Source organism: Myotis nattereri (assembly GCF_964212035.1).
Source record: "Myotis nattereri genome assembly, chromosome: 13".
Classification (NCBI taxonomy): domain Eukaryota; kingdom Metazoa; phylum Chordata; class Mammalia; order Chiroptera; family Vespertilionidae; genus Myotis; species Myotis nattereri.
The window spans coordinates 2,296,945-2,369,033 of NC_138088.1; positions in this window are offsets into that span (position 1 = coordinate 2,296,945).

Genomic DNA, 72,089 nt, shown 5'->3' on the forward strand with positions numbered 1-72,089 from the left:
CCCCCACCCCTGGCGTGTGTGTGTGTCAGCTGGGGCTGGGGGCGGCAAGTATTCCCCTCCCACCCATCTGCATCCACCTCCTCCTGAGTGGTCGTGATGCAGCCTCCTTGAGCTGGTTGTGATGCCTGGCTAATTTGCATATTAAATATTTATATATATAGATAGCCTTTTGTGAGTGGCTTCTTTCACTTAGCATAATGTTTTCAATGTTTATCCCTGTTATGGTATGTATCAGTGCTTTATGCTATTTTACAATGAATGACATTTCATTAGATTGATGTACCTCATTTATCTGTTCACTAGTTGAGTTGTTTCCACACTTTTGGTTGTTATATACAACTAGAGGCCCGGTGCACGAAAATTTGTGCACTCAGCGGGGAGGGGGAGTCCCTCAGCCCAGCCTGTGCCCTTTCCAAGTCTGGGACCCCTCGGGAGATAACGACCTGCTGGCTTAGGCCTGCTCCTGGGTGGCAGAGGGGAGGCCCAATGCCTAGGTGCAGCCCCTGGTCAGGCTCAGAGCAGGGCCAATTGGGGAGTTGGGGCGCTGCCCCCTGTCATGCACAGAGCAGGGCGGATTGGGAGGTTGCAATGCCATCCTCAGTCAAGCTAAGGGTAGGGCCAATTGGGGGGTTGGGGCACCGTCCCCTGTCACACTCAAGGCAGGGTCGATGGGGAGGTTGCGGTGCCACCCCCTGTCACGCACAGAGCAAGGCCAATCAGGGGGTTGGGGCGCTTCCCCCTGTCACTCACAGAGCAGGGCCCATCAGGGGGATTGGGGTTCCGTACCCTGTCATGCACAGAGCAGGGCCAATCAGGGGGTTGGGGCGCTGCCCCCTGTCACGCACAGAACAGGGCCCATCAGGGGGTTTGCCCTGAAGGGTGGTTTGCCCTGAAGGGTGTTTTGGATCAGTCGGGGTCCCCACTGGGGTGCCTGGCCAGCCTGGATGAGGGGATGATGGCTGTTTGCAGCTGGTCACACACCCTTCAGGGTGGGGGTCCCCACTGGGGTGCCTGGCCAGTCTGGGTGAGGGGCTGAAGGCTGTTTTCAGGCTGGTGGGTGACTGAAGCTCCCAACCGCTCCTTTTTTTCTTTTTTCTTTTTTATTCTGGGCCAGCTTTAGCTCTGGCTCCAGCTTTGAGGCCTCTGCTGCTGAAAGCAGGTATCTGGTTTGTTTGGGTTCTATAATCGAGACACTGTATCAACTCCAGCTCTGAGATCCCAGCTTGCTGAAAGCAGGTTTCTGGGGTTTTGTTTAGCCTCTATATTTGTTACAATGTTTCAAACTTCAAGCTCAGAGGCCAGCAAGGCAGGTGGGGAAAGTTGGATTCCTCCGTCAATGAAGCAAGCAAGCCTCATGTTAGTTTCAAGCTGCCTGGCTGTTGGCCGTCATCTTGGCTGGCAGTTAATTTGCATATCGCCCTGATTAGCCAATGGGGAGGGTAGTGGTCGTACGCTAATTACCATTTTTCTCTTTTATTAGATAGGACTAGAGGCCCGGTGCACAGATTCGTGCACCAGTGGGGTCACTCAGCCTGGCCTGCGGGGATCAATGGACCTCTGCACCACTGCAGCCTGGCCTTACCCTCCAGCTCGTCAGGCTCCTGCCTGCTGTTCTTGTCGATCCTGCATAGCACGAAGTACTGCATGAAGCCTCAGGTGACCAGGGAGGATCCCAAGCCAAGGCTGGGCGATGCACCACTCCCGCTCATCCAGGCCCCACCACACCTGCTGTTACTCGGGTGTGCAGAGGGAGTGTCCATGGAAGAGGATCATGCCCCGCAGCTACACTCACCAGCTATGAGCCCAGCATCTAGCATCTATCTGCCAGCTGAGCAGTGCTCCTGTGGGAGCACACTGACCACCAGGGGGCAGCTCCTTCATTAAGCATCTGCCCCCTGGTGGTCAGTGCACGTCATAGCTGACAACCAAGTCATCCAGTTGCTTAGGCTTTTACATATATAGACTAGAGGCCTGGTGCATGAAATTCGTGTATGGGGGGGTGGGGGGGGGAGGAGTGTCTTTCAGCCCAGCCTGCACCGTCTCCAATCTGGGACACCTCGGGGGATGTCCAACTGCCAGTTTAGGCCCGATCCTTGTGGGTCTAAGCAGCAGTCACAATCCGGGACTGCTGGCTCCCAACTGCTTGCCTGCCTGCCTGTCTGATTGCCCCTAATCCCTTCTGCCTGCCAGCCTGATCACCCCCTAACCACTCCCCTGCCAGCCTGATCACCCCCTAACCACTCCCCTGCCAGCCTGATCACCCCCTAACCACTCCCCTGCCAGCTTGATCACCCCCTAACTACTCCCCTGCCAGCCTGATGGTCACCTAACTGCTCCCCTGCCAGCCTGATCACCCCCAACTGCCCTCCCCTGCCGGCCATCTTCTGGAGGCCATCTTGTGTCCACATGGGGGTGGCCATCCTGTGTGAGGGTGTGGTGGTCAATTTGCATATAACCTCTTTATTATGTAGGATGCTACTGGCTTCTGTGTGAGTTTATGTTTCAGTCCTCTGGGTATGTGCCTTGGAGTGAAATCCTGGGTTGGACAGTGAATCTGGATTTGATTGTTTTGTTTAACTTTTTGAGAAACTCTCTGAGGAGCTGCCTGGCTATTTTCCATAGCAGCTGCATCATCTTACCTTTCATCCAATGTGTGAGGGTCCCTGTGTCTCCATGTCCTTGCCAAAGCTTGTTATCTGTCTTTGAGGTTAAAACCCAAAGAGTGGGTATAAAGTGGTATTTATTTATGATTTGCATTTGCATTTCCCTTGCAACTAATGGATTCAAAAGCCTTTTCATATATTTATTGGCCATTTGTATGTCTTCTTTGAAGAAATGTTTAGTCAGATCCTTACTCATTTTTTTAAATTGGGTTATTTAAATGTTGTTGAGTTATGAAAGTTCTTTATATATTTTGGATACTTGATCCTAATTTGATATATAGTTTTCCATTATTTCCTCTCATTTTTGGGAAATTCTTTTCATTTTCTTGACAATAAAAATGCTTTTCATTTTCTCACAAGTTTTTACTTTGGGTGAAGTTCAATTTATCTACATGTTCTTTTGCTACACATACTGTTAGTGTCATGTCTGTGAAGATTTACCCCTGCGTTTTCTGGTAATAATTTTATGGTTTTAGCTTTTATAATTAGATCTTTGATCCATTTTTTTTATTTAATTGAACTTATTGGGGTGACACTGGTTAATAAAACCTTACAGGTTTCAAGTGTACAACTCTATAACACACCATCTCCACACTGTATCCTGCGCTCACCACCCAAATTAAAGGCTCTTTCCATTTCCACTTATGCCCCCTTTGCCCGTTTCCGCTGACCCCACCTCTTTTCCCTCTGACCTCTATCACCATACTGTTGTCTGGTCTATGTGTCATTATTCTTTTTGCTTAATCCCTTCACTTTTTTTTTTTTCACTCAGCTTCTCAACTCCCCATTCCTCTGAGAGTTGTCAGTCTGTTGTATGTATCTATGCTTCTGTTTCTACTTTGTTAAATTATTTTGTTGACTAGATTCCACATATAAGTGAGATCATAGGGCATTCATCTTTCTCTGACTGGCTTATTTTACGTAGATCCTTTTTGAGTTAGTTTTTGTTAATGGTATAAGTTAATGATTCAACTTTATTTTTTACATGTGCAGATCCAGTTGTCTCAGCATCATTCGTTAAGAACAAAATAAAACAACTATTCTTCTCCCCCTTGATTTGTCTAGGTACTCTTATTGAAAATCAAGTTACCACTAATTTGAGTGTTTATTCATGGACTCCTAATTCCATTCCATTGATCTAATGTCCATATTTGTATTAATACCACTGTATAGGCTCGATTGCTATAATTTTGTAATAAGTTTTGAAAACCAGAGTGTGAGTCTTCCAATTTTGTTCTTCTTTTTCAAGATTATTTTTACTATCTGTTCTTGCATTTCCATATGAATTTTAGGATCTTCTTGTCATTTTCTGAAAAAGTGTCCATGGACTTTTGATAAGGTTCATATTGAATCTTTAGATAAATTTGGTGAGCATTGCCATTTTTGCAATAGTACATCTTTCAGCCTATGAACACAGGATGTCTTTCTACCTAATTAGGTGTTCTTTAGCTTTTTGGTTTTTGAAGGGTTTTTCCTTCTTCAATATTTTGTAGTTTTCATTGTACTATTTTTACATCTCTTTCGTAATTTAAAACCTACTATTAATATTTTAGGTTGTTCTAAATATAATTGTCTTATTAATTTTATTTTTAGATTATTACTGTATAGAAATACAATAATCTATGTATTCATTTTATATCTTGTAACTTTTCTGAATTCACTTATTAGCTCGAATAAGCATTGTGTGAATTATTTAGGGTTTTCTATACTTAAAATCATGCCATCTGCAAGTAGAGGTAGCTTTTCTTCTTCCTTTCCAATATGGGTGTCTTTTATTTCATTTCTCACACAACTATCCTGGCTAGAAACTCTAGTACAATAATGAACAGAAGTGGAATAAAGGACCCCCTTGTCTTATTCCTGACAGCCTTGCACTATTAAGAATAATACTTACCATGGGTTTTTCATAAATGTCCTTATTATGTGGAGTAAACTCCTTTCTAGTCCCAGTGTGTTATGTGTTTTTATGATGGCTGGGTCTTAAATTTGTTCAAATGCTTTCTCTGCATCCATTGAGATGAGTATCTGTTTTTCCGTTCGTCCTATTAAGATGGTGTATTAAATTAATTGCTGTTTATATGTTGAACCAACTTGTACTCCTGGGTTAAATGCCACTTGGTCCTGGGGCATAATCCTTTTTACATTATGCTTGATTCAGTTTAATCATATTTTAAAGAAAAATTTTATGTCTATATTTGTAAGAGATATCATTCTTTACTTCATCTTGTAATATCTTTTCTGATTTTCCTATCAAGATCATAATGGCCTCATACAATGAGTTAAAAAGTGTCCCTTCCTCTTTTATTTTTTGGAAGAGTTCATAAAAGACTGTGTTAATTCATCTTTGAATGTTTGGTAAAATTTACCAGTGAAGACATATATATTGTCCTGAGCTTTTCCTTGTCGTAAAAATATTTTTACTATAGACTCAATCTTTTTACTTGTTAGTAGTCTATTCAGACTTTCTATTTTGTCTTGAGTCAGCTTTCGTGTGTTGTGTCTTCCTAGGAATTTGTCTATTTCACCCAGCCTGTCTAATTTGTTTGTGAACAATTGTTCCTTTGTGTCCTTTTTATTTCTTTAGGATTGTGAGTAATGTTCCCTCTTTCACCATAATGTCCCCCTCTTCCTGGGATACTATATTAAAGAGTCATGAGAGCCAGATTAAAGGGCTCCTACTAGCCAATTCTGGGACAACTTGAGCTCCGAATATATAAGGACATAACTGGTTTCACTAATTAAAAGAGTAATAAAGCCCTGGCTAGGTGGGACAGTTGTTTGGAGCATTGTACCATATACCAAAAGGTTGCAGGCTCAATCCCTAGTCAGAGTGTATACGGGAGGCAACTGATCGATGTTCTCTCCACCTCTCTCTCTCTCTCTCTCTCTCTCTCTCTCTCTCTCTCTCTCTTTCTCTCTTCTAGAAAAGAGTAAGAAATAATGAGTTCATGCTAACATACCTAATATAAGTAAGTAAATGATTAAATTAGTAAATACAGGAGAATGGAAAGTCTTCCTTATAGGAGCATGCCAACTAAACAGAGGGAATTTATAAAGTTAGAAAATCTTCACTGATACTAAAACTAGTGAGTTAATGTTTCATGGGGAAAAACATATCTATATGGTCTCAAAATATCTCCACACAAATTATTTCTTATAAAAGGGAAAATAGCACTTTCGTGGCTGAGAAACCTGGTGAACACCAGGTTCATGTTCAAAGTTAATGTCACTAATACTGAGGGTATCTGGAATGACGTGCTGATAGATTAAATACATTGAATCGAGCGCAACGCTCTTGTCTATTATTGCCAAACAACAAAAACAGCAGCATAAAAACAACTATGAAGACACATTAGACAAATACAAGTTGATGGGCATTCTATAATGCCTGAATCTTCAGAAGCATCAAAATAAGGAACACAACCTCTCATATTAAAATAGAATGAAGAGTTGTGACAATTAAATGCAATGCAAAGTCTTAGATTCAATAGTGGGCTAGGGGAAGTAACCGTGTAAGTTACATTATGGGACAATCACTTAACCATTTTGATTCATTTTCCTAAACTTCCAAATGGAGGTGAACCTATGCATCTCCTGAAATAGTGAGTGTGTGAACTGAGATGTCATTGTAAAATATATGGCACAGGCAAGGGCATAAGAAATATTTCATATAAGCCCATCGATAGCTTCCTTATCCTGAAAGCCCTCTTATTACACTCCACTATTTAGCCCTCTTATTACACTCATCCTACCAACTTGCTCTGTTTACCACCTAATGACAGTGTTAGGGTCGATTTCGCAGCTCCCCGTCCAGGGTCAGGTTGTGACATTTTTGCTCCTGGCTTTTGTTTCTACATATGACTGTAAGAATGCACCTCTGAAGCCCCTGTTCCAGATTTACCCAGGTCCTTGGGCGATACCAGTGGATAATATTAGAACGGCATTTCTCTCTTCCACATGCATACAATGTGCGTGTGTGCGTGCGTGTGTGTGTGTGTGTGTGTGTGTGAGAGAGAGAGAGAGAGAGAGAGAACACTCAGCCTCTTCTGAGGCAAATTTGTTCCCAATGTCAAATGTCACTTTCTAAGTAATGTCTTTTATGACTACATTTAAAATGGCAGCCCAAGTGCCCATCAGTAGATGAGTGGATAAAAAGCTGTGGTACATGTACACCATGGAATACTATGCAGCAATAATAAAGAAGGATCTCTTGCCATTTGAGACAGCATGGAGGGACTTCAGGAGTATTATGCTAAGTGAAATAAGCCAGTAAGAGAAAGACACATATCACATGATCTCACTTATATTTGGAATCTAATTAACAAAATAAACTGGCAAATAAAATGGATCTAGAGACATGGAAGCATGCAACAGACTGATGAATCTCAGAGGGAAGAAGAAAAGGGGATGGGCAGGAAGAGATTAACCAAAGAATTTGTATGCATATATTCATAGCCCATAGTGCAGTGGGCCTGGGGGTGTGAGGTGGAGAGGATTAATGGGAGAAAAAGGGGACATCTGTAATACTTTCAATAATAAAGATAAATTATAAATAAATAAATAAATAAATAAAATGATAGTTCACTATTACCCAGCACCCTCTAGTCTCTTTTATTTTTCTTCATTTTCCCTCATAATACTTATTACATTTCTGCTGGGGTCCAACCCCAGCAGGTCCAGGGGTCCCCAAAGGTATGGACGGAGTGGGCGAAGAAGGAATGGCACGGAGACAGCGTTCAGTTGATCAGCAGCCTAGCCAGGATCTCTAGCCAAGTTCTGGTTAGGATCTCCACCCAAGTTCTGTCTAGGATCTCCAGCCAGGTTCTGTGTCCATGTTCTCTTGCTAGGTTCTCCAGCCAGGTTCAGTCACCAGGTTCTAGTCAGGTTCTCTTGCCATGTTCTATCCAGGTTCTGTAGCCAGGTTCTGTCTCCAGGTTCTTCAGCCAGGTTCTCTCGCTAGGTTCTGTCTCTAGGTCCTGTGGCCAGTTTCTGTCCAGGATCTTTTGCCATGTTCTGTCTCTAGGTTCTGTTTCCAGTTTCTGTCCAGGATCTTTTGCCATGTTCTCTTCAACAAAGTTCTTCTGTCTCTAGGTTCTGTGTAGGTTCTGTGTCTAGGTTCTGTGTCTAGGTTTTGAGTCCTGTTGTCTTGTTACATCTGTATTTATACCAGTTGATTCCAATCCTATCAATCTCTATTCCAAAGGTTAGGGCGTTTCTTATCTCCATTCCAGGGAGTAAAGATTATGTAGCTTAAGCATGATTTTTCATAGTTAAAGTGATTAATTACCCTCCTGGCACTTAGTTAAGGGGTTTTATTCCCTCCCTAACTTCAGGGGAAAAATCCCTACCTGGGGAAATAACCTTTCTCAGAGAGGTGACCTTGGTTAAAACACATAGTGCCAAGAAGGTGAGCAAACATATTAAGAACAGTATGCCATATATGCCAGGTCCCTTGAAACAGCAAGGATGGACCGGCTCCCGGCACATTTCAACATACTATATGTGCTTAACTGGTTGTTTTGAGTACTTCCTGTCTATCCTCACTAACATTCAGTCCCCTTGAGAGCAAGATATCTTGGCTGATTTTTCACTAATATCTCCAGCACCTAGAACAGTGCCAGACACTTCTTAAACACCTGTCAATATTTGTGAAGAAGAAATGTTTTCATTGTTGTGCTGCATTTGATGGAACCTGAGGCCACATTCACAGCTGCCACTGTGAGGACCTACGGTCATTCACTATGTCGACTGGTATTTCTCAAACACAGCTTTACCAATAAAACTCAGAAGTTCATGAGGTCATGTAGGATTAAAAGGACTTGCAATAAATTCTCTAAGATCTTGTTTGAGACCAAGAATTATAGAGATAAGAGCAAACATGTGGGACTATCCTATATAATAAAAGGCTAATATGCAAATTGACTGAATGGCAAAACCACCATGCACTATGATGCGCACTGACCACCAGGGAGCAGACACTCAATGCAGGAGCTGCCCCCTGGTGGTCACTGCACTCCCACAGGGGGATCGCCACTCATCCAGAAGCTGGGCTCATGGCTGGTGAGTGCAGCAGCGGTGGTGGGAGCCTCTCTTGCCACCTCCACAGCAGCACTAAGGATGTCTGACTGGACATCCCCTAAGGGCTCCCATACTTTGAGAGGGCACAGGCCAGGCTGAGAGACTCCCAGAGTGGAAAAATTTCATGCACCAGGCCTCTAGTAAAGAATATAAGGAAATGGAACATGTCAGAGAGTTTCTACTAAAAAAAAAAAAAAAGTGAATTCCTTGCTACCAGGAGAAATAGGGTCACTGGCCAGTGTCTCCATTCTGTGGCTGGGGACAAAAAGGAAGTAGAAATGAAGTGATTTTAAATGTGAGTGATAGACTGTGAGGGGTACAAGCAAGTTTCAAATTAGACCTGCTGATATAGGTGTCACAACAATTTTCTAAATATTTCAAAATGAGAAATATCTTAAATGTGTACTTTAAAAGACAAGCATGAACAGGCTGATTTTTTTCATGCTAAGGAAACTCTAGTTCATAATTTCACCATTAAACTCTTGTTGGGAGACTTCATGCATCGTTCCTCACTCACAGCTGGAATAGACTCACAGGAGGATTGCCATTCCAGTGATGCTTACACCAAGGACACTTCTCCTCCATCCACAGCCTCTATATATCAATTTCCCACTCTGATCTTTGATTTACACAATGTGAGTCCAGATTATACTCTGTACTGTGATCAAGGACAAAAAATTGCCAGAAAATTGTAGAAATTCCCGTGTTTTCTAGTTTTTGGGGTGTGGGCAAGACACTCTTATGTAACCCTGTGGGCTCTTCACAACTATGGGGGAGTAAGAGGTTTGGAGATGAACAGCTCAGCTTTGTGGGTACTGGTGACATGCATGGTTCATTCTATGATTTCCTTGGGGTTCTGTATTGGGAAATATGCTGGGACTTAATGTGGGATGGGGAAGAGAATCATGGGTAAGTCGTCTACCAAGAGTAAAACTTGACCTTCAAGTTGAATTAATTAATGGCCCATCCTAAGCATTTCAGTCCTTGGCTGCAGAGCCTATCTGCCTTCCACCTCCAGTGAAGACTGGTCTCGAGAGAGGCAGGACAGGCCCTGCATATTCAGCCTCAAAACAACAGCCAGAGGAGATTAAAAATGGTGGCAGAGTAAGTGGATACTACACAGACATACTCCCAGGAACAAACTGGAATTACAACTAAAATACAGAAAAAATTCCTGAATAATGATTGGAAAACTCGCAGGAGAGAACCCTGATACCCAAGGACTGAAAGTGGAGACGGCATAGAGACTGGTGGGAGGGGCGGAGGCCCAAAAGGGCAGGCCAGGCCCCCACAGACGGAAACTGAAGTCCAGGAGAGATAACTCAGCTGTGGGGGGTTTCCACTGAGAACTCTGGGATCTGATCCCCAATCTGGGCCCCCCAGCAGAGAACACCAGAACTGAGAAGGGTACCCACGTAACATCTGCCTGTGAAAAGCAGTGGGGAGCTGTCTCCCAGGGAGTGATAGCTGAAAATTCAGGCACTCTCTTTAAGGGTCAATGCACAAAATTCCCTGTGGAGCCACCCACCTTGTACTCCAGCAGAGGGAGGGTGAAGTGTACCAGAGCTGTGAGAGCAGAAGCCAGGACTGGGGACTCAGCTGGGGATAGAGCTCAGAAGGCAGACACCCTAGGTTTCCTGGGCTGAGTCATTTCCTCACACAGCAGAGGGCACCTTTCCCACAGAGACACCTGCCTTGCCTGGGGGAAGACAGTTGACCCACCCTATTGGAAAACACCTTGCCCTGAGGCCACTTAAGAGACTAAATATAACAATTCACCTCCAGGCAGAAGCAACTCCCCGACTCTGTTGGAAAAGAACTTTCCCACACCTGTGGATGATTGCAGGGGGGGTGGGGGGGCGTGGTTGGCATCAGCCTTAAACACTGTCCTGCACCAAAGATTTCGAGGTTGAGAGGTGTGTAGAGGATCTACCTAATACATAGTCACAGATAGCCAAAATGAGGAGACAAAGAAACAACCCCCAAATGAAAGAACTAGAGAATTCTCCAGAAGAAGAGATAAATGAAGCAGAGATAAGGAATTTATCTGAAACAGAATTCAGAGTAATGATGATAAAGACACTCAACAACATGAAAACGAAAGCCATAGTCCCGATTGCCTGCAGACTCTCACATCCAATATATTAAAAATAAATATTTTGGAGAATGTTGAAGAAAGTCAGCATTTCTTGTGTTCACTTTGTCCATAGAAAGGGAGACTTTTATTAACTCCCAAAAGAAGAAAATATTGGAATCAATACTTTTGCATCTTCTCTGAACTCTTACATTTTCTCTTTCTGTACTTAATTCCAGTCCAGGCTTCTCACAAGCTGAGAGTGAGCACTTGATTTGCCTCAAAACTGGAATGGGATCCCATGTAGAATGAAGAGACGATGAGAGAAAAGCTAAAAAAAGACCTGTCAGAAGGGAAGGGTGGTGCCAGGAGCCTGGTTGTTAGAGCAGCATGCTGCCCTGTCTTGGCTGGGCCAGCCCTGGCAGGAGCTGTGTGGGCAGCTGTAGAATTAATTGAATTTCACAACTCGCCTCACATTCCTGCTGGCACAAAGTGCCTTGCAGGAAGGGAAGCATCACAGGAGGGCAACAAAAGGGCAACCCCAAGGCTGGGCACTGCTGTGAGCCTCCCTTTATCCATCTCCTGGCTCAAAATAGCTTGCCTGTTAGCACCCCAGCTAGAATCCCACAGGCGGGGCGCGGGGGGGGGGGGATGTGGGTCTCTAAGACACAGGCTGCCTTCTGTGTCCAGAGGAAGCCATCCACCTGCAGGGCCCTGCCCTCTCAGGGCCATGGAGGACTCACCTGTGAAGAAGGTATTCTGGGCACATGAATTTTAATTCCTTCCAGCGGTCATGCTCTATTGATCTACTATCTATGGATTTGAAGATCAACTCAAGCCTTCATTTAGCATCATTCCTCATGCCCAGTGATATGCATAATCTGTAGGGCACAAACTCCCACCTCACTTACCCACTCAGACATTACCCCCGGGAAGACGGCTCTCCCCAGGCACCGTGTGAGTCTCTGCATAGGTTACTGTAACGATGTTCACAAACACAATGTAAGGGGTAACGAGGAGTCCCCCATTTAACTAATAAGAAGGTAACAGTACAAATCATTTAGGGGGCTTACTCAATGCCAACCAATTCAGAAGAAAAAGAGCTGGAATTAACATTTATACAAAAACTCCAAAGCCAGGGCCTGTTTCTGCAGAACTATTCTACCTACACAAAAACTAAATTGCTTCTGTGACCATTCTCATGTCATGACTAAATACATGCTCATTAATGAGCCCTGGCAGTCCAGTTCAGTGCATAGAGCATCAGGCTGTAGATTGAAGGGTCCCAAGTTTGACTGTACCTCAGCTGCAGGCTCCTTCTCTGCCCGGACCCTGGTCAGGATGTAGACAGGAGGCAACCAATCAATGTGCTTTGCTCACATTTGATGTCTCTGTCTTTCCCTCTCTCTTCCACCCTCTCTACAAATCAATGGAAAAATATCCTCGCATAAGGATTTAAAATAAATAAATAAATGTCCATTAGTGAATGGCTGTCGACTTGAATATATGATCTGTTGGGTTATATATAATGGAGGATTTGATCCGTGAGCAGAGGCATTATTGCTAATAACATTTCATGCCAACAAATTCTAACTTCTTCGGGCAATATTTCTAAGAATATTCAGCATGCCTTTCATTTACTCATATGTTCCTGCATTTTTTTAAAAAAAAAATGGCACCTACAAGACTCCAGGCACTGTGCCAGGGGTTGGTCCAAAGATGAAATTCTCTCTGAATTCACAGCACACACTGCCTTGTGGGAGGAGAGCCTGAATCAAGTGAAGGTGCAGAGGTTTCCAGGAGTGAGTGCTGCGAGGGAGCTGCCCTGGGAGCCCAGAGCGGGTCTGGGTCCAGAGAAACAGGGCAGGCCTCCCTGCTTAAGGTCTGCCTGCCATGCACCGGGTGCAGGTGTCAGCCAGGCAGAGGGGCCAGGCTGCAACCATCTGCGCGTAGACAGCGCATGCAGAGCCTTCAGGGGAGGCGTTTGGCCCGCTGTGGAGCAGAGAGAGCTGTCAGGGCTGAGACCGTGGCACAGGCAGCTAGTTAGGGGTTAAAAGGGAAGGGAGAGACCTGGCTAAGCCTGGTTAGGTCAGGAACTAGTTTCACATACACTCAGGGGTGCAGCCAGCAGAAAAGACCAGCTTTCCTATCACCCCAGGGAAGAAGGGCGGCAGAAGCAGCGAGGGAAATTCCTCTGCGGAGGCCTGCACAGAAAGCCACAATGCTGACCCTAGAGCAGGACGGGGCCCAGAAATCAGGATTTTAAAAAGATTCCCAGGTGCTTCTAATGTGCAGCCAAGGTTGAGAACCGCTGCCCTAGAGGGAGACCAGCCCAGGATGTCTGGGCAAAGGCTCCACTAGGGGAAGGTGCAGCTGGGTACAGCCAGGAAAGAGAGAAGATGGTTTGAAAGAAAACTGGCTCCTTCCCAAACCCAAAGAAATATTCACAAAGGCCTTAGTCTGCAGAGCAGCAGGTGGCAGGAGGCAGCACCACCCCAGGCGCCCTTGAGCCTTAGCGGGACCTGCAGGTGGGAATGGGCACTGGGAGTTAAGTAACTTTCCGGAAGCCAGCCTCGCTGCGGGTGATGCAGCTCAGAGCCTATTGACCCTCCTGGGCCTGGTGGCTCCCAGTGTGGGCCTGCGGACTGGAAGCGGGCTTCTCAGCCGTGAGAGGGAGCTCAACCACCTGGTCAGGCATGAAGCGTTGGCGTGGTGCACCTGGGGCACCAGTATGGCAGCATTCTCAAGGCCACTATCGCTTAAAAATTATGTGTCCCTGAAATTCCTTTCCCTGACACCATGGAAAAATCTGTTTCCAGACCAATCTTCCTTCAGTAACAAGATGAGTCTAAGAGGGGGCTGAGGTCCACACCTCACTAGAGTTTTTGAGTACTAAGACCTGCAAACTTCTCTACATGCACACACAACAGGACCTACATCAAGCACCTTCCTCTGGGGAGCCCCTTCTCTGAAGGCTGATCCCTCCATTCATGGCCTGCAGCTCACTCCCACCATCTTCCAGGATTTCACCTTGCGTAATTTTCTCTGGGTTCAACCTCATTGATGCTCCTTTTTCTTCTGAAGAATTATCATTAATGTATAAACATACCATAATATTTCATATTAAAACTGCAGGGAGTGGCTATAGGGTTAAGCCTCAGACTGACCTGTTGGCAAGAGAATTTACATATCCATGCTTAAGGCTGTGCTCCAAGCCCAGAGCTGTTCTGTGAGGCAACAACAGCTTTTCAGTCTGTTGGATTTTTTAAGTAAAATCTGCCCATGGTTTCCTGAGGAAGGGACGGTAAATGTAGAGGCATGGGAAAAGGTAGGAAAACAACTTAGAGATCTTTATATAGTTGAAGGTCCAGGGAGAATTCCTCTCTCTACTTTCAGTCTGTGGTCCCTGATTTGTGACTCCCTAGAGCCCACTCCCGAAAGGAAACGGATGAATGTGGCAGGGGAACTAAGACAGATGGGGAAGGTTACCCGAGGCTTACTATTGTCGCAAAGGTTTGTCTCTCACCTGGAGACTACTTGTTATGGAAGTATTATATTCATGTTTGTGCTGCCATTGGACCAGCCTGCGTTCAAGAAGTAGTATTAGCTGCTGCATTAAAGGAGATGTTATTCGCTGGTCAGCAGAAAAAGAAAGGGGGGTGCTTTAACTGTGGCAAACTAGGGCATTTTGCTGAAAACTGCAATGCTAGAAATGGAAGTCAACAGAGGGAGTGAAAACAAGCAGCCTGGACTATGTTCAGGATGCAGGAGAGGAAAGCATTGGGCAAATGAATGCCGCTCTAAGACTGATGTTGATGATAATCCAGTGCCCCCTAGGCAGGGAAACTTCGAGCAGGGCCAGCCCCGGCCCCACCAAACAGTAGGGGCCTTATCCGTAACCCCACTGCAGCCTTTCCAGCCGGCTCAGTAAACCTTCACCATGCCACCCTGAGAGGCGCAGGATTGGCAAGTTCTTCCTGGGGTGATAGATTAGGACGCAGGCAATAGCAGAAAGCACCAATCCTACTCTTAAAATGCAACTATAAAAACAAAAAACAGGGGGAGAAGATTGTTATGTGTCAAATTTTTTGAATTACAATGCAGAGGATTGTACAGCGGCCGAAAGGCATCAGGCCTCCTGTACAATAATTACCTCTGCCGACTTAGCCCATCGGAAGGAGGCACAAACCAGACAAGAGTTTTACCGGATCTAGTGATGATGTGGGGAAGAGGTTGTCTTTTGTATCTTTCCAGAAGGAGCAGCACAGCCTATTTGTGGGCCAGAGCATTATGTGCATCACCACAATGGACCCAGAGAAGCTCCTTGTCCCTTCGCTCAAAAGACTTGAGAGTTACCCCAATGACAGCGATGTGGAAAAGGAAGATGACGAAGGCTACACAAGGGACTGAAGTGCCAACATGGAGTCGGCTGGAGAAGTTAACAACTGAGACCCAGCAGATGGTAGAAAAGCAAGATGTGGAAGCTACTCCCTCAGTCATGTTTCTGGCTATGCTAGCATTGGTCAGCTGCCAGGCTTCTGCAAAGTCCTACACAGCCACGTCCGAGGACTCTGAGTAAATCAGCAAAAGACATTTTCATTTAGTAGAAAAATGTTGCTGTAGTTTGATTCCTCACTTATTGCTGTGTTGCACTGGCATTGTTTTGTTAATAGTCAGAGCTTTATTCTTGATGTTTAAGTTTTAAAATGATAACATGTCTGTAGTTTGGGTTTTGCATTGGCATTGTTTTGTTATTGTTTTAATAGCCAGAGTTTTGTTCTTGATGTTTAAGTTTTACTTTTATTATAGTAGCTTAAAAATAAAAAAGGGGTGAGAAGTAGGGAGTGGCTATAGGGTTAAGCCTCGGACTGTCCTGTTGGCAAAGCCACAAACAAGTCCCAGCTTAGAGGGCACAGTCCTCTTAGCATAATTAGGCTTGACCTTATGACGCTCCCTAGATCTTATCTGGGAAGCTAATGGGCTTTGGGAGGTGCTGCCAAAACAAGTGAAACTCACAAGAACATTGTAACTATGGTGACCACTACCTTGATTACCTCTGACTATAAAATAAAGGCTCAGTGTGCGGTCTGGATCTCTCTCTGTGGCCTCAGCCAGGCACAGGAGACCCACCTAGACCCAGCTTATTCTCTCTGTGTATCTTTTCTACATCCTTTGCCCCCACCCCCCACCCCCCGCCCCTTCCAGGCTCACCGAACCCTTGGCTGAGCTTGCCTGGCACATTTTACTATAAGATGGATGAAGATGGATATGTCATTGTAAGCATGTTACATATTGGAGACTCAATTTTTTTATCTCTAAAATAAGATAATAAAACAGTGAACTGTGATAGATTAAATTTGATAAAACTTGTGGAAATGCTTAGCCCATATTGGAGAGGAAGTGCTTTCTGTATTCTTTTCCTTTAAAAGAAAAACCATATAGTGTTTAGTCTGGTGGAATTCTTTATTTCAAGGCAAGCTCCAAAGTCAAAGGGACATGTGGGGTGGAATGGAGAAGACCAGGCGAATCCACTCGCATCTGAGAAGAGACCCTCAGTGCGAGGCTGTGTAGAGGCAGCGCTGGCCGAGGAAACATCGCCACGCAGGGAAGACAGCAGTGAGATGAGCAACAGCGGCCGGGAATGGTGGGCTGCGCTGACCTGGGGGTGGGCTGCGCTGACCTGGGGGTCGGCAGCACAGAGGGGAAAGTATAATTTGTACAGCATCCAACTCTCATTTGTCAATTTAAGAACAATGTCTTCCAGTTAATTATTTTCCCAAACCAACTAATTAAAAATGTCTTTGCCCAGTGAGAGACCATGATTGACAGCGCACTCTCTTAAACCCACAGCTGTTAACCAGTGTGTTTCCCTAATTCTAACATTTGCTCTCATAATGGATGAAATGTCATCTGTGAAATTATCTAAGCAAAGCCTTGTGTCTGCTGCTGTGCCCTCTCCAGCCTCTTTGGGATAATAAGCATCACGCCCTCACTAGCGAGCAGGCTGAGGTCAGCCACGGCAGAGCTGGGGCTAATGGCTTAATACCAAGAGCTCACGACGGTGCATGTCAAGCACAGCGGGAGGCAGTCGCATGGCCAGCTGCCAGAAACCGAACAGGCATTCCCAGGAGGAGTGCTCCGAGCAGTTCCCTAGAGGAGGCGGAGAACCCAGACTCCAAATGGGCAAATGAGGTTATAATTAAACATCTGCCTTGGCCAGATTCTTCACAGGAGATTATTGGGAATTCAAATTTCAGCAAGAAATGCTATCCTTCCTTAAAGATCAGACATCCTCATCTTATAATTAGTGTTCAGCCACTGCAATATATCCTTCCCCCTCCCCACTCACTGAAACTGACCTTCTCATTGCTAAACAGACCTTCTCATTGCTAAACAGACCTTCTCATTGCTAAACAGACCTTCTCATTGCTAAACAGACCTTCTCATTCCTACACCTCAGACTCCTGCAAAGCAAGTCCTTGACCTTCCGTACACCCTCCTTTCCCTTGAGTAATATGATCATCAAAATACCATTGCATTGTCACTGTTTTCTGATCTGTATTAGTCTCCGTTCTCAGGTCTTTGCCCATGTCCATTCCTGAGATATGCTGATTTCCCGAGACTGCATTTGAGTCTCTTCTATTCTCTTTGCATGTTTTGCTGGCAATTCCAACTATACCCAGGGAAACAGCTACCAGCTAAACATTGAACATTCTTTCTAGAGTAAATGTTTTGCCAACTCAAAATGCACAGACATGTGCATGGCTTTTGAGTAGACAAATGAGCCTCGATATAAAATCTCTTAACCGTTCATAGCATCAAAGGGATGATTTACATCACCTGGCTACCTTGCAACCCAAACACAGACATCACAAACACAGGTGATTATAATGGATCTAGAGCCACTTTATCTAAATTTCCATTTATTTTCAAACATAGTAGCAATTTTACAACTTGAAACAGCACAAGTCCCGATCCCATGATAAGGGAAAGCGTACTAAATCCACATCACCCGGCATCTCCTAGCCTTTTGACACCGTGTTAAGGTTGCCCAGAATCCCCATTCTATATATTGTAAAATTTTAGTGTTCTCAGAGATTGCTTTTAAATATGCAAGAGAGAGGTTCTCATGAAGGCATTTGGCTGTTCTATAGTATGTTGCTATGATGAACATCCTCTTAGGTTCTCTCTCTCTCTCTCTCTCTCTCTCTCTCTCTCTCTCTCTCTCTCACACACACACACACACACACACACACACACACACACACACACCTTTGTCCTTAGATGTTGATTTTAGGGATGATTGTGTGAATGTATGATAGACTGAGAAAATTGGTTGTAGATGGGAATGGAGACATTTAAAAAGGATTTAACCTAGCAACATGCAAAACAATAGACACTTCTGTTCTTAAGTTTTTCTCTTGGGGACTTCCTATAAGAGAAAATGTGGACTGCTTCCTCTCTGATTCTTCTCACTAAAAACGATTAACTCCTGGAAATAATACAACAGCCAATTAAGGAGAACTCTGAAAGGCGAAAGGGAAAGTCTCACTGATTAGGGAGCGCAGAACTGAAGGAAGACCATAAGGGCAGGGCATTGCACATTCCCTCATCCCACCCAACAGAGGAAAGCAATCTGGACCCAGCTTTCCCTAACCCCCATCCTCCTGCAGGAAGCAGCACAGGTGAAATCATTCCTCTGCCAGATCACAGGAGGACCAGGTAGGTCTGGAAGCAAAGTCTATCTTGCCACACAAGTAGCCTGGGCTGGGGAGCCCTCCTCATTCCCCTGGACTGTCGGTTCTCTGCCCCTCTGAGCACTGGGTAGCCTGCCCAGAGAAAACCTGCCAGCAACTCTAGGAGCACCAGCAGGGAACAGTGCGAGTCCACCAACATGATAAACCAAGCAGAACAAAATACCCCTGCAAAGGTACCCAACACTAAAGTACCTTTAAAACCAAAGCCCCGAAGCAGTCCAAAACCTGGGTGCTAAATCTAAACAGGGTGACAGCCTGGTAAAATGGGATTTACATAGCACCCACAATCCAATATAATAAAAGCCTAATATGCTAAGTGTCTGACCATTTCTTCGACCATTCGACCAGTTGCTCTGATGAGCACTGACCACCAGGGGGCAGACACTCCAACCAGTAGGTTAGCTTGCTTCTGGTGTCTGGCCTATCAGGACTGGGCTAGATGGGCAGAACACGCCCTGGAGCTTTCTGAAGTCCCTCCCCAGCCCCAATCATGCACTGGTGAGGTCCTTTGGCCTAGTCTGTACCCTCTTGCAATCCGGGATTCCTCAGGGAATGTTGGAGAGTCGGTTTCAGCCCAATCCCCGCAGGCCAGGCTGAGGGACCCCACCGGTGCCTGAATCCGTGCACTGGGCCTCTAATATATATATATATATATATATATATATATATATATATATATATATATATGCAAACGTTATGGCGGAATGACCGGAACGACTGGAATAACCGGTTGCTATGGCGCGCAATAAGCAGGCAGGCAGGCGAGCAGTTAGGGGTGAATAGCCCCAGATTACACGAGGTATGTCCCAGATTGAGAGAGGGTGCAGGCCAAGCTGAGGGACACACCCCCCCCCGCCCATGCATGAATTTCATGCACTGGGCCTCTAATCCTATAATAAAAAATGTCAGGATGCAATTAAAAATTAAGTCATAACAAGAATCAGAAAAATTACAACTTGAAGGAAAAACACAATCAACTTATAGCAACATTGATATATATCAGATATTGGAATTATGCAAAAAGGATTTTAAATGAACCATTGTAAAAATGCTTCAACAAGTAACTACAAATTCTTTTGAAACAAATGGAAAGATAGAAAATCTTAGCAAAAACAACAACAGAATTTATTAGAAAATAAACAAAAGTGAATCATAGACCTGAATAATACAAAAACATAAGTTTTTAAAGCATCATGGGATGGACTCAATACTAGAGTGGAGATGACAAAGATTAGAACCAGTGAAATTGAGAAGAGACTCCATATAATCTGCCAGTCTGAACAACATAGGAAAAACAGAATAAAATAAAAATGAACAGCCTCAGCTCATTGTGGAAAAATAATGAAAGGCCACTCTGTTAGCCCTGATGTGTGATCAGAGTTCCAGAAGATTGGATGGAGGTGTACCTAAAAGAGAATTTAAAGAAATAATGACTGAAAACTCTCCAAATTTAGTAAAAGACATAAACCTCTAGATTCTTGGAGTTGATCAAAGCCCAAATAAAATAAGCCTAAAAAATCCATGCCAAGACACATTACTATTAAACTTCTGAAAACTAAAGACAAAGTATTGGAACTATTCAAAGAGTAACAACACTTTTTCTAAAGGGGGAACCAATTCAATCTGGAGAGACAACTAATTCCTCATGTGAATCATTGAGGCCAAAAGAAAGTGACACAAGATGATTCAAGTGCCCAAAGAAAAGAACTGTTAACTGGGAATTCTGTATTAAATGAATCTCTCTTTCAAGAATTAAAAGGAAACAAGATATTCTAAAATGAAGGAAAACTAGAAGAATTTTTCACCAAGTCTTGTCCTTAAAGAATGGCTAATGGAAGTTCTTCAAACAGGAAGGAAATGGTCATGAATGGAGGAATCTTGGAGCCTTAGGAAGGAAGAACTACAAATGTACATAAATACTGGTACATACAATAGGAAGTTTTTCTTCCCATGAGTTTTCAAAATCATATTTGATGACTGAAACAGAAATTTCATACTTCACTCGAAGTGATAACATTTCTCCCCATGACTCACCGCCACAGATTTTTCATGGCACTCCAATGGCGGAGCTGGCTTCACAGGATTTTCCCCCTCCCCTTCCTTCTAGCTTGCTCAAAGAAAGCTTGTGCTTTCCTTCCTGCATTAAGCAAAGGAGATATTGCTTTTACCATTTTGGAAAAAATGTACCATGGAATATTTCCAGTTTGGGGCTATTATATAAAGCTTTCATTAACATCCGTGTGTGTGTGTGTGTGTGTGTGTGTGTGTGTGTGTGTGTGTGTGTTGTAGACATATAAATGTACTCTCTTCATTGTAGAATTGTGGGGTTAGAGGATTGGCACCTTTTTTTAGCTTTAGTAGATGCTGCCAAACAGTTGTCTGAAGTGTAGATAAGTTTGCTCCCAGTTCTCATGAACACTTGAAACTTCCAGTGTTATTCATTTTAGCCATATTGTGAGGTATAGATACAGCCCATTGTGGCTTTAACTTCTACTTCTCTGATAATGATGATCACATCATCATGTATTCATTGGACATTTAGATATCTTCCTCTGTAAATATCCGTTGAAGTACTTTCCCATTTTTAGAAATAAATTATAGAAGAAATTAAGTTGTACTTTTCTTGTTGGCTATTTGTATTGTTATGTGAAATTTTTAGACTATAGATCTTGTCAAACAGACGAAAACAGGGCAGATAGAAAATCATCTCCCAGGCATGTCTGTTGATTTTTTTGGTTGTTGTTGTTTTAGGTAAAAAAAATTCTTATTCTAATGACCTACCTATCTTTTTAAAAATTATTTGTTCTTATGTTCTGTTTGTGAAAACTTTGTACACCACAAAGTCATGGATATTGCCATACACTTTATTCTGGAAACTTAATTGTTTCATCTCTCACATATGCTTTATAGAGTAAGAGTTACGGTGTGTGTGTTTTTCTGTACAGATGTCAAATTGTTCTATCACTGCTTATTCAGGAGGCCATCTTCCCCTTCTTGAATGGAAGTAGTGCCCTCCTCCTGAATCAGGTAATTATATATGTGCAGATCTAATTCTGTAGCCTAGAAGTATGTTTGTCTATTTTTAATTGTCTATCCTCGTATCAATACCACATTATCTTTTTAAAATTTTTATCTTTATTGTTGAAAGTATTACAGATATCCCCTTCTCCATCCCCACTGACCCCCTGTACCCCGCCCACCAGCGGAGGCCTCCACCCTGCTATTGTCTGTGCCCAGGGGCCATGCATATATGCGTATAAGTTCTTTAGTTAATCTCTTTCCACCCCACCACCCTAGCCTTCCCTCTGGGACTCATCAGTCTCTTCCATGTTTCTATGTGTCTGGATCTATTTTGTTCATCAGTTTATTTTGTTCATTGGATTCCACATATGAGTGAGGTCATGTGATACTTGTCTTTCTCTGACTGACTTATTTCACTTACCATGATACCCTCCAGGTCCCTCCATGCTTTGTCAAAGGGTAAGAAAGCCTTCTTTTTTTTTACATCTGCATAGTATTCCATGGTATAAATGTACCACAGCTTTTTTATCCACTCATCTACGGATGGCACTTGGGCTATTTCTATATCATATCTTTTCAAACAACTTATTCATTTCCACCAAAAAATAGTTTAAGTGTATAAGGTTTATACACTTAAACTATGGATTAATTTAAAGATGATTGAAAACTTAACACTATTTAATCTTCATACACATAACTATGTACTGTCCCTCCACCCATTTATGTAGGTTTTCTTTAATCTCTCTCAGCAATATGCTTTAGTTTTCAGTTCACAGACATTGAGTACTTGGCATTAGATATACACTAAGTTATTAAATATTTTACAGTACTGTAAATGCTAACCTTAAATGTCATTTTCCAGTATTTGTTGCTAGACTATAAAAATAAAATTGATTTTTTAGTCTTGACCTCATATCAGTAGCCATGTTAAATTCACTGGTTAATTCTATTAGTTTGGTAATTCTTTTAGTCGTTCTATACACATGATCTGTTGCCTGGCAATAAAAAAATGTTGGTTCTTCATTTTTAAAGCGTGTTACCTTACTATTTTTTCTTGCTACGTGGAGCAAGCGAAGGCTTCCGATACCACATTAACTGCAATGGTAGAAGGAAGACTCCTTATCTTCTTTTTGTTGTTCACCAAAAAGGGTTCACGATCACACCACTAGGCAGAATGTTAACTGTATGTTTTTTTGTAAATATGCTTCTTCAGTTAAGAACATTTCCTTGTCATTGTTGCCATCTAAATCTTTTTATGATGAAGTGATGTTAATTTTAGCAAATAACTTATTTTCCAATTAAACTGATTTGTAATTTTATTCTTTCTTCTATTATAGTAAAGCATTGTTGTTGATTTTTGAATGACACATCAACCTTGCAATGCTGAATATGTATGAACTGCTTATCTTGATGTATTATTCTTTTCACACAATGTTAACTTCTATTTGTTAATATTTTGTACTCTATGCATTCCTTTTCATGAGAGTTATTGGTGTGTAATTTTTTTCCTCATGCTTTACTTATGATGTCTTAATATCGAGATTATAATGGCCTCATAAAAATGAGTCATTAGTATTACATCTTTATTCTCTTTGTTAAGTTGTAAAAGACTTTTATGTTTTATTTTAAACTAGAGGCTTAATGCACGAAATTCATGGAAGAGTAGGCCTTCCTTCCCCAGGCTGCGGGCACCGGCTTCCCTCAGGCACCCAGGATCCAGGCTTCCCTTGCAGAGGGAGGCCCCGCCTGCCCACCCACCACAGCCTCCAGTAGGTGGCCTGGGCCTCCCTCTTTGGCGAGATCATGGAGCCCCCCAATTGATCGCCCCACCAGCCGGTGGCCTGGGCCTCCCTCTGCAAGGCGATTATGGGGCGATGGCGGCCCTCCCAATCACATCGCACCCACCTTGCTGGTGTGGCACCAGTGGGTGTCATAGCATGGTTCTTAAACCACCATTAAGGTTTTCTGCTTATATTCTTTTTCAGTAGTTGTAATAAGAAATCTATGGGTGTTGTGTTCTTTGTATTTATCTGGCTTTGGGTTTATAGAACTTTTTGAATATTTGGGCTAATGTCTTTATTCACATTTCAAAGATACATCAATATTTAATCTTCATATGTTCTGTACCATTCTTTCTCCTCTTAGGGGTCATAAATGGACTGTTTTTTACTTTAAACTAGTTATCACACCTTATGTTCTGTTTGCCTTTTGGATCATTTTTTTTCTATGCATTACTGTATATTGCTCTGCCCTCAAGTCTACTAACTCTGCTGTGTTTAAGCTGCTATAAATTTTTCAATAAATTCTTAATTTTGGATGTTGATTTTGCAGTTATAGGACATTCTTAGACTCTATTTATTCTAAGTCATTAGTGAATTAACCCATTTTACCTTCTAATTTTCAATATTTTCCACTCTCTTTAACATGTCAACATGCTCCACCTGAAGCCCTGGAATGTGAGCTCTAATGTCTTTCTCTGAATCTGCTTCTATTGATTATTTTATTTCTTGACTATGTGTTACTTTCCCAATTCTTTGAATATTTTGATTTGTGATTAAATGTTGCTCATTATGGTCACACAGTAGAGGTTCTTCATTATGATGTCTTCCTCCAATGAATGTTAAGTTTTAATTATTTTAAGCAGTTGAATCACTATCATATCATTCTTCAGATGTAGTTTTAGGGTTTGTTAAAGTGGATCTATTTCAATTTTTCCTTTACTCATGAAATGTAGCCTTTACTTTTAGGATGTAATTCTCATCTCACTCAAGGCATCTGACACCTGTATAATATTCATCTGTTATGAGAGTACATGAGGCAAAAATATAAAAATAGACCATTTGAAGCATAAGACAATTCTCAAAAAGTCTCAATGTATTAATATCAAAATATGTTTTCTGAACACAGTGAAATGAAGTGATAAATGACATAAAATAATTATAAATTTTTCAGATATTTGGAATTAAAACAAAACACTTCTAAATAACCCATATTTCAAAGAAGAAATCCAAATGTATATTAGGGAATATTGGTAAATGAGTTGAACTAAATAATAATAACATCCAGAATAATATCAATAATAAAAGTCAAATTTGGGGATATGAAACAAATTTGATAAAATGCTAGCAAGACTAATAATGATGAAAAAACAAACACAGAACAAAATTTAAAAATATCAGAAATTTTAAAAGAAACTCCTTACTGATCCTCCCTATGTCAGGTTATAATATGATATAAACAAGCTTATGCCAAAAGTTTTGCAAAACCTGACAGAAGGAAATAGTGAGAACATATAAACGTTTAATTAAATACCTTTCTACAGTGTGGCTCAGCAGTTGAGCGTCAACCCAGGAACCAAGAGGTCGTGGGTTAAGTCCTGGTCAGGGCACATGCCCAGGTTGCAGGCTCAGTTCCCAATGGAGGCCATGCAGGAAGCAGCCAATCAATAATGTTCCTCGCTCATTGATGTTTCTCTCTCTCTCTATTCCTCTCCCTTCCTCTCTCTCTAAAAATCAATAAAACATATACAAAAAAAAAATCTTTCTACAACAACAAAATGCTTGACCTAGAAAGTTTTACTAATAAATTCCTTTAAACTCTTATGAAAAACATATCAATTTTACTGAAATATTTCAGAGTACATAAAATCAGAAAACATTTTCTAATCATTTTTGTGAGTCTATCTCACCCCTGATCTAAAACCTGACAAAGACATTACAATAAAGAAAATTATGTGCCCCTCTTAAACACAGATGCAAAAAGCTATGGCTCACTGGTTAGAGCATTGGCCCGTGGACTGAGGGGTTGGAGGTTTGAGTCTGGTCAAGGGCATGTACCTCGATTGCAGGCTTGATCCCTAGCCACAGTCGGGAGGCATGCAGGAGGCAATCAATCGATGTTTCTCTCTCTCTGTTTCTCCCCCTACCTTTCTCTAAAAATCCTCACTATCTCTAAAAATCAATGGAAAAAATATCCTTGGGTGAGGATTAACAAACAAACAAAAAAGGTATTTGAAATTAAATTACACACACATACATTTGCCAAGTATAATTTATTCCACAAATGTGAAACTGGCTTTTCATTATAGAATAGATTTATGTGAAACACAACATTAACTGCATAAGGGAAAGAACACATATAATTGACTCAAAAGAGCAAAAATGCATTTGATAGCATTAAAAATCTGCTTATGATAAGACTCTCAGAAACGTAGAAATATAAGGAAAATTTATTTATTTAATAAACTTTATCTAAAATAAAACAATAGTCTAGTGGTGTCAAGAAATGCCATGATACTGAATAGCTACATAACAATGCTTGCTATGGCCACTTCCATTGAACCCTGTGTGGTGGCCTTACGTTTACAGTGAGTCTTGAGGCCGGAATATAGAGTCTTGATTCTTAATCTACGCCATCAATCTTTGCCTTTTAAACAAAGGGTTAAGACCATTAACATTCTATGTAATAATTGGGATGGCTTGACTTAGGTCAACTATTTTTTATTTATGTTTAAGTTTGCCCCCTCTACTCCTTTCTTTGCAATTTCTTGCATTTGTTTACATTTTATTTGTGTGTACTTTAGTATTTTAATTTATCAAATGGATTTTCAGGTATTTTTTGGTACTTTTAAAATTGTTGCTGTATATATCTTTAAGTAACTAGTCTGTTTAGCCTGTGAAAAACCTGAATGCATTGGTCAATGATGGTAATACTATAAGTGTAATTAGTTCATCCGTGGTAGCTGCTTGAAGCAATGTTGTTTATCTACTGTCACTTAAGGTGCTATGGCTAAATGTGTAGCTCTGTGCTAATTCAAGGGCAGTGACTAATTATTTGGCCGACTGGCCAGGGCATGCCAAGATATTTGTTTCTTCCATGCAGAGCATCCAGTGCAAGGCGCTCTTAAAAGAATCTGGTAGACAAGCTAGCCCGTGGCACAGGCAGCACACCTCTGCCTCTCTCCTTGGCCAACCCGCTCCTTGAGCAATAGGTCCATGAGTAAAGGGGCCATGGTGGTGGCTATGGAAGCTGAGAAAGACTTTAACAACATGGATGTCCCCTCACCTAGACTGATCTGACTCCTTCATGTGCCGAGGACCCACCCTGCCAGCAGCACTTCCAACCCTCAGCCCTGACCCAGGGTGTTCACTCCTGGTAGCACTGCGCGCCCCGGACTCCTTGCATTGTAAATGAGGCAGAGACTTATCTTCATAGACTAGACAGTTACTCTAGGTGTATATTTGTCTTCCCCATTCGAAATGCTTCTTCCATTAGCTTCTTTCAGGGTGTATTATGATTCCTTTAGAACATTTCTGATCATGAGCTCTGTTTTATATCTATGTGAAATTCTCCAACCACACTACATACACCTGTTTTCTGATAGAATGGTAGAATACCTGGCTTAGGTGCCAGCACTTTGGTGCTAGGACTGCTACCTATTGGATGCTTTGAACCAGCAGCCAATTTGTGATGTTGTTTTTCTCATCCCCACATTACACAGGTATAGTTCCTATAGGGTACATTTGAGAGCAATGCCTTGTAACATTATACTTAACAATCCATTCACAAAACTATTTTGGCTTTCTATCTTGTGGCCTGGGCTTCTCTGGATTTACAGGTTTTTGGTTCCCAAATGGAGAATGCTTCCACAATTTCATTTAATTGGAAGTTGTGGTTGAACTACTAGGTAAGGAATGGAGTTCTATTATGCCTGGGGTTATTTACACCCATTAACAAATGAGTATTATGTTGTATTTACCAAATAGGAGCAGAGAGCAATATTTCTGGAACCTAGGGAATTGTCTGGAGCACCCATGTCCAAGAGCAAAAGTTGTTAGAGGGCAGAAGCAAACCCAAAGAGGCCAGCACTATTAACTCAAATCTTTGCTGAGTGAAGATATGCATTATCCTACTAGTTCAAGAATCCCAAAGAATCACCCATGGTGCTGGCTGAGAGCAGAGAGGACATGAAGGATGCAATGGAAGAAGAAACAGCCCAAAACTAGGCGTAGAAATAAGACGCCAGCAACTACGCTCATCTTGGTTGAGTATTTCAGTTTATGTCAATTAATCTTTAAATTTTCCTTTCCCCCATTACTTTGAGTGAGGTATTAAGTTAACTCAGCACCAAACTGAGAAATGTGTTGTTTAGATTTACAGTTCACTCCAGAGGTCAGTAGACTGTACAGAGCCACATCTAGGAATAACAGGGAAGATGAGGTATCACCTGGAGATGCTAGGCTTTGCGACAGGTACAGTGAATACAGAACTTCTTGTTTTCCCTTCTGTCTCTTCAAGTTGCTGACGTATGCAAGTTAAATAAAGCAGAGATGGAGAATAGATGCTGTGCAGCAGGAAGATTGGCTGTGCATGTCTAACATCTATTTGCTTTGAGACCTATTCCCTGACCAGACTCCAGAAAGGTGTGATTTGAGGTCCTGGCTTAGGAAGAAACAAGCCCTGGAAGACAGTTTTCCAGGAGGAGAGTTTTCAATAATAGGTGGCGGGTTGAGGAGAAAAGCTAGGATTATAATTTCAGTAAAGGTGTCAGGGCAATAACACTCAGCCAGCAACTGAGCAATCCGTGAGTGCTCCAGCCCAGGTGAAGACAGAGAGCTCTTTCAAAGTGTTGGTGGACATTCTTACCAGGTAGATTGTCAGCACCAAAAAGCATGGGCACGATGTGCTGAGGCAGAGAAGGCGGGCGCAGCCTGTGGCAGTCAGAGGGAGCAGTCAGAGGGGTGGGGAAGCATGGACATTGGAGTCAGGGAAGGCGGAAGTCCAACATTAGGCAATCTGAGAATGCTTGCCTTACTCGCCTAGATTTTGACTTTCACACTCAGGTGAGAATGCTGTGAGTTCTAATGAGGATGTGAACTGTGCGACTGATGGCTCAGGACACTTCAGGACAAGTGAAAGTGGGCTTGGCTAGCAGTCGCAGTGAGGGGATGGCCGCAGCAAGACAGGGGGCTCTGCCTCTTGAAATCAGGGTACTTAAGAACAAATTGAGAGGGAGGAGGGGAGCTAGAGGTGAAAGAGAGAGAAGCTGAAGAACAATGTGCTAACAAACCAGGATCAAAACAGCGTTAACTACAGGAGAGAATTTCAGAAGCAAAGTCAGTTTCACTTGAAGACAAGCTGTCACGGCAGGGTAAGCCCCCAGTAGAGTGCTGAGGGCATACAATGCGCAGGAAATATCGAGTCAAACTTGGGAGGGGAAACACAAAGGAAACAACGAAAAACCTGCCTCGTCTTGAAGACAACTAGTTTCTCAGGTCACTCTCGGGGCGGCAGCTCCAGCCCCAGCAGGTGGGCAGATGGAGTGAGACAGAGAGGCCTTCGCAGCAGCGGGAGAACAGCACCGACTGGCAGGCCAGCCAGGAGGATGGAATACACTTGGTGAGCCTTGAACATGGGAGGTGGTTGGCCTGGAACCTTCCTGCTCCGTGTGCAGGCTCCATGCAGAGCCAGAAGGACCCTGTGCCCCGAGGCTGTGCTGTAGCCATGTTCCTGGTGCTAAGATGCAGGAAAAGCTGCCAGAGCAACTGCCCGTCTTCAGAATGCTGAGGGTAGCAAGTATTCCAAGTGCCTTTCACACAAACGTTGATAACACCCACTGTGCTCTGCAGACTCCAGAGCACTTGGTGTGATTTCTGCCCAAAGCAAATAGTCCGTGAGCTCCTCCTACTCGCCCGGGCCTGTCCCCTGGCAACTGTCTTCAAGGAGCCCGCTGCCTAGAAGGAAATGTTAGTAATTAATATGCATAAGGAAAGGTGGAAAGTGAGAGGGCCGCTGCAGGTAGGGACGGATCATTGCTCCTGAAGCTCTAACCGTGCACCCTGCTGCCTGCAACGGCCTTTGCAGGTGCATCTGAGAGCTGTTTCCTTTGTCTGGCATTTCTGTCTCCTCTCTGGATGCATCCTTTCAGCTAGTGGACAACCATTGCATCTGTATTCCGCCAGCGTGACCCGGTCCACGTGCAGATCTGTTATGAGTGGCTTGGGGTCCCACCTGGACTGAAATTGCAAATATCATCCCGCAGATCCAGAACTGCATGAGCAAGGAATCGAGTTAAATCTCAGGTGGGCATTTAACATCTTTCTTCAGCTCTGGCAGGCACAGCTTCACAGGGCCAGGTTCCAGGACCAGGCTCACAGCACCTTGTTGCAGGCACATGAACCAGGTGCAAGAACCCGGCGCTGCTTCCAGCACTGCTCATCCCTGTCTCTGCAGAGGGTCCTCTGCCTCGTCACCCTCCCCACTGTGAGGCGGACGCACAGGTGGTCTGTGAGCGTGGTGGCCACCACAGAGACATCAGTGTTGTCCTGGCGACGTCAGCGCAGACCGCATGCCCTCTGACCTCTTCCTTCCAGGCCCTCGGGAAGGGAGGGCATGCTGGAGGGCACACAGGGGCTGGGAGGAGGGGAAGAGAGGTCTTTGGGAAAGGTGTGGGGCGAGGGGCAGGCAGGGGGGGCAAAGGCACTTCCTCAGCTGCATACATCCTTCCTTTCGTTTTTGTTCCTTTGCAAGTGTTTCAGAGTTTGATTTCATGCCCAGCACACCCTCTAAGGTCTACGCTGGCTCTCTAAACACCCATCGCTTTTCACTTTTCTTTCATTCCAATTCAACCAAGTTTACCCAGCTTCCTTCCAAATCCAGGAACTACGCTGAGAATTGGAATTTAAGAGAAAATAAGGCATGCACTTCATGCTCAAGGAACCCCCAGTTTAATGAGGAGGCTCCCCAAGATGCACCCTGTTCACAAGGCTATGAGAGCAACAAAAGGAAGAAGCCTAGTGGCTTGGGGGGAGGGGGGAGGGGGGCACAGAAAAGGCGCCAGGGACCAGGGCAAGGTCCCAGGGAAGTGCTCCCTGACCTGGATGCTGAAAGGTTAGTGGGAAGCCCATCAGTACCAATCTACAGTGTTGATGCCGTAGGGATAATGCTAACTGCTCTCAGTCAGTGTATCAGGAAGTATTTATGCTGAATAGCACTGCACCATGTAAATACGACAACTGCCATGTGAGGGAAAATAAATGGGACAGTGATCACGTTAGAAACCAGGCCAATTCTCTAACTCTTTAACAGGCCAAACAGGCAAGAATAAACATGTTTTAGGGAAAATCTGAATAATATGGTAAATAAAGTTAATTTGCCAATTGTATATATTTTGTACTCCATCTTCTTTTTACATTGAAACAATAGAAAACATTGTATTTCATTATAAACAACACAGACTCTTTGTACAATCTAGTTAAATGTCCAAATAATATTAGATTAAAATATTATATTAAATTAATATAATACTGTATGTTATATACATTAATAATATTATTATAATATAATAATTTATACTGTATTATATTTAAAGAAATAATTTGAATTATCCTATATAATAAAAGCATAGTATGCAAATTGTCCCCTCGACTGGGAGTTCATCCAGGAATTTGACCAGTGGGCAGGGCCACCCAGGCGAAAGGAGGGAGTACCTGGCTGGCAGCCATCAGCCATTAGGGACCCTACCAGTGCATGAATTTTGTGCACTGGGCCTATAGTATTAAAATAAAACAAATTAAAGTTGATATCTTATGAGACTTTATAAATATCAATAATACAAACAACAGTCTGATGAATGTAATTGAGTTAAAATATAAATACATAAACACTGAGAAGGAGAAAGAAGGCCCAATTACAGACACAACTAACTCCTGATTTAAGGACTCGTGTACAGGAAACCTGTTTGCCTATCATTCTCTTGTCAATGATACAAGGCTGGCTTTAGAGCTTTTGTTGGTGGACATTCTTATGACTTAGAATTTTTGTAGAGAGTTCATGAATAAAATTCTATTCTCCTCAGCTGTCAGAGTTGGGCAAGAATTATTTTCTTCTTGGATGTTTGATAGGATTCATGGGTGAAACCACGGGAGTCTAGAATTTGTGTGTGTCTTGAAAAAAGGATTTTCATTTTTTTTCAGTCTGAGAAGCTCTGACGGGTAAGTAATGTTTTAGTTCATTGGCGTCTATGTGAGGATCCCTGTGGTTGCTTGAAGTCCACAATTACACCATTTGCGTCTTCGGTTTTTGTTCTTCTGTTGTTCTTTTCTTGCCTTTTCTCTTTATTGAGGGTGGGCGGTGGGAAGATTTGTGAATACTGCACAATAATATCTTGTATTTCCTCCCTGATTATTGTTATAAGACATCTTTTGTTGTTTTGTTAGCGGTTGCTCTAGAGCTCACAAGATTTATTTTGCAGTTTCAGTAGCTGGTGACATTAACATTGTGCCACTTCCCACCTGACACTTCCCGCTTGAGATGCGCTCACTCTTCACGCCTACGGGTCAATTTCAAATGCAATGACTAAAGAATGGAATAACTGTATGTACACACCACCTTCGTTAGTGCCACTGTCCTTGTATTTCCATATACGTTACAAATCCTTTCTTATGATGTTACTATTTTTCATTTAAAGCCAGTTAATGTTTATAAGAATTATCGGTAGAAAAAAGCACATAGTCTTTTACGTTAAACTGCTCATTTTCCATTTTTGTTGTCTTTCTTTACTTCTTAGGTACCCAAGTTTTTACCTGATATCACTTCCTGTTGGCTTTAAGGATATGATTCAAGTCAGCATATCTTCTATTGCAAGTCTGCTGGCCGCACATGCTCTGCGCTGTGCTTCATCATTCCTGAGAGGTGTGTTCTAGTTGGCGTAGAATTCTGGCGGACTGACAACTCCCAGCCCCGCACCTTCGGATGTCATTCCACTGGGAGCCAGGTTCTCTCTTCATGATGAGAAGGTGACAGTCAGTCTCATTTTAGTTCCCACGTATAAACCCAGACTTTTTCCACTGGGTACTGTCAAGGTTTTCTTTTAGCTCTGCTTTCAGTAGCTTCACTGCTGCGTAATATTCCTGCGAAGGTCAAGGTGCAGGTGCGCCAGGCAGGGCCCTGAGGGTGGGCGGGCTGTATCCCCTAGGCCGGGTTTCCTTTTCCTGCTCTGCACCTACTGGGAGGGGCAGCTCCCCTCAGGAAAGATGGCGTTTCGGTTTGGGTGCAGAAGATCAAATGCAAGACTCCTGGCTGCTGCTTTCCATGTCTTCCCACAATGCACCCCACCCCAGCCTCTCCTTAGGCACCTGGAGTCTGCACTGCCCTCCCAGCACCACAGCCTCCAGGGAGTAGCTACAAATCAAACTCCTGTGCTCTGGGTTTAAAAACAAAACAGAACAAAAATGAAACTTCAGTTTTCTCTCCAACCGGCTCCGGTCTATGGCTCCAGGCTCCATGATGGCCAGCAGCCCTGCCGCCTTTCACGGCTGGATGCTATGTGGTCCCCGGCTCGGCTCTGGTGCTCTGGGCTGTGGAGCCAGCCTGGGTTCCAGGCCTCTATCCTCTGAGGGAACAGACCCTCCCGTAGCTGGGAGCTCCCTCCTCACTCTCGGCCTGCCGCCCCGGGAGCTGGGCCAGCCCCTCTCTCAACCTCGCCCTTTCTCCCTGTCTCCAGGTGGCTTCTGTCCTTCCTGATATAAGTCTCCTCCTCAGCTGGACTTCAGCTGGTAATTCTGGGTGAATGTTCCCCACTTCAGTTTTATTTCCAGTCGGGCCCTGGGAGGAAGTGCGAGAAAGTCTGCCTACTCCACCGCCATCTTCTCTCTCCTCATCCATCTTTCTTATCTTCCATCTCCAATCTGCTACTATGACCATTAAATGAATTTTTTATATCAGTGAATTCCAAAATTTCTATTTGGTTATTTTTTTATGGTTTCCATTTCTCTGTGGAGATTCTGATCTCTTCACTCAATAAGATAATTTGTAAAAAACTATTTGAGCATAGTTTCTTTAATTCCTTGACCACTTTCATAGTAGCTTGGTTGTTTTCTGCTAAATTCACGAGAAGAGCTCTCTTGTGGTCATTCTCTATGGACTTTTCCCCCTTTATGCACCATATTTTCTTTTCTTAGTGCCGTCCACATTCAGCAGTTTTGTCTATTTGTTCATTTTGTTTTTTAATACAAGACATGGTTGTGTTAAGCTGCATGGAGTTTGGACTCTGCTGCCTGCTTCTGAAGAGGAATGGCCTTTGCTCTAGGAGGGCTTGACTACTGGCTGCTCACCTTGGAGTCGAGTCGGTTTGTTTCATCAGTTGTCAGGGAAGGGCTGTTGAGAGCCAGGTCTGTTCTCATGGCCTCTGTTACATGGCAGCACTCCACCTCCACACTCCTTCCCAGAACCTAGCGGAGCTGCTGTCAGGCCTGTCAGAGGGGCCGCGCGGGTCCCAGTGCGGAGCGCGGTCTGTCCTGGCGAGGGAAGGGCTTTGTGGTGTCTCCATCCAGCTGCTTCCCACAGCCCGAAACGGCTTGAACTTCAGCACCTGCTCCACCCTCACCTCAGCTCTTCTGGGGTCACTTCCCAACTTGCACAACCTTCGCTCTTCAAGGGGACTCATGAGGACTCACGAGGAAGCTCTGCTCATCTTCCTCCCTCCAGCGCCTGCTCTCAAACTTCCAGACCTTTCGCTGCCTCAACCCCCACAGCCGCCTTCTCTGCACAGCGCGCAGCACTGAGGTTTCCTTCTGCACACAGCTCACTGCGTGTCCTTGCAGAGCAGCCTGGCAGAGCCGAGCCACGCTGTAGGCGCCCACAGAGTCACCCTTCTTTGCCGAAAGGTAACCTTATATATTTTGTCCAGTTTCATGTTTTTGGCAAAAGGAACAGTCTAATGCCAATTGTTCTGTCATAGTCAGAGCAGAAGACCCATTTTTTATTGTGGTAAAAGGTATATAAAACATTTACCACTTTAACCATCTCAAGTGTACAGTTTGGTGGCATTAAATACATTCACATTATTGTGCAGCCGTGACCATTATCCATCTTCAGAACATTTTCATTTTGCTGAACTGAAACGCTGTGCACATTAAGTTAATCCCTCTCTCCCTCGCCCTTCCAACCACAACCCCACCTCATGTCTCTGAGTATCGGACGGCTCCCGGTGGCGTGCAGTGTTTGCCCTCTGGTGACGGCCTTATTGCACTTAGCATGACGTCTCCACGGTTCGTCCAGGTGTCAGAATCCCCTTCCTTTTTAAGACTGAATGATATTCCACTTGTAGGTAAATACTACATTGTATTTGTCTGTTTATTTGTCAGTTGACACTCATACTGCTCTGTCTCTAAGCCATTGCGAACAACGCTGCTGTGAAGGCGGATGCACACATTTCTCTCCGAGTCTTTTCTTGAAAAGCTTTTGGACATATACGCAGGCGTTGAGTTGGAGGATCATAGAGCAATTCTATTTTTATGTTTTTGAGTAATAGCCATACTGTTTTCTATTAAATACATTATTTTATACCCCCTACCAATAAACAAGGGTTCCGATTTCTCCACATCCTCTCCAACGCTTATTTTCTATTTTTATGATAATAACCACCCTAATGTGTGTGAAGTGATAGCCATTGTGGTTTTTATTTACACCTCCTTACTTACTAGTGATGCTGAGCATATTTCCATGTGTCTGGTAGTCATTTGTATATCTTCTTTGAATAACTGTCTGCTCAAGTCCCTTGTCCATTTTTAAATTAGGTTGCTTGTGTTTAGTGGCTGAGTTGTGGAGTTCTTTATATATTCTGGATATTAATCCCTTCTCAGAAGAAGTCCCAGTTTTACACAGTAAGCAAGTAAACATTTTAAAGCTACCCATCATATCCTACCCACCCCCCAAAGCTGAAAACCCCTCAGAGGCCACCCGTGGGGTAAAGCTAACATTACCTACCAGGGCCTGGTCAAGCCATCTGCCCCTCTAGCTTGGGAATCTTCTGATGCTTCCTAGAATTTTAACTGTATCAGCTTTTTACATGAACAACTTTCTCTCATTTTCTAGAATTCAGCTTAAATATCCCCGGAATGCCTCCACTGGCCACTTTGTAAAAGCAGCAACCACTCCTGCTCTATTCCATTATTATTATCGTAGAATTCTATTTATTCTCTTTGTGGTATTAATTGCAATCTAAATGCTGTACTTATTTTCTTATGTACTATCTATAGGTGTCCCAAAGAAATGTATACACACACTGAATAATTATAAAGGCAGTGTTTATTAAAATACACCTCCCTTTCAAATTTGAGCTATCAGCTGTTAAAGGATACACACTTTATCCACACATTTTGGGGACACCCTTACTTACCCTGCCGTCCCAGCACCCAATTTCTCACACCTGGGAGTGTGTGCCTTTGACATTCCATCCCGTCCGCCATCCTCCCCGCCTCCCGCTCAGGTAATTACCCATCTGATCTCTTCTGAGTGTGCTTTTTGTTTTTTTAGTTCAACACATAAATGAGAGCATACTGCACTTGCTCTCTGTCTGACATGCTCCCGGCAGCAGGATTGCTGCGTCTTGTGATTAAACTTGCGAGGACCTGAATAGCGTGTCCGCAGTGGCTGCACCGTCTCACCTCCCCACTCACAGAGCACGAGGGCTCGTTCCTCGCCGGCAGCTGCCATCTCATGTGTGTGTGTGTGTGTGTGTGTGTGTGTGTGTGTGTGTGTGTGTGGTTCTTTGTTTGTTTGTTGTTTGTTTGTTTGATGACAGCCATTCTAACAGGCGTGGCTTGGGTTTGCATTGCCAGTATCAACCCGGAAGTGAAGTCCAATGCCATGGGGGTCAGAACAGGAGATGTAAATATTACAAAGAAGAACGCACACTCAGCAAAATGACCTACAGTGGGGAACCGGGCCCTTTTCCCGGCAGCATCTGTACGTATTGCATGTGCTTGGCTCTGAAATGAACGCCCTGGGTTCGAACCCGCTCCGCTGCCACAAACTCCAACCTCGGCGGCGGCAGGGCGTGGCTCACGCACAGCACTCTACTGGGGGCCCCACAACCAAGCAAGATCTTGGTAAGTGTGAGCTGTTATCCCGTTAAATAATGTTTCCAAGTGAGCTTTGATTGTGTGTATAAGCAAAAAAGTCTGTTAAAAACAAATGTTACCAAAAACGGAATGAAAATCAAAGAATCTTAAACTTCAGAATTGGCGACAGTGACAGTCTTGCCTGCTGCCACCTCTCCTCTCCCACCTGGATCCCGCCTTCCATCAGGTTCCACCTTTTGATGCCACTGAGTCTGAGGACACAGAGCATGGGGGGGGGGGGTTGACTCTGTGCTGACAGGCAGAGTCCTGATCAGGGTCCCCGCCCTGCCCTGTCCTCCTCCGACCAGCGACCAGCCTGCAGGCGAGAGGCGGGCACTGTGCTCCTGGTCTTCCTGTCCTCAGCACCAGCTGTGTCCTGGCAGGATGCCTTTGTCTGAGAAAGGAGGGAGGTGCCTGGGGAGCAGGGAGGACGGGAGGAGAGAGGTGTGCCACAGACCCACCCAGGCTGCTGGTGTCATTGTACGGAGTTCCTGTGACTAACTCCCCAGCAGTGACCTGCACCTCTGATCCATGGCGCTGAGAAAAGGGTCACCTCAGCGGTGGCCTGCCTGTGTTCTCACCCCCTTTCCTGTTGTCTCGGAAGCAACGGGAGCAACTGAGAGGCTGTTCCCAGGGGAGCGCAGATGCTGTGGGATTTCCCTGGCGCCGTGGGGTGGGTTGGAGAGGTTTCTGGAAAGCAGTGCGGCTCAGCTTTCCTCTCGATTCTCCAACATCAGGAGTCAGGTCTCCACGGGTCAGTTTCTCTTTCCCTCCGTCACCAGCTCCCTCAGGCGGCCGAGAGGCCTTTCCATCAGCCGCAGAGCGCGTGCAGTGAGCCTAGGCTTTGAGTCGCCAGACGGACAAGACTGGATTCTTTAGACAAATTAGTTTATGAGCAAAATCTGAGTTCATAGCAACAGGGACTCCCAAGAAGCTGCTTAGAAAAAATCAGTCACAAGACTGCTGCGTTGAAAGAGCTGCAGCTCTGAGCTCTGCTTCACAAAGGTGCAAATGTAAGTGTGTGCATGCATGTGGGACTGTGCACACGTGCATGTGTGTGTATACATGTGTGCATGTGCGCATGTGCACATGAGTCTGCATGTGTGAGCACATACATGTGTGTTTTTATATGTGCACGTGTGGGTACAGATGTGTGCTGTGTGCATGTGTGTGCATGTGGGTGAGTGAGTTAGCACCTAGGTCAGGAGTTGGGGAGATCAACAAGAACAAGAGGACTGCAATAGCCAGTGTCACCAGCCCTCTTTCTCCCTTTGCCGTCCGTGGTCTGGGCACTGCTTTCTGGTCTGGGAACTGCAGAGGGCAGAGCACGCCAGTTACTCCTGGACCGAGGCCACACTCCCCTGCTGGAGCAACCGCCCCTCAAGTTCCTGACAGCCTCAGTTAAAACAGCTCAGAAACGCCGGCCGTCGGCACTGCCAGAGCTGTCATGAGCCCCAGCTTACAAGGACAAAGAGAGCAGAGTTCTGCAGGCACTGAGCTGGTCAGAGAGCTGCTCTCCGGACCTGGAAACAGTGTAGACAGCAGAGAGCAGTGAATGGAGCAGAGCCCTGGAGGCTGGCTAGAGGATGTCTGGGAGGGGCTGGGAGGGGCAGCAGGAGGGGCAGCTGGGAGCCGGAGGAGGGGAGACAGAAGGACTTGCCCTGAGTTCACAGCTTTTAGATTTCAGACTCACTCTGCAAGTGCAGTATCTTATTCAGCTTTATGGCACATGGACAGATGTCTCAGAAATGCACTTTCATTTCATTCTTTCCATGGGGCGTTATGACAGCCGGTTTACAAATAAGAGAACTGAGAAGCTTGAAAGACGTTAGGAAACTTACCTATGGTCTATCACAAAGTACGCGCCATCCCTGGGGCCCCGAGAGAGCTGAGTTCTTGCGAATGCAGTCCCAGGAGAGCTGTCCACTGGGAGCTTCTTTGGAACGCAGGGTCACCTTTGAGTTGCTGGGGCCCCGGGAGAGTGCCAGCTGGCAGGTTTCATACGGACCAGGTGCTCAGAATGCCAGGCGCTCACCAGTGAAGGAGGCCAAGCTGACGATGCCTCTAGAACAGGGGTGGGCACACTTTGTGACCCGAGGGCCACAGTGCGTTCTTACACTGGACCGGAGGCCGGAACAAAAGCATGGATGGAGTGTTTGTGTGAACGAATATAAATTCAAAGTAAACATCGTTACATAAAAAGGCACGGTTTTTTGGTTTTTTTTTAGTTTTATTCATTTCAATCGGCTGGATCTGGCCCGCGGGCCGTAGTTTGCCCACAGCTGCTCTAGAACAATGATGGCGAACCTTTTGAGCTCGGCATGTCAGCATTTTGAAAAACCCTAACTTAACTCTGGTGCCATGTCACATATAGAAATTTTTTGATATTTGCAACCATAGTAAAACAAAGACTTATATTTTTGATATTTATTTTATATATTTAAATGCCATTTAACAAAGAAAAATTAACCAAAAAAAATGAGTTCGCATGTCACCTCTGACACACATGTCATAGGTTCGCATCACTGCTCTAGCAGCACCGCTGGCTGAATCGTAACGAATCAGGAAGGATCATCTGGAGGCACTAGCAGGCAGGTAGCAACCTCCACCCACATCCTGCTGTAGCATCAAAGGGGAATGTTACGGGCTGAGTGCCTGTCCTTCTGCCCTGTGAGGACACAGCAGGACGGTGGCGTCTCTGAACCAGGAAGTGGGCTCTCACCAGACATCAAGTCTGCAGGGCCTTGTCCTTGGCCCTCAGCCTCCAGCCCATGGCTCATGAGCCACCCCGTCTACGGCAATGGTTTCAGGATCTGTCTCCAGTACGTGGGGTCTGTCCTGAAGATGTGGGACGCATTTCTATCCCCAGGCCTCTTCCTGGCTCACCTCTAAGTTAACGCTGTGCCCACTGGCTCTCCCATACGTGTCCTGCCTCCATGGTAGACCGTGAGCCTCCGGGTCTGTGCCCTGCCTCCGGGCAACACTGAGAAGACTCTGCTCCAAATGGCAAAACAGGACGATACGGGAAGCTGCCGGGTGACACAGGATGCGGTCTCCTGTGTAGCCCACGCTATTCTCCCATCTCCCACAAGCAAATATGCACAAGACATGTGACTTTGAACAGCAATGAAACACAACTTGTGGGTGGGAAAGAATTCACAATTGAATCACAGCCAATGTAATTGCAGTTAAGTTTAAGCTTCGTTTAAAATTGAATCGCAGGGTAATCATAATGGACGGTAAAAAGTAGATTTGGGTGAGTCTTTGTGCTGAGCACCCACCCTTCTGCCTGTCTTCTCGTGCCTCCTGGGGTGGGTGTGTGGCTGGAGACACAGGGCCCTGGCCTTCCCGCATCCCTGGTTCCTAATTCTGTCTGATCATTGTCATTTCCTTCCCTGAAGACACACAAACAGAATCCCAAAGTACTGTGACCCCAATGTGTGACATCCGGCACAATTAGGAAGAGGGCATTAAAGCAGACTGGTCCCCATCACACTTGTCTGATCACAAGAGGGAGGGAAACCTGGGAAATGGTTGCAAAGCCAAAAGCTTGGCACGGGTTGCCCCCCCACGGAGGAAGTTCCTGAGAATGGGTTCCTCTCATGGTCCAGGGTCACGCCTTGAAGAAGACACTTGTCATACTTCCTTCACAGAAAACATTTCCACAGAGCAATATGGAGATCTATAACCAAAGTCTTCAAATGTCTAAAACCACTGCTCCACTAACTTCACTCCTAGAGAGTTATATAAGAAAACCTCAAACAACTGTAAACCTGTTAGGTCGCCAAAGGAGGAACGCACGAGGCCAAAAGGGGTGGAGAATTATGAATTTATTAGGTCATCTGGACACCAGATGGGCTGAGCCCCAAGGTGGCACCAGCCCCCAAAGACTGGGAGTCAGGTTTCTAAAGGACTCCAGGCGGGGGCTTTTTCTGGGCAGAGAACTCTCTGTGCAGGTCCAGATTGCGGGGAAATACGGAGGGAAGGGATAGAGGTCTTAGCAAGTGGAGTTGGGGCTAAGCAAGTGGAATGTCCATTGTGAAGTGGCCTGAAGGTCAGTTCCCAGGGGAGGGGGTGTCAATTCAATTATTGGATCAGACCTAACAAAACCAAGATTTATTTCAACATTAATCATAACAGTGAGCATTTAAAAACAACTTGAAAGGACAGAATTATGGAAAGAGTTAAAGAAATTGTGATGGGAATAAGCAATGGGAAAGTATGCATCCGTTGAAAATAATGCCCACAAAGAATCCTTGTTACCGAAGGGAGCTGCTTCTAGCAGAATCACACTGAGCCTGGCATATACAGTGGGGCCTTGACTTACGAGTTTAATTCGTTCCGTGACAGAGCTCATAACTCAAATTACTCGAATGTCAAATCACTATGACGTTTGCTGCGCCAACTAGCGGTGGGGTATCTGAAGCTGCCTCATAACCTTGCAACTCAAAGCAAAAAATTGGCCGAGAGACGTCTCGTATTGAAGGGACAGAACGGAACTGATAGCTGTGTCCCTAACTCTCCTCTCCCAGGAAAGCCACAGACTGTATCAGTTACTCAGCCTTATCTCAGCCAATGGGAAAGCAAGGGAAACTAGACCCCAGCCCTCACTCAACCAACCGGAATCAAGCAAGTGCCTCCATCCCCCTCCCCAAGCCCTATAAATTCTTTGTTCTCCTGGGACTCGGGGCTCTCTTGCATCCAGTAATGGAGGCAGAGAGACCAAGCTAGCTTGAATAAAAGACTCTATGCTTTTGCATCGGACTCGGGGCTCCCTGGTGGTTCTGTGGGGGGTCTTGAAATCTGGGCATAACAGTATCTCAAAAAAAACTCGTTAGTCGGGACACTCGTAAGTCAAGGCCCCACTGTACTGAACACAGGGCACTCTCTACAGTTCTCTCCACCAGCCAACGTCTCTGTCTCACATAAAACTCACTGTAGCACATGGAAATTGTAGTGTTTTTTGCTAGATTTTGAGCTTTCAGTGAGTTTAATAGTTCCTTTGTTATTTTGGGTATTTTACAAATGATTTGTAAAAGTTGTTCAATGATTTGATAATCTGACAGAAAAATGCACACTTTGGAATTTAAAAAATGGCATCTACTCCCCTGCCACCATTCTCCCAGCCGAAGGAAGGCTGCCTTCCAGATAGAGGGCCCGGCCTTTTTCTCGAGGCCCAATGCCCTCCCTACCTGGGGCCCACGCAGAGGACTCCAATGCCTCCTAACCCAGATTCCCCGTGGCACTCGCTCCCATAGCTGCTCCCCTCTGAAGTCCTGTAACCAAAAAGCATGAGGACTCTGAGAAACTGGGTCCCCTTGCCTGAGGGATAACATGTCCAGTTTCCACACCTGAAAAAAGGGAATGGTAAGTCTCTCCAATGTAAGGGTTAAGAGAATTGAGCCGTGCAACCTCCAGGATAATGCATGGGACAGATTAAGTATTAAATAATGTTTCATCCTTATCATGATTTTTCATGATGGTTGTAAGGGTCAAATAGGAATGAATATTCAGGGATGCTCCAGATGCAAGAGGTGCTTATGCAGATGTGAGAGCAAAATCGTTTATAGATGTTAGGAGCTATTTTTATCCAGAAAGTCACCTGTGAAGTGACCCTGGTGGTCACCTGGGCGTCTGGAACCCTGGGCCCGATCGATCAGACTGAGAGTCCGCAGGGCAGGGGAGCAGCTGAGGCTCTGGATGCCAGTCTTCCTCAGATGCACAGCTCCTTGCTCAGCAAGGAGGGAAGGCCTCCCTGATGCGAGAGTAAGGGCAGTTTCAACGAACCAGCCGCTCACATCCTCACATCCTTGCTCACATCCTCAGCACCATGACCACACACCGCACTTGGCCCCGAGCTGCTGGGGAGTGAGCTGCAAATGTGTTTGTGTTTCAAATGTTAGGAGATGCTGTCCTGATGCCCTTGGACTTGGAGGAAGAAAATGTGTCTGCCTTACACAAGACTCCTCAGCTGTCAGGCCAAGTGGCCGCTTCCTGGGCAGGAAAATGGACAAGAGAGAAGCTTCCAGAACAGTTCAAATCAACTCCACCTGGAAGGGAAGCAGCAGGAAGATGCCAGGGCGGGGACTGAGCTAGAAGAGGAACGAGCAGATGGCCCATGTTGGGAACGGAGAGGGAGACAATAGCGCACTCAGGGACGGACGTGACCCCGATGGCAGTGAGCAAGGATGGGAGCCCGAGGACAAGGAGGCGGCCAGGGTTCTCCCTGTAAAGCGGTTCTGACAATTTAAATAAAATGTCGGTCTTATCAACCATAATCCTGGTGGGTGAGTCACAGTGAAGCCGAGACATAAGCAACTTGGTTCTTAAAATTCCAACTTTCTGACAACGCCACAGGTCGCAGACAGACGGACTGGCTCTGTCTGGGCAGCGCTGCCCTCACGGGGCTGCCAACATGCACCTGCCCACCTCCCGGCATCACTGCCCTCACGGGGCTGCCAACATGCACCTGCCCACCTCCCGGCATCACTGCCCTCACAGGGGCTGCCAACATGCACCTGCTCACCTCCCAGCATCACTGCCCTCGAGGGGCTGCCAACATGCACCTGCCCACCTCCCGGCATCACTGCCCTCACGGGGCTGCCAACATGCACCTGCCCACCTCCCGGCATCACTGCCCTCGAGGGGCAGCCAACATGCACCTGCTCACCTCCCAGCATCACTGCCCTCACAGGGGCTGCCAACATGCACCTGTTCACCTCCCGGCATCACTGCCCTCGAGGGGCTGCCAACATGCACCTGCTCACCTCCCAGCATCACTGCCCTCGAGGGGCTGCCAACATGCACCTGCTCACCTCCCAGCATCACTGCCCTCACAGGGGCTGCCAACATGCACCTGCTCACCTCCCAGCATCACTGCCCTCACGGGGCAGCCAACATGCACCTGCTCACCTCCCAGCATCACTGCCTTCACGGGGCAGCCAACATGCACCTGCTCACCTCCCAGCATCACTGCCCTCACGGGGCAGCCAACATGCACCTGCTCACCTCCCAGCATCACTGCCTTCACGGGGCAGCCAACATGCACCTGCTCACCTCCCAGCATCACTGCCTTCACGGGGCAGCCAACATGCACCTGCTCACCTCCCAGCATCACTGCCCTCACGGGGCAGCCAACATGCACCTGCTCACCTCCCAGCATCACTGCCCTCACGGGGCTGCCAACATGCACCTGCTCACCTCCCAGCATCACTGCCCTCACGGGGCAGCCAACATGCACCTGCCACCTCCCGGCATCGGACCTGCTGCTTCTCCGTCTCTGCTCAGGGACCCGCTTGCTCCCGGGGCCTCCTGCCCCTCTTGCTGTTCTCTGGATGCTTTTACTGGGTCATCCCTGCCACGCTGGCCTAAGTCCCCTGGAGCTCCCTGATCAGCCTTCTGTCGGAGGCCTCCAGTGGTTCTCAACCTTCTGGCCCTTTAAATACAGTTCCTCATGTTGTGACCCAACCATAAAATTATTTTTGTTGCTACTTCATAACTGTAATGTTGCTACTGTTATGAATCATAATGTAAATATCTGATATGCAGGATGGTCTTAGGCGACCCCTGTGAAAGGGTCACTCGACCGCCAAAGGGGTCGCGACCCACAGGTTGAGAACCGCTGCTCTAAAGGATCCGTTTCTTTTCCTGAAACCACTGTCCAGTCCAGCGTTGCCTACCCCGATGTCTGGCTGTTGTCTCCCCCAAAGGCTCACTCCCAGGCGGGGCAGGACCCGCCCTGGCTCTAAAGGCTAGAGGTCCGAGAGGTGCCAGGAGCCGGGGCGGGGGGTGGGGGGTGGGGGGCGTCACCATCGTGCACGCTCCCGGGGCCTTTGGCCGGACCTTTCACGCCCGTCCTGCTGCAGGGCACAGCCTCATGCCAGCTCGGCTGCACCTGGCACTTCAGGCAGGAGCCACGCCCTGGGGGCTCTGCCTCTGGCCAGGGTGCTGCCAGACATGACACGGGACCACCTGCTCAGCCTGCGAGCCAGCGGAGCCCGAGCACCCAGGGCGAGGCCACCTCCCTGCCCCCAGGCCCCGTCCTGCCCCAGCCAACTCTGCAGAGCTTCTCAATGTGCCCCTGGGCGCCTCACACCCGCAAAAGCACGTGCCCTGTCCTTCACCTCCTCCCTCACCCGCTGGCTGAGTCCTCCTCATTTCTCCCGGGGGCTCGTTTCTGGAAAACCCTAGAAATCCCTCATCAGCCTCCACCCTCTTCTTGGTGGTTTGCACTGAGCTCTGAGCTGACACCACCATGCACACGGCCAGCAGCAAAATTAGGAAATACTTTATGGGAATGTATTTGCCAGATAGAAATCATTCAATCAAGGCTGAACCCTTATTTGAGCTACAAAAAAAAATTAAAAAAAAATGAAAGCCCAAGTCCTGGACGGTTTGCTCAGTGGTTAGAGTGTGGGCCTGCGGACTGAAGGGTCTTGGGTTCAATTCCCGGTTGAGGGCATGTCCCTTGCTTGTAGATTCCCCAGCCCTAGTAGGGGCAGGTGTGGGAGGCAAGCCACCAATGTTTCTCTCTCCCCCACCCCTTCTTCCTCCCTCCTACTCTCTTTAGAAATCAGTGGAAAAAGGCATCCTCAGGTGGGGATTAAAAAACTACTCGAAAGAATGGAGGAAACAAACAGAAGTGCAGCCAACTTGAGCATGAGGCCCTCATTATTCAAGGCGTCAGGTGGGTTATAATTGAGGGCATTTCCGAGCCCAGGAGGCATGAGGAAGGTCAGTCAGCAGAGATCGATATGGTAATTGAAGAAATACTTCTGGGAGCCTAGTTTATGCTGGATGAGGTGTTTAGTAAACTGAGCTTCTATGATGAACTAGCTCAGCACTCGCCGAGCTGTAATTACTCTGAAAGCAAACGGACGCTCACTTGGCTGGAATGAAGACTAACATCCTGAAGGCAGCGTTCGCGGTCAGGCCAGTGGATGCCCAGCAGTGGGCGGAGCCAAGTCCACTGTCATTTTGATGGACAACAGGCTGCTTACACGTGCTGTTTCTCTGAGTCCATGGAATTCTGAGTCCACCTGAGGCAGCATGGGCGAAACAGCTAAAGTCAGTGAAGCTGCAGGAACTGTCCAGAAGCAAGGCCACCATCCATCGGATTTATGGCTTAAAACCCGCAGAGACCAGCTCCATCCAACAGGGAGCCTACTTTCACCTTGTGGCGAACCCTGCCCCCTTATAGGTTCATCACAGCGATTAGCACCCCAGCCCTGATGCGGCAGGAACGCCCACACAAGGACACAGAATGCTGGCGGCTCCCCGAGAAGTCTCCTCCCCTTCCGGGAAGACCCTGAATATCCCTGCCCTTGTTCAATACCCTACCCCAGCCCCCCGGTCAAATGAACCTCATCCAGGAAGCAAATTCCGCTGAAGTCGCCACTGTCCCTCTCACCGCTTCCCCGAAAAGCTCACTTTCACTTTATTATTATTTTTGTTGTTGCTAATCCTCACCCGAGGACATTTTCCCATTGGTTTTTAGGGAGAGTGGAAGAGAAAGGGAAAGATAGAAACATCGATGTGACAGAAACACATCGATTGGTGGCCTCCTGCCTGCACTCCAATCAGGGCCCGGACGGGAAGGAGTCTGCAACCGAGGTATGTGCCCTTGACCAGAATCACACCCAGGACCCTTTGGTCCACAGTCTGATGAGCTATCCATTGAGCCACACTGGCTAGGGCCTCACTCACTTTAAACTCTAAGCTGGCTCTTTTTAAATTCTTTCCTGCGTGAAGCCAAGAACCCACAGGCCCTCAGGTCCCTGGACCCCCCAGAGCCTGCATCATAACCATTAAGGGTAATTGTGAAAATTATTAGGACCAATTACCATTTTGTGGGTGTGTGTATGAGGAGGAAGTAATGAAGGCTGAGGAATGTTTTGAATCTTGTTCTGGGGGCAGGTCCTAAGGCCGCTGTTTCAAGGTAACAGTGGTGTTGCCTAGTGAAGACTTGGCAACTTCTCCCCCCCCCCCCCCCCGCCCCCCTCACCCCCGCACGCATCCTGGAGGCGGCTTGTGATGCCAGAAACAGCAGGATCGGCTGAGTCTGCCTTTGTTTACATGTTTGTACGTCAACAAATTGGCTCTCCTCATGGAGCCTGGGTCTAGTTACCTAAACCATCAGGGGAAACTGTGTATCTTGCAGAATTAAAAGAGATGATGTGAGTTAAGTGAAACTGGCCCGGTGACAAAGAGCCTGTGGTTGACCAATCAGCCAAGCCCCGAAGCTTCTCCTAGTCCCTCTATGCACCACGTGCTCAAATCCAGTGTTTGCGGGAAGCCTGCAGAGTCAGCTTAGCAGGCTCTCCAGCCTGGATATTGGGTCAAACCCTCATCCCTCACCATCCCCCAGGGCAGTGTGGTCGCCGTGGCCTGCCTTCAGCACGAATCCTGTGAGATCAGTTTAGCCAGAACCTTCTCATGCCTGATGTTTCTTAGTACATTTCCACCCTCGGGCCCTACTCTGCAACTGGACTCTAAATTCCCACTTGCTCATCTGTTGGGAGTAGAGACCTCGCTCTCGCGCCCTGGCTCCCTGTAAAACCCCACGGGCCCCGGGGCAAAGGCCACGTGAAATCTGCCTGCTCTTCCTCAGCAGGTGCCAGGGACCACTTTTCCTTCGCCCGCAGCCCCGGGATAGGGCTCCCCTCTGCCTGCCCCCAGAGTCAAGACCCCTGCTTTTGGGATTCTTCACCTCAGTTTCTGAGATTCCTGATATTTTTTCCTCCCTTCCTGCTCTTCTACTCAAAATGTCAGTGTTAGAAAGAATTAAAAAGCAAAGTATTAGGAGCAAAGAGCTTCACGGCAAGAACTCTGTCTCCTCTTCTAGGCCTCAGGCCCTCGGGCGCGGTCTCCTGCCTGCGCTTTGGAAGAGCAGGGGCCGGGACAGCGGGCTTTGGGCATGTTTGCTCCCGGTCATGGACAAGGAAAGTATTTGAAACGCACGTCTCAGCGTCCACACGTTACTGCTATGACCTCCCGCTTCATCTCCGTTTCTGGTAGCTACTTAATCAGCAATAGCTTGGAGCACTTCAGCCTGTCAGGTCTTCCTCTGTTACGCAAGTACTGATCTGTGAGCCAACACTCAAGTGCTGCTTGAAGGGAACTTTCCATCTTCTCTAATGCAGAGAACCCTTCAGCAGGCAGTGAGCGCACCCTCTAACTGAGTTCTTGTCAGTAGGACATTCGGGGACTCCATTCGCTTCTTCTGTTTAGAACTTGATTACACATGAAGGAGCATATATTGGCTTCCCATTGCCACGGTAATAAATTTCCACAGACTCAGCAGCATAAAATAAAACTTTTTATTAGCTCAGCTAGGCTCTCCACTCTGGGTCTCACAGACAGAACGCAAGATGTGGCCTGGCTGGGTCTTTCCTGGAAGATGTAGGAAAGAATCCGTTCCCAAGCGAAGTTAGCTTGTTGGCTGAATTCGGTCTGAGCTGTCAGTAGGGGGTGCTCTCTGCTCCTAGCAGCCACCTTCCTCTGTGGTCTTTCTCACCTTCTAACAGCAAAGGTGCAGCAAGTCCTCTCACACCCACAGCCCTGGCTTTCCTCCTGCTTTCTCTCCCCCACCAGACAGAGGAAGGTCTGTGCTCTGAGGGCTTGTGTGATTGGGTCAGGTTTGCCAGAATCATCTCCTTCTCCAGGTCAAGTGTGTTATGGAAGATAACACAGCCATGGGAATATCTCTGCTCAGGCACAGGTGCTGGGAATTAGGGTGCAGAATCGTGAGTGCCATCCCTGGACGTCTGCCCACCACGTGGACCTGCTACAGAAAGATGGCTTCCCACTCTGGTTCCTCTTCCCTCTTTTCCTGAATGGTCCATACTCTTGGATGCTCTCACATTGCTGGACAATAAAGATGGGGGATTGAATAAAAATGAGCAGAGCACCCATGACAGAGTGAGCATGAAATACAAACAGAGATTGTTTGACACCTTTCTTGAGTTAACTCATTGAAAAATTAGAGCTTCTGAGATTGAGCCAAATTCAATGTCTGAAGTATCTGGTGGAGACTGAGGAGGGATAAACACAAATGCAGCTTCTCGTCAGCAAGGATAATCCCAGCAGCCTGGTGCCTTCGGGGTTCTCCGAGTGCGAGATTAAACACGTGGTGGCTAGCAATGCCCTCTGGTAGGAATACGTACTCAACATGGCCTATCAACAGTTAGATTAATGAAACCAAGATGAGGGCAGACAGTATGGAAAAGAGTTATAGGCAAGAAAGTTCTTTATTAAAGTGAGGTATTTATTTCTTTGTGCATTGATTTACACATTTATCATATATGTGTGTGTGTGTGTGTATATATATATATATATATATATATGTCTAATATGCAAAGTGTCCCCTTGGGAGTTCGACCAGGCGACTGGGAGTTCTATTGCCTGCTCTGACATGCGCTGACCACCAGGGGGCGGCAAAAGCAAAGGAAGGCCCCGCCCAGCAGCCAAAAGGCCCTGATTGGCCCTGATCACCGGCCAGGCCTAGGAACCCTACCCATGCATGAATTTTGTGCACCAAACCTCTAGTATTTAAATATGAGCCATAGTGTGACCCGCCTGCAGCTACCCGCAAGCACTGCATGGCTCTGAGTGCTGCTGCCCTCCAGCACCGCCCCAGGGCTTTGCAGGCCTGGCCCTCAGCCCAGGGCTTTGCTCAGGGCTGCACCTTCGGACACTCCTCCCTGCCCATTCACCCAAGTGCCACCTCCTAGGCTTCATCTCCTGACCCAGCTCCAGGGCCTGCGAACATGGCGTCAGTGACACACATTCTCCTGTGTCTGCTGATCACCTGCAGCCTCCAGGCCTTTCTACTCAGGCCCAGGCCCTGCAGGCACAGAGAATGTAGCATGTGTGACTTCTGCCCTCCTTTCCTCTTGTTTAACTTTGTTTTTATTGCTGAGACTATTACAGATGTCCCCACATCCCCCCTTTGCCTGTACCACCGTCCCCACCCTTCCCTCTGGCCATCACCGCCTGTGGCCTGTGTCTGTGGGCTAGGCATCAGCTTCCAGGGCTCGTCCCTCCACCCCTGCCCCTGACAGCTGTCAGTCTGTTCCATGCACCCAGGCCTCCATTTCTATTTTGTTCATTAGATTCCATAAGTGACATTTGGTACTTGTCTTCTCTGACTGTCTTATTTCACTTAGTATAACGCTCTCCATCTTCATCAATTCTCTAGCACAGTGGTTCTCAACCTTCTGGCCCTTTAAATACAGTTCCTCATATTGTGACCCAACCATAAAATTATTTTCGTTGCTACTTCATAAATGTAATGTTGCTACTGTTATGAATTGTCATGTAAATATCTGATATGCAGGATGGTCTTAGGCAACCCCTGTGAAAGGGTCGTTCGACCACCAAAGGGGTCGCGACCCACAGGTTGAGAACCTCTGCGAGTCTAGCACCTTTTGTCTTATTCACTGAAAGGAGTTTTTAGGGGTAAAATAGGCAGGTTTAGAGAGTTTTAGAAATAAAGAGGGTCCAAGGCGGGGGACTGCAAAGCTGGGGCCTGGGAACTGCCAAAAGGCAAACATTCGCAGAGAAAGAACAGCTAAGCCACAGGATAGGGGAGAGGAAGACAGCCGTTCACAGAAGACAGGGAACGCCACAGAGAGCAGAGAGACAAACGGGAGAAAGAGGAAGACAGGTGCTCACAGGGGACAGGGAATTCCACCACTGAAGGGGGAGAGGCAGAGGGGGCCCACCTGGGGCTTGAGTTTGAAGCTGCTATAGGACCAATCAGAAGGGAGTATTGGGACACAAAGAACTGCCGCCCTATAAACCTTAGGAAAAAGGGGCTCAGTGGGCCACCCCCTTTGGGACCCCCTCCCTACGGGGAGTCTGTGCTTGTTTCCCAATAAATGTCCACCTTTCCACACACCACGGTTTGTCCGTGGCTTCATTCTTGGAATCCACCTGGACGAGAACCCGGGAAAGAAAGCACCTGTGCATCCTGCTCAGAGAGACCGCGGCTTCAGTTTGGTTCCGCGTCTCAACAGGGTGGCTTTATTTATGGTATAAAAAGCCTCCGCGTTTACATGGAACAAGCGTCATGATGACGTGGAACAGAGAGGACGTGTCCGCATGTTTTTGGCCCTCCTCCTCCCCTCCTTCCTGTCTCCCTTCTTGTCATGTTTTCAGGCCGTGGGTACCAAAACTGCAGTGAAGGCGGGACTACGGTGCTAGCAATGTACAGTTAAAACAGAAACGAAAGCAATGCCATGGAATAGCTCCAACACGAGGTAAAAGAGTTGGGTTTACATCTAAAAGTCAAGCGCAGTGTTTCTGCTGAGCGCTGGAGGGCACGCTGCCTCAGAGGCACAGCCCGGGAGGCCTGTCCTGCCCCGGGGACTGCATGTTGGTGCTCCTCCCCACGTCACATGCTGAAGCCTGGTTTCCAGGGGCGACACCCAAATCAGGGCCTTTGGGACACAAGTAGGTCACCGGGGCTGAGCCCTCACGAAGGGGAAGAGCACGCTTAGAAGAACCCCGAGATGAGGGGGCCATGGGCGGTACAGAGAGAGGGAGCTGACACAGGCAGCGGGCGGGCGCTCACCTGACACTGTATACTGCAGCTGGGTCTTGGGCTTCCAGCTTCCAGAGCGGTGAGAAATAAATGTTTCCTAGTTAAACCATCCAGTCTATGTTATTTTTGTTACAGCAGCCCTGCCGACTAAGACATGTTCCTGGGTTAAAGCTTCAGAATAGTGAAGAATTAATTCTTCCCAACGTGATCTGTAAACAAATATAATCCTGACTAAAATTTCAACGAAACATATTGTAGATTTAAACAGACTGATTCTAAATTTTATACGGAAAGGTAGGAAAGCTTAAATACCTAGGACAACTTTGATAAAAAAGAATAAGTTTGGAGTGACCATGCCGTGGAGTTTGACACTGGCTATGAATCTGTGGTAATCATGGCACCACGTGCTGGTAGAGGAATGAACACGCAGATGAGAGAAACAGCGGAGTGCTCAGCAGGCGACCCCCACACGGCCTGCTGATGTCTGACAAAGCTGCACAAACATTGCAATGGAGACAAGATCGTTTTTTTTCAACAAATGGTTTTAAAACAATTCTACATACAAAACCTTAACCTACATCTCACATCTTATACAAAACTTAGTTTAGACTTGATCATACATCTAAATGTACAATGCAAGACTATAAATATTTTAGAAAATCTTCATGGCCTACAATTCTTAAACATAGCACCAAAAGCCTGAGGCATAAAACAAATTTTTTAAAATAAATTGGACCATTGAATTTAACAACTTTGTTATGTACTCTACCAGGAGAATGAAAACACCAGTTAGAGATTGGGAGAATATATGTATAAATCATGTTTCTGCCGAAACCGGTTTGGCTCAGTGGATAGAGCATTGGCCTACGGACTGTAGGGTCCCAGGTTCAATTCCGGTCAAGGGCATGTACCTTGGTTGCGGGCACATCCCCAGTGGGAGATGTGCAGGAGGCAGCTGATCGATGTTTCTCTCTCATCGATGTTTCTAACTCTCTCTCTCCCTTTCTCTCTGTAAAAAATCAATAAAATATATTTTTTTTAAAAATCATGTTTCTGACAAAAGACTCCTATCCATGATAATAAAGAACACTCAAAACTCATAGTAAAAACAAAACAAAAAAACAATTTTTTTAATGGATGGGCAAAATAGGTTGATAGACACCTTACCAAGGAAGCTATATGGATCACATAGCAAAGGATCACATAGAACATGCTCAAATCGATGAACCACAGAGTGCAAATCAAAATCAGGATGAACGCTAACTTCCATCTACGACTGTGCAAAGCAGAGGCTGCTGACAATACCAAGTGCGGCACAGTGTCTCTCACACAGCACTGGGGCCTGGAATGATGTACCTGCTACAGAAAAGTGTTCTGCAGTTTCTTCTAGAGTTAATCACACACGTATCAGAGAATGCAGCAATCTCACTTCTGGAGAAATGACAACTGGCATTCACACTGAAAACCTGTACATGGGTATTCAGGGCACCTTTACTCTTAACCACCTTTACCGGAAGTAACCCAAATGCCTCTCAACTAGGGAAGAGGTAAATCGTACCGCATGCATACCAGGGAATGCCCTCAGCCACACTAAAGATCATCTGTTGACACACAGAAAGCCTGGATGAATCTCAAAGGCGTTATGCTGGGTCACAGAAGCCGATCCCGAAAGGTTATGCTGTCACATGATTTCCTTCATATGACATTCCCAAAAGGCAGGACTATTGTGATGGAAAACAGATCAGTGGTGGCCAGACATCATGGGTGGGTGGGAAATATGAAGACACATAGTTATTTTGGCGTAATGGAATTGTTTTGTCTGCTGATTATGATGGTGGTTACACAAATCTAGACATGCATTAAAATTTATATAAAGGACAGTAAACAAAACAGTATAGATTTTTCCCCAAAGCATTTAACTTTATTAAATCCTTTCCAGTTCTAAAAAAAGAAAAAAATCCCTCTTCAAATAAACTCTGGAGTTCTATCCCATTCTCCTTGGTCTTCATGACTAGCCCTTATCTCTCATTCCTCACTTTCCACTCACTTCTCCATTCAAGTCATCTGAATCATGTCCATAAAAAGCACACACAGGGGCACTAGTGAACTGTCTGATGCCCAATCTAATGAGTACTTTTCCAACTTTATTTTCCTTGATGTCTTAGCACTTAATTTTCTCCCTTCAGTCCCTGTGGCCTAATCCTCATTCTATTGCTGTTCATTCGCTTGCTCCTCACAGCCTCCTTGCCATCTTTAGCTCTTTCATCCTTCACTTACACACACCCCAGCCTCCGGACACCGCCTTCTGCTCCAACACTTTCCCCAGCAACACACTTCCGTGCAGGCCATTCTTCTGAATTTTTAAATATATTTTTATTGATCTCAGAGAGGAAGGGAGAGGGAGAGAGATGGAAACATCAGTGATGAGAGAGAATCATTGATCGCCTGCTTCCTGCACATCCCCTACTGGCATCATGCCCACAACATGCGCATGTGCCCTTGACCGGAATTAAATCTGGGGCCCTTCAGTCTGCAGGCCAAAGCTCTATCCACTGAGCCAAACCAGCGAGGGCTGAATTTGTTTTATAACAAACCCTCTATCAGCCTCCTCTACTTATATTTCTAAAATGATCACAAAATTAAAAAGAAGATCTGAATTCATTATCTTCTCTTATTCTATAATAGGTCCAGTCTTTTTTAAAAAAATATATTTTTATTGATTTCAGAGAGAAAAGGAGAGGGAGAGAGAGGTAGAAACATCAATGATGAGAGAAAGTGATTGACTGGCTATCTCCTGCAAGTCCCACACTGGGGATGGAGCCCACAACCCAGACATGTACTCTGACCAGGAATTGAATCGTGACCTCCTGGTTCACAGGTCAATGCCCAACTATTGAGCCATGTTGGCTGGGCACTAGGTCCAGTCTTAATTGTTCATCCAATTATCTCAACTAGAATCCTGGACTCATTCCTAACATATCCCTCTCTCGAATTCCTCATATGCAGTCAATTCCTAAGCCGTGTTGATTCTTCCACTTAAATAGCTCTTGAATATTATATAACTACTCCAATGTCAATCACAATTTAAGTCAGCCCACCATCATATTTCATATGCCTTATGATCCCTTGCCTTTGACTTCATTCTCCTCTGGTGCATTTTTTCACACAGGAACCAGGGTTTTGTTCTGATACACTTCTCTGCTTCAGATGTTTCATGGTAAATTATAAACTAGAATTGTACCTCCTTAACAGAGCTGACAATCTCTACAACTTGACCCCGTTAGTTCTCCTGACTGCGCCCTCGCCACCTCCCAGTACATTCTGCGTTCCAATCCATCTGAGCTACGTGTAGTCCCCAGGGCTCACTGCGCGTCTCAGGCCTCCAGGCTCTAAGAGGGGCGCCCGCACCCCTGGACGCTCTTGGACCCTTCTTGCCACACTAGCTGCTCTCTGTTCTTATTGATCATTCAGATATCACCTTCTCTAGAAATCTTTTCTTTAAATATGTCTTTATTGATTTCAGAGAGGAAAGAGAGGGAGAGATAGAAACATCACTAATAAGAGAGAATCATTGATTGGCTGCCTCCTGCAGCCCCACCCCCGCCCCGCCAGGGGGATTGAGCCCACAACCTGGGCAGATGCCCTGACCTGGGAATCAAACTGTGTCCTTAGGTCGGTGCTCAAGCACGGAGCCATGCTGGCTGCTTCTCTAGACACCTTTTCCTGAGATAAGTGCTACCACAACACTCAGTATGTATTTCCATCACAGCCTTGTCACGCTGTGTTGTAATAGTTGGTGACTTGCCTGCTCTCCCAATAGTGGGACCTCTTGAGGACAAATTTAGATGTTGTATCTTATCTTTGTGTTTTTGGTGTCTAGCCCAGCAGACCATCAAGAAATGTTTTAAGAAGGAAATTAGAAAGTCTGAAAGCAGGGAAGGAAAGTAGGGAGGGAGGGAAGGAGCATGGAGGCAGAGAGAAAGGGAGAATGGCATGCCCTTTAAGATAAGAGCTATGTAGAGTTGCACAGATACTAACAGGTACTTTGTTCCTGGCATGGGCTCAGGGTGACTCCTCCCGAGTTTGAGGCAGTGCTGTGGCATTGCTTCTGTAACTAAAGCAAAGCAGAGTCCGTGTTCTGCCACAGTGCCAGGTGGGCAGTGGTCCGACATGGCCCAGGTGCTCTGTTAGCCAAAAGGTGTGACCTCCTCACGGCTCTGGGCTGATTCCTTCACCTGTCTGTCAGTGCGGCCTTGGGACCGAGTCCCCACAAGGACAACGCAAACGGTAGTGCTGTGTGTGCTTCTGGCTTCATCCCCACACGCCTTCCATGGCGACCTGCTCTCTGCTCCTGTCTGGAAAGGGACCAGAGAGAATCCAAGAAGCTCAACAAGGGGAGAACCACAGATAGAAGAATCTCAGGGCCTTGCGTGAGACACTGGATTGGACTTCACGTGGGTAAGAAATAGGTTTCTCTTGTGGCAAATCACTGAGGTTTGATAACTTACCTCCATGGCAATTAAGCAAACGTGGTACATATCCTGGCAAACAGGTTAAATGGCCTCTGGAATCTGACTTGTTCTAGAGAACAGGGGAAACTATCTCCAGGCTTGATTCCGGCAGCTCTGGACTGTGCTGGCATAAAATACCCCCTCGTCGACTTTAACGGGGACCTCACTGACCTTCCTTTCCGTGCTGCACAGGGGACCCGAGTCACAGAAAGGGAAATGCTGAGTCAAATCTTGCTCCCAGTCTCAGACACACCGGTGACAATGCCCTCCCAAGACTGTCCCCCACTCTGTCAATCGCCAGACGACACGGAGACTCTGCCTGTCCAGGTGCAGTCACTTGGGCCGCCACCACGGGCTCCCTTTCTGAAACAGCCTGTGGTTACGGAGGGTGCCTTCTTAGATAGAAGAGAATACTTCTTGACCGAGAGCATGTAAGGGTCTGCTCTTGCCTGATAGAACCTTTAGAACAAGGAATCCTCAGCCACAGGTTTTTGTAATCTTGAGGTGGCAATGAACTTCCTAAATCAGATGCAAAAACTCATGTAGTACAAAGTAACAATGAATTAATTTTGCTTCAGCACCTTTAAGAATTCCTGTTCAACGAAAGATGGTGCCGATTTTGTTAACTGATGACAGACTAGCAGATTGTGGAAATAGAATCCCTCATCTGAAATGAGATGTCATTTGGAGTGAGCTGGTGTAGAGTTATCAGAAAGTACCTCGTCCAAGCACATGTGTGCACATTCCATGAGCACCCAGAAAACTCCTGCACAGGCCTACATCCGACAGGTAAAGGGACAGAAGGCATTTACGTGTCCATTGCTAGCAGAATAAAAGTCAGTACAAGGGATGAATGTTGGAATGAATCACAAAACTCAGAGGCATCGAAGACCTGCATAGAGCAACCCAGGTAATATTAAAAACAAAACAAAATATATCCTGAGTGAATAAAGTAAAAAACAAAGCAATATATATACACACATATCTGTAGGGACACATACACATGTAAACAAATATAAATTAAAATTTAAGTACATAGGAATCAACACGAAATATAGTTTTCAATTTTATCAAGAATTGAAAATATTGCGTATATAAGTGTAATAGATAATAGGACAAAAACACACACACAACCATTATCTGCTACTCAGATTAAGAAATAAAACATCACCAATAAAATTCAACCTCACATGTAATTGAAAAGTGAATCTCCAAGGACAGTTTCTCTCCCCTGACCAGCTAGTCTGACCTTGCTGATAATTTCTATTCATGCGTTTATGCATTTGCTGTGTGTGCACTGTATTTGTGCAGAAACAATATATAGATTGTTTTACATGTTTAATAAAAAAGACATCATATTGAACATATCCTTTGGAATCTAGTTTGATTTATTCAACATTATGATTTAAAATTTTTTGCCATTACTTGTACATCTATTATATTCATTTTGACTTTAGATCTGTATGAATATATCATATCTTATTTTTCCTTGTCTTATTCATGGACAGACAACTTCAATATTTTTGATCAAATAATGTTGATCACTAGCTGACTGAAGGGTCCTGGGTTTGATTCTGGTCAGGGGCATATCTTCGGTTGCAGGCTGAATCCCAAGGCCCTGGTCGGGGAGCATGTGCAGAGGCAACCAATCGCTGTGTCTCTCTCACATCAATGTTTCTCTCTCTCTGTCTCTCCCTGTGCCTTCCACCCTCTCCAAAAATCAGTGGAAAAAATATCCTCAGCTGAGGATTAACCAATAATGTTGACATGAGCATCTTTACACATGTCTCCTTGTTACACGTGTATGTTCACCATAGTGTGACACTAGAGCTGCAATTCCTGTGGCATCGGTGCCTGATTTCCCTAGATATTGCCAGTGATTCTCCAAACTGTAGAACCAATACATTCTCATCAGTGTTGAATGGAGGAACCTGCACCTCCACATCCTGGTTGTTGGTTTTTCACTTTATTTATTGATGAATATGAAAAGTTTTCTGAGGTTAAAAATTTTATGTTTTTATTAACTTCTTAGTATTTGCCTGCTCATGTCCTTTTGTCTATTTTCCCATTTTATCTGTTTTCTTGTTGATTTATAGTACCTTTTATATATTCTGAATGCTAATCCTTTGTAAGTGTTATATATTGCAAATATCTCTCCTGATTGAGGCTTATCTTTTCAATTTATGTTTTTAACTTAAAAAGTTATGGTCAAACATCCATATTTTTTTTGGTATAGTTATATTTTTATTGGTATATTTTTAAAACCCTGCTCCTATATCAAGTCCATAAAGACATGTTGCTATATTTTCTGATAAACACTCGAGTTCACTTTTCACATTAGGTATGGAATTGGCTGGAGTGGCTTTGCTTTATAGTGTGAAGGTGGTGCAATGTGTTGTTTTCCGTTGGATAAGCTATTGCTCCGAACACTCACTGGGTGATCCCCGCTCCCCCAGCTGAATTGTAATGCCAAGTGTCACCAATGTCACATTCACTGTACAGTTTCTATTACCTGCCACGTATTCAGATATGTTCTAAACACTAGTTCTGTGTTAGTAATAAAATAATTAGGCCTGAGACTCACTCAGGATTTCCATTCTAGTTCATAAGTTTCAATCAATATTAAAGAGTGGAATTGTTCAGAGTATACTCATTCTCTGGCCAAAAGGATTTCAAATTGGGAATGAAGAACATTAAGATATCCAGAAAAGAAAAAAAAAATTGGCAATTTAGTAATAACATTTTAAATTACCCTTTAGTCAAACAAGGAATCATAACATTTTAAAGTATTTCAAAATGAGTGATAGTAAAAGCAAACATATCTAAATGAGTGGTTATCATTTAGAGATGCTTAAAGAGGTGCTTAGAGGGAAAAAATAGCTTTAAATGATTGTATTAGAAAAGAAGGTTAAGGGTGAAACCAATTACTTTAGCTTCCACCTTAAGACGCCAGAAAAAAATGACACCAAAAATAGTAGAAGGAAAAACAATAAATATTAGTAGCCAATAAACTACAAAAGAGACAAATTTTAAAAAATAACAGTACTTGAAAAACAGTAATAAAGTTAGTCAAAATCTAGCAAGATTAGTTAAGACAAAGAAAGAAAACACGAACTGGCAACATCAGGAATAAAAGAAGAGACCTCGTGGTAAGTCCAGGAACATTAAAAGGACGACAAAGGAAGAGCATGAAGAACCTGATGACAATCAGCTCTAACAGAGCTTCAATGAGCCACCCTTGAACCACGAGATCAGGGTTCGATTCTCCGTCAGGGCACTTGCCCAGAGTTCGGCCTGATCGCTAGTAGGGGGTGTGCAGGAGGCAGCTGAATGATGTTTTTCTCTCATGAATCTTTCTCTCTCTATCCTTCCCTCTTCCTCTCTCTAAAATCAATAAAACAATTTAAAAAAATTAAATTTATAATAAGAAAATTTTTCCATAAAGAAATTTTCAGCCCCAGAAGACTTCATAACAATGTAATGAAACATTAAGATAATGCAAATTCTACACAAACTTTTTTTTAGTATAAAAGAGAAAAGGGTAATTCCTTACACATTTTATGAAACTGACATAATACTGATACCAAGACCTAAAAAAGACATTTAAAATTATTACAAATCAATATCCCTTATGAACATGGACACAAAATACTTAATAAAATATTAGCAAATCTTTCCTTGCAGTTAATAAAAATGACAATAACTCATCAACTACAATTCATTTCAGAGGTGCAAGGTTGTTTTAACACTTGGAAATCAAGCGAGGCAACTCACTATGTTAACAGAAGGAAGGCAATAAGAAATGATCACCTTCGCCAACGCAGAAAAGTGTCTGGTTCAATTTACCACCGATCCATGGAAACAGCTCTCAGGAAACCAAGAACAAAAGAGAAGCCCCTCGTTTTGATTAAGTACATTTCTAGGACAAAAACAAAAAGCCCCAGGTCACTAACACCATGCTTTTCTGTGAAACACTGGATGTTTTTCCTCCAACATCAGGAAGAAGGCAAACATGTCTTCTCTCCTCATGTGCAGCCAACATTGTCCGGGAGACCAGGCCAGTGAGAATGGGAAGGCGAGGGAGTCAGGCAGGGAGGAGAGGGAAATAAGGATTGGAAGATAAGGTAAAACTGTTGCTTGTTACTATATTCAGATAACAATTGCATCCATAGAAACCACTTGGAATCTGCTAAAAAATTACTAGAAATAAAAATTAATTTAGCATAGTCACAGAGAATAATGTCAATATATATAAAACCAAATATAATTGTAATTCTAGCAAAAGAGAATTGACAAAATTTACAAAATAATAATACCATCAACATCATAAACATATTTAAGAAAATGTATGGTATCCACGTTTTTTTCTTTTATGGATTTTGCCATCTGTGTCCTCTCTAAGAAATGTATGTCTACATCCGATCAGAGATATTCTCCTATGTTTCCTACTAAATGCTTTTTATAGTTAACTTTTACACATTGATTCTTGATCCTTTTTTAAAATATATTTTATTGATTTCAGAAAGGAGGGGAGAGGGAGAGAGAGATAGACACATCAATGATGAGAGAGAATCATTAATCGGCTGCCTCCTGCTTCGAGCCCACAACCAAGCACATGCCCTTAACGGGAATCGAAACTAGGACTCTTCAGTCCGCAGGCTGATGCTCTATCCACTGAGCCAAACCAGTTAGGGCCCTTGATCCTTTTTGAATTAAGTCTTACAAAGTAGGAATTGGCATTCATTTGCTTCACCTTTATGGATATCTAATTATTCTAAACCATTTGTTAAAATTTATTTTTTCCAATGAATTGATTCCATGCCAATGCTGCATATAGAATCAAAAAAGATGTGGAACTCAGAAACAGGGAGTAGAAAAGGGGTTGCCAAGGCTGGGGACTGGGGAAATAAGAAGAGGTTGGTTAGAGGGTGCAGATTTTCAACTCTAAGATACATAAGATCTGAGGGTCTAATATATATTGCCAGAGGCCTGGTGCACAAAAATGTGTGCACTTGGGGGGGTCCCTCAGCCCAGCCTGTTCCCTCTCTAGTCTGGGACCCCTCAGGTGATGTCCACCTGCTGGCTTAGGCCTGCTCCCAGGGGAATTGGGCCTAAGCTGGCAATCAGACATCCCTCTGGCAGCCCAGGAGCCCTTGGGGGATGTCCAATTGTGAGTGTGGAGCAGGCCTAAGCTGCAGTCAACATCCTTAGCGCTGCTGAGGAGGTGGGAGACGCTCCCACCACCACCGCTGTACTGGCAGCCATCAGCCTGGCTTGTGGCTGAGCAGAACTCCCCCTGTGGGAGTGCACTGACCACCAGGGGGCAGCTCCTGTATTGAGCGTCTCCCCCCTGGTGGTCAGTGTGTATCATAGTGACCAGTCATTCCCAGTTGTTCTGCTGTTAGGGTCAATTTGCATATTACCCTTTTATTATATGCCTAGTGCATGGGTGGGGGTAGGCTGGTATGCCCTGAAGGGTGTCCCTGATCAGGGTGGGGGTCCTGCTGGGGTGCCTGGCCAGCCTGGGTGAGGGGCTGAGGGCTGTTTGCAGGCTGGCTACAGCCCCTTCAGGGAGGGGGATCCTGCTGGGGTGCCTGATCAGTCTGGGTGAGGGGCTGATGGCCATTTGCAGGCTGGCCATGTTTCCCAGTGGGGACCCTCACCCCATGAGGGTTTGGCCATCCTGGGTGAGGGTCTGATGGCTGTTTGCAGGCTGGCCACAGCCCCCAGCCACCGAAGCTCTCAGTGGAGGCTAGCTGGAAGCAGGTATCTGGGATTTATATATCTTCTATAATTGAAACTTTGTTGCCTCGAGTGGAGGCTACAGCTGGCCAGGGCAGGTGAGAAGCTTGGCTTCCTCCATCGCAGGGGCAACCAAGCTTCCTGCTTGCTCCAGCTCCGTGGCTTCCAGCCGCCATCTTGATTGGGTTAATTTGCATATAGTCACTCTGATTGGCTGGTGGGCGTGGCTTGGGTTGTAGCAAAGTTACAGTCAATTTGCATGTTTCTCTTTTATTAGATTAGATGGTGACAGCATTGGCAACACTGTATTGTACAACTGAAAGGTGCTAAGAAAGTAGGACTTACATGTTTTCAAAGCAAAGGTAAACACAGAGGTGATGGGTGTGCTGATTAACCTGATGAAGGAAATCTTTTCACATGTGCACTTTAAATATCTTACAATTAGAGTCCTGGTGCATGAAATTTGTGCATGGGGGGGGGGGTCCCTCAGCCTGGCCTGCACTCTTTCCAATCTGGGACACCTCAGGGGATGCCCGACTGCCGGTTTAGGCCCATTCCCTCAGGGGATTGGGACATCCCTCTTGTAATCTGGGACAACTGGCTCCTAACTGCTTGCCTGCCTGCCAGCTTGATCGCCCCCTAATTGCTTCCCCCACTGGCCTGTTCTCCCCTAACTGCCCTCCCCTGCAGCCTTATTGCGCCTAACCACCTCTGCCTCGGCCCCTGCCACCATGGCTTTTTCTGGAAGGACATCCAGAAGATGTCTGGACTAATTAGCATATTACCCTTTTATTAATATAGATAAGAAATAAATTATACATTAAAATATATCCTCTAAAAATTAATATTTATGTGTCTATTTCTGGATTCTTGATTCTCTTCCATTGATATATTTGTTCTCCCTTATACCAAAATCAATCTTGATTAATGTAGCTTTTACATTAAGTCTTAAAGTTATAAAGTTTAATATTTCTGTTTGTTCTTATTTATCAAGACTACTGTGGCTGTGGATTTAGTTTGTAAATTTCTACAAAACACTAACTGAGATTATGATTAGAATTACCTTAAACCAGTGATTTTCAACCTTTGTCATTTTGATGCACAGATAACCTAATTACTAAAATTCTTTGGCACAAGAAAATATATATTTTTTTGCTGATCTGACAAAAAAATAGGTGTAATTTTGATTCATTCACACCAGACAGCTATTGTTGTGCTGGCTGTTGTAATTTTTTTTTTTTAATTTGGCAGTCTAAGGGAAAAGAGGTCAGTGCCCCTGACTAAATAGTCGGTTGCTGCATGTTTTAAACATTCTTCTGGCACACCAGGTGAAAATCAATGCCTTAAACCAATATATCGATTTGGAAAAATGGACATCAGAAAAGATGGCTAATTCTAATTCATAAGCATGATATATCTTACTATTTATTTAGGTCTTCTTTGATTTCTTTCAGCTATGCTTTAACATTTTTAGTGCATACATTTCATCTAATTTTTATCCTACTTTTAAATAATTAAGAAATAGGAAATAATTAAGAATCTATAATAATAGATTCTTTTATCTTTATTCTATACTAGAGGCCTGGTGCACAAAATTTGTGCACGGGGGTGGGGGTCCCTCAGCCCAGCCTGCACCCTCTATAATCTGGGACCACTCGGGGGATGTCCAACTGCCTGTGGGATCGGGCCTAAACTGGCAGTTGGACATCCCTCTCACAATCCAGGACTGCTGGCTCCTAACCGCTAACCTGCCTGCTTGCCTGATTGCCCCTAAATTGCCCCCGTGCTGACCTAATCAACCCTAACTTGATCCCCTGCCAGCCTGATGGCCCCTGACCACTTCTGCCTCATACCCCGGCCTAAGCCACAGTCTGGCTTCCCTCTGTGGGAGGCGACCTGGTGGATCAGGGAAAGGCACCGCCCAATTACCCCGTTGCTGCTGCCACTGCCAGCCTGAGCCTTGGCCCTTTCCAACTGCCAGCAGCTGTCTGAGCCTGGGCCCTTCACAGTTGCTGTGGCTTTGTCCAGAAGAACATCCAGAAGACTTCTGCCCTAATTAGCATATTACCCTTTTATTATTATAGATTCTTAATTATTTTCTATTACATACAATTACATGCTTTGAATATTGCCCAGCATCCCATAATCTTACAAAAATTACTTATTATTAAAGTTGGGTTTTTTAAATAGTTTTCTCAAAATTTTATATGTAAAAATGATGTTTTAAGTGAACATAGACAATTTAATTCTTTACCAATTATTTATGCTGTTTATTTTTTACTTCTTGCCATATTGCAGTGGCTGGGGCCTTCAGTACGATGTTTAATATTTTATCATTGAGTATGCTGTTAGGTATAATTTTTCACATAATCTTTTTTCAGATTGAGGAATTTTCCTTCACTTTCTACTTTTCTGAGAGTTGTCAACATAAATAAATTTTCAATTTTATCAAATGATTTTTAGGCTTTACTAAGGATAATCACATGATTTTTCATGTTTATTCTAAAAATCTAGTACGTTACATTGATTTTTTTAATTTAAAATAATCTTTCATTCATAGAATAAATGTAATTTCATTATGATCTATTATTATTTTCATATACTCCGGATTCAATTTGCATTTGTTACATTAAGGATGTATATTTATATTCACAAGGGTATTAGTCTATAATTCTTTTTTTGTAATAGTTTTGTCAGATTTGACAGCAATGTTATATTAGCATTGAAAACTATACTGGAAAAATTTTTCTCCACTCTGTTTTCTGAAAAAGCTTGTGTAAGATTGGTTTTACTTCCTCTTTAAGTGAATGTAAATTGCATTTAAATATAACCTGAACTATTTAACTAAAGACAACTATTCGGAATTTCCACTTGCTCTTGTAGCAGTTTTGTTAAGATGTGTTTTGAAGAAACTAGTCCATTTAAATTGTGAAATTTATTGGTAAAATTATGAATGGTTTCTTATTATCCTTTTAATAACTATAAAATCTGTAGCAGCATTCCTTTTTACAGTTCTGATATAGAAAAATTTTTTTTTTCTTTCAACTTGACCAGTCTTGCTATGGGATTATATAATGTATTTCTTTTTTCAAAGACACAATTTTTTCATTAGTTCATTTTCTGTATGGTTGGTCTGTTTTTTTCTCATTGGTTTTTGCTCTTTCACATATTCTTTTTACTTGCTTTATGCTCAATGTGATTATATTTTTCTAGAATTTTAAGGTAAAACATTAGGTTATTCTAAACCTTTTTTTTCTAGTATGACCATTGCATTTTTTAATTAATCCTTGAAAATATTTTCAAATCTCTCAAGTTTTTCTTTGAATTATGGTTGTCAAATATTTTAGGCTTATTTTATTTTTCATAATTTAATTTTGTTCTGGCCAGATATCTTTTATCTTTTAAATTTCAATATCTGTCAGTGCGTTGAGATTTGTAATTTCAGTCAGCCTATACTCTCTCTCTCAGTGAGCCTTTTATATATACTGAAGGGAATGTTTAGTTTGCAGCTAGGTATCATTCAGATCTTCTATGCACTCACTGCTTTTGTGTCTGACTGGCCAGTCAGTTACGAGAAATAAGTGACAAATTTTCCAACTATATTTGGGTATATGTCTAGTTTGATGATTATTCTCTTATATTTTGATCCATTTATTTTGTAACTTACTTGCATACATTTTTATTATTCTTATGTCTTATGTCTTCCTAATAAGCTGACATTTTTATTATTATAAAATATTTCTCTTTTTCATTGATAAGTCTTCATGACTTGAAGTCTATAATTAATATTGCCAGCAGTGTTCTTTGGCTATTGGTTTCACGGTATTATGTTTATCAATTTTTACTTTAACAATCTAAGTATATTTAGAGTTCATCTCTTACAGACACATATAGCCAAGTTCTGTTGTCATTTTTGCATAACCTAGTCTGAATCTGGTAGACTGTGTCTTTTAATTGGAAGGTTTAATTCTTATCATTTAATGTATTTATTGACATGTTGAGTTTAGTTGCATTATTTTATTTATTTCAGTTCATCCTGTGTTTGTTTTTTTATCTTCTGTTATGCTTTTATCTTACTCTTGTTTAAAAACTCTTTTTTTGTAATTGATTTTAATTTCTTGGTTAGGTTTTCAGTGATATTTCTTTTATTAGATTTAGTGGCTGTCCTAGGAATTACAGTAAGACTCTTTAATTTAAAAGTGAATATGATATTGCTTTACCATGAAAAGGTTCTGAGCACCAATTCCGACGTAAGTGAGGGTTTCCCTAAGCCAGTCTCCTGTAACTAACTCAATCCTGACACTCTGTCTGGACACAGTGTCAAATCCCAAAGATGAAGGGTTCGGTCCTACAGGTCTGCCTCCCCTTCAGACACCAATAGCAAGTCCAGGTTGTCACCAATGGGTTGGGTCAATTTGCTAGAGTGGCCCAGAGAACTCAGAGAAACATGTTATTTACTAAATTACCAATTTATTATACAAGGATGTAGCTTGGGAACAACCAGATGAAAGAGATGTGGAGGGCCGGTATGTGGGGAGGACGGAGGCCTTCCAGGCCTCTAGGATTCCCTCGCACCTCCACAAGTTCAGCACACCAGCAGCTCTCTGAAGTCTGCCTGTGGGGGTTTACGGAAGCTTCCTCGCTTAGGTCTGAGTGACTAAATCATTGGTCTTTGGTGATTGATTCAACCTCTAGAAACAGGGGAAAACCAGAGGGAGAAGTGGGAACAGGAGGGACTCGCTAGGCACCAATCAATGAACCTGTTGCAAAGAGGAAGGCCATTGGAGAAAGGACTGCCTGGAACACAGAAAAACAAAATGGATAGACCTCTCGCCAAGAAATGTTAGCAAAGGCTGATGAATCTGATGGCCAATGAGGAGGCCCAGAGGCGCATCTATACCCCCCAACTCATTACTACTTCCCTGCAGGAGCCCCAGGTACAATTAAGGGTGGGGAACAAGCTAACTGAATCACTGTAGCGACAGGAGCTACTTACTCAGCCCTAAGTACAAAACTAACCAAGAGAGGCCCAGCTGCGGTGATGGTTGCTTGAGTGACCAATTACAAAACAGCTGTTCCTGAAACCTCTAGAATGCCAGCCTGAGAATCAAAAACTTGTGCATAGTTTTCTCTCCTGCCAGACTGCCTGGTTCCATGGCTGGGCCAACTTTTACTGTGCAAACTGCATGCACACATAACTTTCCCCTGAGAAGCAGCAATTACGTATCAAAGTTCTGCTGGAACGTGCTCTCCAGCTCCAGTGCTCCTGCCCTGCCCAGGAGGAGCCAGAGGTGAGCTCTTCCCACCAGAGATCTACAAGCCGGTTGATGGAGCTGTTTGGGCTGATGGAACCCCAGGTAGAGCAGTTAACATCCAACCATAAAAATTAACCCTAAAGAAGGGGAGTAGATCCCACAGAAAAAAGGAAGCATCTGTTCAGCCAGTGTGGCTCAGTGGTTGAGTGTTGACCCATGAACCAGTAGGTCATGGTTCGAGTCCTGGTCTGGGCACATGCCTAGGTCACAGGCCCAATCTCAAGTGGGTGGGGGGTTGGGGGCGTGCAGGAGGTAGCTGATTAATGATTCTCCCTCATTGTTGATGTTTCTGTCTCTCTTTCCTTCTGCCTTCCTCTCTGAAATCAATAAAAACATTTTTTTTAAAAAAGGAAGCTTTAAAATCAGGATTAATTTGGCCACGCCAGGCTCCTCATTTTGCCAGTGAAAAAGCCTCACTCTGGTGAATATCGATGTGCACAGGATCTTAGGACCATAAATGACGCTGTCCGGGACATTTATCCTACGGTGCCCAACTGTATACTTTGACGACCACAGGGCCAGGGGCAGCAAATGATTCAGTCCTACACTCGAAGGATGCTTTTTTTCTGCATCCCAATAGATGAACAGGCTCAACTATTATTTGCCTTTGAATGGCAGTACCCAGAAACTGAAGCCATGCTCCAACACTGTTGGACTGTGTTGCTACAGGGATTTAAGAATTCCCAGCCCAAACCTGGGGAAATATTAGCAAAAGATTGAAGGGATGTTCAATTTAAATCAAGAATTCTTCTACAATATGTAGATGCCTTACGACTAGCTGGTAATACTTACAAAGACTGTTTGCTCAACACCATCACAGTCTTGGATCATTTGGCAAAAAGGGAACATAAGTATCGCCCCATAAGGCCCAGTTTTGCAAACAGGAGGTGGCATACCTGGGATTCCAATTGAAACAGGGCACCAGGAGCTTGATGGCTGACGGAAACCCAGCCATTGCTACAATAAAAATCCCCGGAGGATCTGAGGCAGCTTCGTGGATGCTTAGGGATTATGGGGTTTTGCCGAATTTGGCCTTAAAGTGAAACCACTGTCTAATTCTTTGAAAGGACTGGACTCTGAACCTCTTGAGTGGACAAGGACTGTCAGGCAGCACTGACACCTTAAAGGAAAAACTAGTCTGGCTCCTGCACTAGGATTGCCCAATTTACAGAAAACTTCCAAGTCATACATTCATGCAAGGCAAGGAACTGAACTTGGGGTGCTAACCCAGACCCTGGGGAAACCCTCCAGCCACAGCCTATTTCTCAAAGAAACTAGATCACCAGACAAGGGACGCTACCAGGCCTCCCGGCAACAGCAGCTCCCCGTGACATCTCACAGGAAGCAGAGAAATTCACTCTGGGCAACCTACTAAGGCATTTGTACCACACCAGGTCCTGACCCTAGTAGACCAGAAAGGAGAGTATTAGCTGATGGCAAAGCACACGGGAAAATATCAGGCCATTTTATTAGACAATCCAAATGCTACCTTAGTTTGTAAATAACTTAAACCTGGGCACCTACTATCAGACTTAGAGGGAAGCTCAGACCTCAAACATGATTGCTTAGAAATCATTGACAAAGTTTATCCCAGCAGACCAGACTTTGACTGTCAGAACCTGACTGGGGATTACTTACAGATGAGAGCTTCCTGCAGGTCAAAGAAGAGCCATGCACGTGGTACTCACCATAGACAAGGAAATAGAAGCTCAGGCCATTGCTGCAGGAACCTCTTCACAAAAAGGCTGAACTGACAGCCCTCACCAGAGCCTTGGAATTATCCCAGGGAAAGAATGTTAACATCTACTCTGACTCTAAACATGCCTTCATGGTAGTCCATGCCCGTGGGCAATAATGGAAAGAAAGAGGGCTCTTAACCTCAGGGAAGAAGACATGAAACATGCAAAAGAGATTTTAAAATTGGCAGAGGCAGTGAATTCACTGATCCGGATTGTCATAATGCACTGCCCAGGAAACCAGAAGGACACCAGAAGGACGGTTCCCAAACAAGCCGATAAAGCAGCGGGACCAGCCATCCAGGGGCCACCTCTCCTTGGGGTTTTAATTCCCGACCCGGACCTGTCAGAATTTAAATCCCATTACACAGAGAGAGATGAGGAAGGAGCTATGGATGGGGATTCTCTAATACCAACCCTATTCTATATGGAAGATCAACACTCATGTTTGATCTTACTCCCTGAAGCTCATATCCCATCCTCAAACATCTACATGAAGGGGCCCATTATGGAAGGAATGCATGCACCTCATTAGCCCACAGTTGCAGAGTTCTCACTCACAAAAGGCCTTCAGAAGATGACCCAAGCCTCTCAGATATGTGCCAAAAACAGTCCCAAGACAGAACATGCCTCACAGCAAAGGGAGTACAATAGAAACGGGTGTGCCCATTGGAGGACTGGCAGTTTGACCTTACAAGAATGCCTAAAACCATAGGAAATGTTGAATTCTTATTAGTTTCTGTAGACACCTTTTCTGCACGGGTAGAGGTATACATACCCCACTAGAACTGAGAAGTAACTGAGGTAGCAGAACTTCTCAAAGAAATAATCCCTAAGTTTGGACTTCCTTATAGCATCCAAAGTGACAATGGACCCTTGCTCACTTCAGAAATCACCTGGAAGATAGGATAGACACTACAGATTCAATGGAAAGTGCATGCATCTTGGAGACCACAATCTATGAGGAAGCCTGAGAAAATGAGCCCCGCAATAAAGGAGACCCGGCAAAAATACGCCAGGAAACACATTTGAAATGGGGCCAGACACACCCTACTGCCCTGCGCTGGCTTAGGGTCATGCCCTGAGTGGACTTAAACTAAACCTTTTAAAAATAGTTTATGGGAGACCCTTCTAAGTTTCTGTTTTAGGAACACTCCCTTTAGATTTCGAACATGAATCAGAAATCAAACAGTATGAACAACATTCAGGGCAAACACCAACAACCTTGCTCATTGCAGGTCTGTCTACTCATCTGATGAGCTTTACACCCATTCCAGCTGGGAGACCCGTCTTACTAAAGACCTGGGAGACTCAAGATCCTGAGGAGCAGTGAGCTGAGCAATGAACCGCCCTGTGATGCCTCCTCAGAGCTCACGGGATCAGCCCTGGCTCCTCCACACAGAGAAAGCGGCCCGCCTGCGGAGGACTCGGTCCGGCTGCTGCTGCTGCTGCTCCTGAAGGAGGTGTAAGTTCCCCTCTCGGAAGGGACAGCACCCCCATGGCTACTGACAGTGTTACTTCTTCTTCTCTTACTATTTTTTGAGTTGCTGTACTTTCTGCTCATGCTTGGACTGACGTCTTTGTCCACATTTCCCAGACAGTGGCTTCCTCAGGAAACTTATTCTGTTGTTGGGTGTGCCACCCCAACACCACTCAGGATTAGATCATGGGGATACGTCAGTCTCTCGTTTCTGATTTAACTGCAATTCCCACTGCACTACTTGGCATACCCCTCACTGAGCACCTGAATGTTTGTCTGCCCAACAGGTCTCACTCTGGAAGCCCACTGGCAGCACTGCCTCTTGAAACATGAAGCAGCCTACCAGCTTCGCTGCCTCAGCAGTGCCACCCTAGATGCCACATATGCCGCCTTCTGAAGACAGTGATCCTCCTCCCTCCTCTGAAGGCTTCTCTCCATCCTTGACCCCCTTCTTCCCTTAGTAGATAGTAAGAGTCTCTGGACCCGGTGATAGGTAAGGCTACACCCTCTGACAGCAGGAAGAAGCTACAGATGAGCCCTCCATCCATTTACCCTGTATGATTACAAGGCTCCAGAGTTTTGAAGGAGGAAGTTGTTGCCATAGACAGCAGTTGAAGTGCCAGCCCAGCTGGCCACTTTGAGGGGTGCACCATGCAGGGGCTGCACAGAGGACGCAGGTGCACTGGCACCCAGGGGTGCCCCCCAGACTGTAACTGGCTCCCCTAGGTGTGTGGACCTCTTGTTTACTGTTGAGAGGTGGGCTGAAGGCTGTGGCATCTCCAGGCTTCCTGATAGCGGGTTCTGCAGTGACCCCCCTCTCTACTGATATCATAGACAGTCAGGGAGCACTGGGGCGTCTCCCCCACTGGCCAGGATGGTGCAGGAGGAGGTTCTTACACTGAGTGCACCAAAGGTGAGAAGAATGCATGGGTAGGGCCCAAGCACACTAAAAGCTAGCAGAATAATTGAAATAGAGAGAAAAAAAACTTTGCCCTGGCGGGTGTTTCTCAGTGTGGTCAGAGCATTGGCATGCCAAAAGTTCATGGGTCCGATTCCCTGTTAAGAACATATACCGTGGGTGCAGGTTCAATCTCTGGCTCTGATCAGGGTGCGTGGAGAGGCAACCAATTGATGTGTCTCTCTCATCTCTCTCTCTCTCTCTCTCTCTCTCTCTCTCTCTCTCTCTCTCTCTCTTCTTCCTATTCCCTCCCTGCCACTCTCTCTAAAAAAATCAATAGAAAAAAAATATCCTCAGGTGAGGATTAACAAAAAGAAAAAACAAAACAAAACAAGAAAACCTTCCCTCCCTATTCCTATAAGAACCAAGAGCTTGAGCAAGAAGATGAGATGGTCTTTGAGATAGGACCCCACCATTCTCTCAGGTCGAGACACCTGAATAAACCTCTTTCCTTTTGCACCAGAACCTGCCTCAGGAGTTTGGCTTTATTATGGCAGCAACCAAACCTGCAATTTTTTGTTGTTGTTGTTACAACTGGTCAGTGATATTTATCACTGCATTAATTTTTCCCCAAGTCATTTTCCCAACAGTTTTTGTATTCATTGCTAATATTTTCTTTAATAAAATTTTATATTATAAGTTGCATTGGTGGTTTTCTAATTCCACATTGATTAGCTGTCACTTTTGCCCACCCCCCCCCCCACTTTAGAAATATCTTCTCTACAGAAATTGAAAGTTCATGAATAAGCATTTTAAAATGATCATTTCAAAGATCAGAATCTGTAGGTTATTTGTTCATTTTCAGATGTGTAATGTTTAGGTGCTAGTTGTGAAAGCCAGTCTGGCTGGACTGTCCTACATCAAAGCAGGATGGCAGCTCCAGGCTCCCACCAAATTCCAAGAGCCATGACCCAGGGATCTCCCAAGGAGCCCTGCATTTCCCATGGAGCTGACTTTGGAAAAGTTAGTTCAGTTAGAAATGATTAATTTCCCAATGAAGAGTGAACTTCTGGGTTTCAGTGGATTAAAGTGTGTATATCTCCACCTGATTAAATGCTTGCCAACAAGATTTTGTAAAAGATTTCATATGCAAAACCATCTTCTCTTTTTCTGAGCTGATTATCTTCTTTCGGGCCAAGAAGAAATAATCCCTGACAGCACTCTCGGGCATTCCTGCAGCAGATCTTACTCCATTTTATTTCTGAATTATTTTCTTGACGTGATCAATTCTCTAATTAATAGAAATTCGGAGGACTCGTTATTTTTCTTCCTTAAAAAATACAAAATTTCAGGTTGAAAGGGTCAG